This window comes from Tamandua tetradactyla, chromosome 18 (assembly GCF_023851605.1).
Source record: "Tamandua tetradactyla isolate mTamTet1 chromosome 18, mTamTet1.pri, whole genome shotgun sequence".
In the NCBI taxonomy this organism is placed as follows: domain Eukaryota; kingdom Metazoa; phylum Chordata; class Mammalia; order Pilosa; family Myrmecophagidae; genus Tamandua; species Tamandua tetradactyla.
This window is the reverse complement of record NC_135344.1, coordinates 6,351,603-6,423,691: the sequence shown is the minus strand read 5'-3', so window position 1 is coordinate 6,423,691 and position 72,089 is coordinate 6,351,603. Positions and strand designations below refer to the sequence as shown.

At 44.2% G+C, this 72,089-nt stretch overlaps 1 long non-coding RNA gene across 1 annotated transcript; it reads left to right on the top strand.

The window, feature by feature from the left end:
- The first annotated feature begins 12,607 nt into the window (after positions 1 to 12,607).
- Positions 12,608 to 49,004, top strand: LOC143662499 (uncharacterized). Its single transcript, XR_013165353.1, has 4 exons — positions 12,608 to 12,801; positions 13,290 to 13,376; positions 48,432 to 48,777; positions 48,895 to 49,004. It is a non-coding gene; the product is annotated as an uncharacterized LOC143662499 (long non-coding RNA).
- The last annotated feature ends 23,085 nt before the right edge of the window (positions 49,005 to 72,089 follow it).

Below are 72,089 nucleotides of genomic sequence, written 5' to 3'. Positions count from 1 at the left end.
TGCCAAACCCTTCAAAATCATTGTTGACATATATGAATTTCCATACCATCATCAATTTCAAAAAATTATGAACATCCATCAGAAGAAATAACCTGCTCTTGCTTCTGAAGAGCAGCTGTTATTCTGCAACTGTTAAAGTACTTAATGCCTTACTTTTCCCTTTCCAAATCTGTCCCTATTATCAAATATTTATTTCTGCTGGCAAACACTTATACTACCCCTCTCCCCGTCCCCCCTTACAGTTTTGCACTGCTTTTTAATTAAAAAAAAAGTTTAAGTTGTAATTCAGTGTGTCAGTATTAAAAAAAAAGGACAAAGGATTTATGAGATGGAAAAAGAAAGTCACATATTTGCAAATTTTTAATGAAGAGATTTTTAAAATATTTTCTTATGTACGCAAAGTTAATGCTTCGGTAGGTGAGTTGTAAATGCTTCTTTCCTTTCCATAATTATAAGTGAAATGTTCTTTAATGTGCAATAATAATGTTCAAGCTGTGCTATTTTGCAGCTAATAATTATACACAACAGCGTGGGGCACAGTTGCTAGCAGAAACTTTTCCTTCTTAATGTATTACCCACATCTTTTCTCTGCCTGCTACCTGCCTTTTTGCAGTGACTATGCTTTTTAATCCACTCTTTATTCTAGAAATAGAAGCACTAGTTAGTTACTTTTTCAGGGAAAGAATGTGAGGCAAGACTGCTGACTGGCTAAATTTGCTCCCATACAAAGTAAAGATTATAATAGGCTGGCTTTAAAAAAAAGAAAGAAAGAAAGAAATACACAAATTACAGCTAAACTTAAAATATGCTTGCTTGACTCCTCAGTATTAAAAGGTCAGAAGTTGGCTATACAATTTAACACAGTATTACTGAAACAAGACTGGAAGTTGGCAATAAAACAGACATCGTCAAGACCTGGCACCAGATATCAATTTCTTCACAGATGGAGGAATAAATATATCATTGAACAGCCACATTTGTTATTATGGACACGCGCCATTTCCACCATATCTTGGGGTTAGCCAGCTGTGTATCAGAGTCAGCTTCTCCATTAGCTTCTCAACCACAATGTTTTCTTGAAATTGCTGAATATATTATGTGATTTTCTTTGAGAAAAAAAGGGGGAGAAAATAAGACGCCACATGTATCAAGAAAAGTCCTACCAGATAAACTAAGACTCAGTTGGTGACATTTGAGGAAACCAACTTCCCTCAAATCGAGTGTTCTAAATAGTTTAAATGAATTAACTTCTGCATAAATTTGAACCATAAAAGGCATGTAACCTGGATACAGCAATTGGTTCTGCAGAAATAAACATCCCTACCTCTCAGCATAACTAATGCCCATTTGGACAGCTGCCTGGACTTCTTCAGCTAACATTTAGCTCATTTCCAGCTGCTCTGAGCACACTTCCTTCTTAATAGTTCACAATAAACTGACCATATGGGTTAATACCGAGTCAATCCTTTATTTTCCCTTGCTAGTACAGAACTATGGAAAAGTATTCTTTGGCATCAAACTTGTGGTATATGGGCAGGTCAGACTCTGAACAAAAAATTGGGAAAAGTGTGAGTTTTATTTAGTACTGCAGGGTAATTAGAAATGCAGATCAGAGGGCCAGCTATGTTGACTATTTCAAGATAGGAGATCACTGTAAAATTAGGTGGCATTCTGTTCCACATGAGTGGCTGCAAGCATGCACCATGCCGCATTACAGACATTTGAAAATGCTCCTTTTTCTTCTTGACAGATGTAACCCAGGATTTTTCAGAAGCTTCCATATGTTGATAGCACCGCTGAAATATTCTACAACTTAAAATCTTAGAACAGTCTGAAGTTAGAACTTGATGGAAGAATTGGTTGCAAAGTTAGAAAAAGCTAAGAATCCAGAAAGGAGAAGGTGCAACAATCTCATGATTAGCAGTAGCAGGAATCCACTAACCTTGCCCCAAACCAGTAGGTCAAAGGAAAGATGTGGGGTGGCTGGAATCCAGGGGTCCTGCTCACCCAATAGAAGAGGGGAGTGCAGCACATGTTCTGAGCAGGTGCTGAAGTTAAAGTGCCACAGATGCACCCTAAGAAAGGTGGGGTACCCCAGATTTACTCATGCTTTCACCCATTAGGTCTCTGCCAATATTAATTGGCACAGGATCCTTCAGGCAACCATGAAGATGAGAAGGGCTAATATCTTTGGCCCAAAAGAGTGAGAAGAGGGAAAATGTGGAGGTAATATTGAAGTGATAACGACTGAACAGTGTTATCAGATACAGTAAGATACAGTAAGATTCAAGAAACCCAACTAATTCCAAGCAGGATCAATTAAAAAAGACAGCCAGAGCTGGACATAACAGACAAAGTGCCAAAAAAGAAATGTCTTGAAAGTAGCCAGAGAAAAGGAGTCATTATTGTCAAAGGAGTGACAATAGGGCTAACAGTGGCATTTGAGTAAGGAAAATGAAGAACAGAACTGCTCAAGGTTCTGCAGCCTTTGTGAACATGAGGCTCCCAGCCTGGTCGCACAGAGCTGGGCTTGGAGAACTGTGGTTCTCAGCCTTGGCTGTACATTATCTATCATCCCCTGTGGAGCTTTAAAATCCCTAGTGCACTAATATTTAACTGAACAATTAAATCAGATTCTGGGGTGAAGACCAGCTCACTAGTTTTGCTGTGATTTGTTTTAATCCTCCACAACTGAAGGCAATGTGGAAACTCAACGTGACAACCACTGCTATAGAGGCTTTTCTGACACAGGCTTAGGAAAGAATGAGCCCAACCTTGAATTAAGAGGCTGATGTGAAGGGTTAATGGCGCCATACATTCTTCCTTTATCTCTGCCCCAAACAGTTTCATGTTAGCTACGCTAATGTTACAATACATAGAGCAGTGGCTGTCCTTAAAATCACCTGAAGAGATTTTTCAAAGTACGTTTTTTTGTAGATTCACAGGAAGTTGTAAAGACTGCAAAGAGATCTTATGTACCTACAGCCAAATTCCCCCAGTGGTTTTATCTTACAGTGCTGTGCAGTGCAACACAATACTGCACAGCCCAGTGCAATATCCACCAGCAAAGTGACAATGGCACACTGTGTGAACAGAGTTCTGCATCATTTTATCACATCTACACTCATGTAACCACCACTACAATCAAATACAGAAACATTTCTTCACCACAAACATCTCCAGCATATCGTTCCTTTATTGTTATATCCATCACTAATTCCCGACACTTGCTATTTGGTATTTATATAATTTCATCATGTCTAGAATGTTTTAAATGGCCTTATACATTATGTGACATTTTGAGATTGGCTTTTTGTCAACCAGCATAATTCTCTTGCATATAATTGTTTCACTGATTTTTTTAAACTCCACTCAGCTAATCTCTGCTTTTTAATTGGTGGATAGAGACCATGGAGGTTGGGGTACATATCCCAGAAAAGTATGTTCCTAATATAATGTATTCCCTTGCATGTGAAGCCATCATAAATGGGATTTCTTGAAGATGTTACTTTTGTTAAGGGGTGCCTCAGCTGAACCTCATTGGTCTTTAATCTGGATTATTGGAGTCCTTTATAAGAAGAATGAAATCCAGCTGGAGAGAGAAGCCACGGTGAGAAGCCAGAGGTTACACATCAGTAGGACTGAGAGGAGAAAAGGGAACTCCTGCCATGTTCATTGCCATGAGATGGAGAAGCCAAAGAACCCCAAATATTACCCTCCAGCCAGACGATCCTGACCCTGGATGAAGGCTCCTAGCTTCTGAAACCGGGAGCCAATAGTTCCCATTGTTATGCAACCCAATTGGGTGATATCTGTTTTAGCAGCTGGGAAACTAAAACACTAAAAAACTCACTTGCATGTAATGTAATTGTTAATATTTTAGGGTGTAAGTTCTACCACTGTGCTTCATGTTTTCTGTTGTCCTCTCAACTTTCCTTTCCTCTGTTTTATTCTTCTCGGCTTCCTCTGGAATACTTGAACATTTTTATTTTTCTATAATATTTTCAGGAATATCTCCTTGTGTAGCTTTTTTTGGTGCAATAACCTATTACATTACATTACACATACATAATTCATCATTAAGTCCTTTTACCCTTCCTCATTTATAATTGTCTTAAATATTTCCTCTACCTACATTCAGAACCACATCATATAGTGTTGTTATTTTTTATTCAAAAGTCAAAAATAATACAGAAAACTCAAGAGGAGAAGAAAAGTCTATTCTATTTATCCATATTTTTGCTCTTTCAACTGATTTTTCTTCCTGATGTTTTAGAATTCATTCTTATATTATTTCCTTTATGTTGACATACCACCTTCATTTTCCTTCATCTTAAAATATCTTGATTTCCCAATCATTACTGAAGGACATTGTCACTGGATATAAATTTCTGGATTGATCATTTTCTTATATCAGCACTTCCAAAATGTTGGATTACTTCCTTCTTGGTTTCCATGAGAAATTCTCTGTCATTTCAATTTTTCCCCCATAGGCAAGATGTTGTTTCACTATCGCTGCTTTCAAGATTTTTTTCTTTAGTTTTCTGAAATTTCTATAATGCATCTTGGTGTAGATTTCTTTCAGTTTACCCTGTTTAGGGTTTGCTCAACTTCTTGAACCTGTAGATTTATGTCTTTGCTAGATTAGGGAAATATTAAACCATTTTTTCTTCAAATCTTTTTTCAGCCCCACTGTTTTTTCTCTTCTCTCCAGGATGATACAATGCTAGAACTTCTGTTGTAGTCCCAGCTTTATTTTTCCCAGCTTCCTCTGGGATACTGAACATTTTGATTTTTCTATAACATTTCCAGGAATATCTCTTTGTGTAAATTTTTGGTCGTTATTGCATTACATTACACATACATAATTTATCATTAAGTCCTTTTACCTTCCCTCATTTATAATATATTATAATACATATATTATATATATATATAAATGATATAAATAATATATCATTTATAACATGTCCCTAGGGTTTGATTTATTCCCCACCCCACCCAGTCCATTTTCCCTTTGTTGTTTATATTGGGTGATAGCCATTTAACTCCAAGTTCCCTGATTCTTTCCTCTATCCTCTGTATTCTGCCATTGAACCAATCTATTGAGCTTTTCATTTCAGCTATTATATTTTTGTTAAATATTCCCTCCTATCTTCTGTTTCTTTGCTGAAGCTTTATATTTTCTTCTTTTCTTTTTGCTTGTTTCAAAGGTGTTCTCAATTTCTCATTGAAGCATTTTATGATCACTTCTTAAAAATTCTCCTCAGATGTAATTTTAACATCTCTAGTACCTCAGTGTTAACACCTGTCTTCTTTCATCCAACTTGAGATTTTCCTGGTTTGGGTAAGAGGAGTGATTGTTGACTGAACTAGACATGTTGGCAGATTCTGGATTGTGTTTAAACTTCTATGTTAGCATGCATCCTCTCGCTCAGTCCCATGAAGGAAAGGTAGAGCCGCTTCATTACTGCCCTGTGGGGGTGAAGGCCCAGGCTCCCCACTGTTCCCCCAGCTCCAAGCGGGATGTTCCTTGTTACTCTTGGCCAATGTGGGAAGTCCAGCTTCCGACACCTCACATGGTCACCCTGGTACCTCCCGAGTGGGAGGGACAGCACGCGCCATAACTTCTTGCCCACCTGGTCTACTCTGTGGGGTGAGGGACAGTGGGGAAAGTCCTTCCTCTCCACCAGGCCCCACAGCTGCCTCCACCGCAGCTAGAAAGGGGGAGGGCACCTTAGCACAGCCTGGCAAGTGGAACGATGTTCCCCACTCAGCCTTCGCTGGTGTTGGGGGGAAGGAACCCTAATGTTTCCTGCCATGTTCAGGTAGAATAGAGCAGTTATTCCCTGAAAGTTTTCTTTCCTACAAAGCTGCCCCTTTTCTGGGCCTTTGGCCTGATAGAGTAGGTATTTGTTGAGGCTTTTTGTCTGCATCTATTGACATTTGTGAGTATCCAAGCCAGCCTGGGATATGTGAGACAAAAAGAAAACCCACCCCAGCTGGCCGGTCTTCTCTTCTCCAACTTTCAGAGTCTTCTCTTGTTTGTTTTATATGCATAATGCCCTTGTTTTGTATGCATAAAGGAAGGTACTGTACTTAGTGAGAGGAACAGGGAAAAGTGGACCCTTTCCATTTTTTCCAAATTGAGAGAGAGAGAGAGCTTTTATTAAATACCAAAATATTTTCACTGAACTGATGTGAATCACACCAAGTAATTCTAATGTGCAGTCAAGGTTGAGAACCACCGATGTACCTCAAAAGCTAAGTTAATTGAAAAGTTAAGAAAATGGATAATTCTGTTTAAGTGAATGCATCCATAAACTTGAATTTTACCCTGAAGGCCTTTTTCATTTCAACCCATGTAGCTGAAAAATCTCTCTAAAACGTAGATATACTTTTGTACCTTATTAAGTATTGTGATCATAATGGAAACCTGTTTTATTACTAAGGACTCTGCACTACCAAATCGTTAGGCTTGAACAATTCTTTGGGTACAAAATTTACTATAGGAGGCAGCTGCATGTAATTTCAAAATAGTCCTGGAAATTTGGTATTGCTTTTATACAAATGTGTCAGAATAGTTTATTTTCTTCTATCTTTCTTTTAAAAATTCAGCTATAATATCTAATTCTGAATTTTGAGTTGTTTGATTCTGATTAATTGAAATGATAATCGTAGAATAATAGTATGGAAATTTTTCAATAATAGAAGATTACATAGGGTACTTTCTTTGCAAAAAGTTAGTAGAATTGGGAGATACCTATAAAATATTTGTCAACTTGAATTGGGTAGTAAGGGGCTTTATAAATAATTAGCACTAAGTGGTTTTTTTTTTAAGTAAATTCTCCCTGTGCCTGGAGGGGAGGGGGATGCAGTAGGTGGAGAGTAATAACAGGAGCTCTTAAAACATGGGAGACCATATGTAAGTGGCACTATCAGTGAATGTCACACTACAGACTAGGGGACCTCAGAGTAATCATGTAAACCAGACAAGCCTGCTATGAATAAATAGTTCTCCATTTCCTGTCAGTCTGTGGTCAGAATTTCACATGAAAAATTGCTTGGAGTAAATAAAAGTTCAGCAACCAAATCACATGGTGGCTGGGAAGTAAACAAGACGGAGGAAGGTTACTTTTCTGTTGCATGGTACATTTAAAAGAACTCAGCATTTTGATTTCCCAGGGGGTATTGTGATAAATATTCGTCAATGGAATACTCCAGCTTCTGTTTGGATGCTCTGAGAACTGGCACTGCCAACAATTCTCAAACAGATCACAGGTTCTTCAGAGTTAACACTGCAGACCCTATTTCTTTCAGTATTTATTAAAACCAAAATACTAGGTTCTAGAATGTTCCCTGGCATGTGGCCCATGCTGTACTATATTGTTTATTCTCTAGAACAGCGCATAGACAAGGAAGTGTAATATCAGCCAGACGTAACTCTTAGGATGTCATGAAGAATAGATCAGAGACTGTGGCAGCACCTGTTATGCCCCTCTACTGATGCTTAACAAACCACCCTGGCCCTTACAACAGTCATTTAACACCTCTCACAAGTCTGGATGTTGCCTGGGCTCAGCGGGGAAGCCCCATCCGGGTGTTCTCGTGTGCTTGTAGTCAGAGGGTGGGTTGGGAAGGGTCATTTGAAGACTGGACGGGGCAAGAAGTCTAAGATGGCTTCTTCACTCACCTACCCAGCATCTTGGCCAACATGGCCAGACCTCCCTCGCTTTCTTTCTCTCAGCCTTTCCATGTGGCCCACATGGGCTCTCCTACAGCATGGCAGTCTAAGGGTAACCGGGCATCTCACACAGCAACTGGTGTCCCCAGTGGCTGTAGGATGAGTAGGGAAGCTCACAGCATGAGCAGGTATGGTTGACTACACAGCCGCCTCTGTCCACTGGCTACCACAGCACCAAACAACTTTTAAACTGCTATAAATAACTTAATGTTGCATACATGTTACATCATTTTATTAGTATGTTACAATATAACACTGCTGAAATCTTTTTGGACCCTATTCATCACCACAATTTAGTAAGATTACCACATTCTAACTATCATCATTAAGAGGTTTCATTCTGCATTTCTTTTCTTTTCAAAGTATTAAGCTTAGGAGTTTTACCCGCCCTGTCCATATATGTGCCTCCTATACATCCTGCCCTCTGAACCTATTGCCCATGTGACACTGCCTTTCTCCACAGCCAGAGGCCCTGTCCATAGAGTCACCTCTTTGGTTAAGACAGCGAAGGTAGGCAGAGCTCACAGGAGTGTACTGCTAAGGTCCCTGTAGATCATCTAAAAACAAAATTATATATTTAGAAAATCTGGAGTTCTCCAAAAAGAATTGGAAATTAGATCACTGAATTTTAGCCTGCTTTGGAGGAGATGAGTTAAAGATGAGCACATTTTGGAAGAAAATATGGTGGATCAGGGCAAGGACAAGATGTGGGTGATACAATGGAAGATGGGGTTTGGAAGACTGACCCAAAAAGTGGACCTGCACTAACGGGAGACACTAAGGTGCTAATCCTACCCAGCGTGTGCAGAGGTAGGATGGATGCAAGAGAATAGGGGAGGGAGGCAAATACAAATCTGGGCCAGTTTGGTAGACAGCATTTTTGGTCACCATTATCCATCCTTCCCACTCCTGTCAACCCCAGTTACCCACAAACTTTAGACTTGGAGACATCACATACTTTGCCCCATGGGGTGTGGACAAATGTATCTGCCAAGACTGAGCAGAAGCTTCAAATTAGATTGTGTTTTATGGCTGCTACCTCTTGTTCCCACATTCTGCCATGAAGAGATAAGATGCAAGGCCCAGGATGCTCCTTCATCCTGGTTCCCAGAGTAGAGGCGGCCCACAATCCACCCACAGCCTGGAGCATAGCTGCAGAGGTGCAAACGCACAGACTAAGAGCCACCTGCCATCCAATCTGTAACATAGCAACAAACATCATTGACATTGCTGTTCTAAGTCACTAAGGTCTGGGGGTTGTTCCTTATGCAGCATCAGCACAGCAAAGACTGAATGGTACATCTTCACCTTTCTGTCTAAGCTTTCCCCATTCTCGACAATGCCCTTTGTATCTTCAGTTTAAAGCCATCTTGCAAGTTGCATGTATTCTCACATATTTAATAGCAGGGTTTTTTTTTTAAATTATCTTGGGTCCTCAAGTTAATCTAACATTTTAGAATCAGAAGAGTTTCTCATTTAAGAATAGCTGTGTCAAAAATAATGGCCAACTTCCTCTGAAGGAATAATAAATATAGAATTTATATATCAAATTGGTCCTGCTGAAAGGTTAGTCCTCTAACACCCTCCAAGCTTCCCAATATCCTGCAGGGAAATTAAAAGAAGGTTATACTAAGCAGGACTTGGACTGACTGAAATATCGTCAAAATATTTTCTTAAAAGATGTGACAGACAACATGCAGCAGAGCAGTTAAAACAATCGAACAGTTCATAAGACAATAAAAGGACTAGAAAATGAAACTCTTAAAGAAAGTTTATGTGGCAAGAACTTTATGATTAAAGAAGTCATTTGATCCTGTCCTCATGGCTTTAAATAACCTCAATTCGATTTTTGAAACTAGACACTCGGATTCAACCCCATTTATACTGTCAAGGCAAGTAAACCAAAGAACAGATGTGTCTGGGGAAACAAAGTAAACGTGAGGGCTTGTTGCTGACTTAGGTGGTAATGCAGAATATGATTTTCAAAACATTTTGAAATAACAATAAGTCAAATAATTACCTTACATTTTAATCTTTATTTTTATATAACTTCAAACTTACCAAATAGTTTCAAGAATAATAGAAGGAATTCTTATGTATCTTTTGGCCTGTTTCACCAATTGTTTGCGTATTGTCCCATGTGCTTTACCATTCTCTCTATAAATTTATATATATTCATGTTTTCTTTAGAACCAATTGATGGTAAAAAGGAGATACTTTGCCTTTATACCCTTAAATACTTAGTGTATATTTCCTAAGAACAAAGATCTTTAAAAAAAAAAAGAACATGGTTATCAAAATTAGTAAATTGAACATTGATAACCATAATACAATCTAGTCCACAATTCGTATTCAAATTTTTGTAATGGCCCCAATTATGTCCTTTATAGTAATTTTCTCCCACTCCAAGGTCCAGTCCAGTGTCACACCTCACATTTTGCTGTCAAATCTCTTTACACTGGATCATCTTCTCAACCTTTCCTTGTCTTTCTCAGCTTTTACACTTTTGAAGAGTAGAGGCACTTACTGTTTGGGAAGTGCCTCAACTGGAATCGTTGTAATGTTTCTTCAGGATGAGGTTCAGGTGAGGCCTCGTCAGCAGAGAGAGTCTAGAGGAACACACCTGCCTCCAAGGACAGTGGGTCTGAAAACCCAGGATCCTTCTTGTCTCAACATAAATAATGGTCTCTCCATGCCTTGAGGTCTGCCAAGCCTCCGTTCCATAAAGTTACAATTTTTCCTCTGTAATTTATAGTTATATTGGGGGGAAATACTCTGTGACCACATGGGTAGATCCTGTTTCTCCTCAAACTTTCTTCCACTAGTATTAACATCCCCAGACTAGTTTCTAACCTATTCATTCTAAATTGATGAAATGGCACTTCACTGTGAGGAGGAGATTCCCCTTCTCCCCTTCTATGTATGCCTGTGAATATATGGATGTATCTTTGTAGGTATGTCAGTGTGGACTTGCAGAGTCTTACTTTATTCGTTGAGTGATAACTCATCACTACAATCATACATTTGATGCTCAAATTGTCCCAGTTTTGACCAGTAGGAGCTCCTTGGAGCTGACCCCTGGTGGTGGTGTTTTATATGTAATTTCATATCAACTTAAAGGCTCCGTTTCTTCCTAGTACTAAATATTCCAGGCTCAATGTGTCTCTCTCTCTCTACCACAGCCCTTGAATAGGCTTCTCCCAAAAAGCTCTGGCTCCTTTAAGTGAAGAAGGAGGTTTGGAAACAACATCTGGGCACTGAGATGACCTTGCTTCCAGGCCTTTCAGCTGGCAAAGTTAAGAAATAGACACACAGACACGCATCTATTTCTCTATCTACTTAACGCTGTAAGTTGGTACTGATGCCTCCAGTTCTGATCAAGCACAATATATATACTACCTCCCCCCGCTTTCTATATTTGTAACTGCCTTCTCCAACAAGGAGAAAACTGGCTCCCATTTCATTCAATATACTTATTCATTGGCACAAGTTGAACACACCATAAATTGTTTCAGAATTGCAAACTCATACCATTGCAAAATGCAAACCTGACAACTAGAGTTGAATATTGGTTGATAGTTTGTTGTGGGCTTTTTAAAGTCAACTCTACATACAGTGAAACACAGAGCTCTTAAGTATACAGTTCAATGAGTTTTATCAAATGCATATACCCACGTAGCATAACTCTTCTAAAGACACAGGCCTCATTTCCATCACCACAGAACACTGCCTCACGAAACTTCCCAGTCAGTATCTGCTCCCTCCTAGGGACAACCACTCTGCCAATTTCTATCACCATAGTTTTTCCTGTTCTTAATTGAAGTAAATGAAATTGTATAGTGTTTGTTCTTTTGTGTCTCATTCCTTTCCCTCAGAATGTCTTGAGAACCATTGATACTATCGCATGGAGCAGCATGCCCCTTTTTATGGCTGAGTAGTATTTACGTATTTATCCTCAAGGTATTCACCCATTCTCCAGCTTATAGACATCTGGGTGGTCTCTCACTTTGACTACTATGAAGAAAGCTTCTATGAACATCCTTTCATATGTCTTGTTATGAACATATGTTTTCATTTCTGTAGGGTAGATGCCAATAGTAGAACTGCTGATTTATAGAGCAGATTTATATTGAAAAGTGCCCGGCAACTTTTCAAAGTGGTCGTAACAGACACGTTGCCCAGTGATGAGCGCGCCTTCTGTGGCTGCGTGGCATTGTCAACATTTGGGGTTATCGATGCTTCTTCATCTCACCATTTTGTTGGCTGTGAAATCCTATCTGATTATGGGTTTAATTTGTTTGTTTCATTACTTTTTCTGACCACCTAATGAATTTGTCGAGCTTCTGAGTCTCATTTCTATTTTTATTGTTTTTCTTTATTGACTTCTGAATGTCCTTTACATATTCTGGATGAAAGGACTTTTTTTCAGATATATATATAGTAAATGTTCCCCAAGTCTATGTCTTGCTTATTCATTTCTTAGTCATTTTTGATAAGCAAAATTTATCATTATGATATAGTCTATTCTAAGTTGTTTTGGCTTTGCATTTTGTCTTGGTGTATCTAAGAAATCTTTACCTTCTTTCAGGTCATAATGATATTTTCCTGTTTCCTCCTAGAAGTTTTATAGTTTCAGCTTTTTATTGAGGTTTATAATTCATCTTGAATTAATTTTTGTGTTATTGTATGAGGTAGAGACAACATTCTTTTTGTGTCCTCGCCCAGCACCATTAGTGAACTTTTATTTCCCCAGTGGAACGCCTCAGAACATTTATGTAAAATCAGTTGACCATAAGTGGGTGGTTCTATTTCTAGAATCTCTGTGTTTTCCATTGCTCCACTTGTCTCCATGGGCATGGGGGAGGGGGCAGGGCAGTCACACTGGGGGTGTGCGAGTGGCCTCTCACCCATGGACATCAGAGATGCTGTCCAGCATCCTAAACTCACAGGGCAGCCTCATCACGAAGAATGTCCAGCCCCAGGAGGCCGATGGCACGGAGGCTGGGCAGCCATGGGTGACACCAGGATCACCCGCTCTTCCTTACTGTAGCTTTCCTGTAAGCCTTGTGTTTGTGTAGTCTAAGTTGGCCAATACTTCTCTCCTTTTTCAAATTCACTTTGGCTGTTGTAGGTCTTTGCTTTTCTTATAAATACTTTAAAGTCAACTTATCAAAGTTAGGATTGTGAGTGGTATTGCATTGAATCTAGAGATCAATTTGGGATATTGATATCTTAATAATTAATATTATTATTGTTATATTAATAGATCCAGTCTTTGAATACAGTACGTTTTTCAATTTAAGTCTTAACTTCTTTTATCAATTTCTGGATGCTAATGTAAATGGTACTTTTCAAATTGTATTTTTTATTAATATATGAAAAACAGCTGACTTTTACATATTAAACTTGGGTCCTGTGATTTTATCACCTACTAGTTGTAGTCGTTTTTGGCAATTCCTTAGTATTTTCTACAAATGGAATCAGATTATCTACAGTTAAAGACGATTGTTGCTTTCCAGTAAATGCGCCTTCTGTCTGTTCATAGTCTTACAGCCCTGGCCAGAGCCTCGAGGCGGTGCAGGAGTGCTGACGGAGCACACACAGGGGAAACTTTCAGTATTTCAACCATTAGGTATGATGTGGGTTCTAGAGTATGTAGAAACTTTTTATCAAGTTGAGGAAGTACCTTTCTATTCGTAGTAAATTGGTACAGATTAGAATTTAATCTAACCTTAAATTCCCTGGATAAATTCTACTTGGTCATAATATGTATGCTTTGTATATACTTCTGGAATCAGTTGACTATTATCTTGCTAGATATTTTTCCTTCTATATTCATAAGGCTTGCTATTGTGGTTTCCTTTCTTTTTCTAAGGTCCTTGCCAAGTTTTGCTTTGACAGTTATCCTGGCTTAATAAAAAAAAAAAATTGAAAAGTGTTCTCTTCTCTGAAGAACTGGAACAAAATTACTGTTTTTTTTTCCTTTAACGTTTGACAGGTTTCATCAGTGAGAACATCTGAGCCCTGATGTGTGTCTCTGTGTCAAGGTTTTAAACTACAAATTCAATTAGGAACCTATTTCACCTAAGTTGTTTAATTTACTGGCATAAAGTTGTCCATAATAATTCTTTATTACAGTTTTAATATCTATAGGCTCGGTAGTTGTGTCTTCTCTATTATTCCTGATACTGATAATTTGTTTCTTCTTTTTTTTTCCTGATCAGGCATAATAAAGGTCTTCTAATTTTATTAATTTTTCAAATAATGAACTTGAGATTTTGCTGACTTTCTATTTGTTTTTCTATTTCTTTTATTTCTGTTCTTTATTATTTTCTTTCTCCCACTTACTTTGGGTTTAATTTGCTATTTTTTCTAGTTTCTTAAATTGGAAACTTAAAAAAATTGATTTTAAACTCTTTTCTTTAAGTATATAAAACTATTAATTTCCCTCTAAGCACTGCATTAACTGCATCCCACCAATTTTGATATATCACATTTTCATTTTCATTCATTTTAAATATTTTTATTTGCTTTCCCTTGATATTTCTTCTTGAGTTATTTAGAAATGCTTTACTTATTTTACAACCTTTTAAATAAATTAGAAATATTGCTGATTTCTAATTCTATTGTGGTCAGGAAACATCCTTTGTAAGACATGATTCTTTTCAAATTTGTTGAGACTTGTGTTATGGCCCAGAACATGTTATATCTTGATGAACATTCTATGTGCAATTGAAAAAGCAAATAGTCCATATTTTTAGCAATTGTTCAGTGCACTACCCTAGCAGCGTCATTAGATCAATGTGGTTGATAGTATTGTTCAGATCTTCTGCAATTCTTCTAATTTTATTGTCTATTGTCCTTCCAATAATCAAGATAGGGTGCTAAACTTTTTAGCTGTGATTGCAGACATCTTCCCTTGATTTTTAACATATGAATTTGACAAATGCATGTTGCACAGATCAAGTCTGTAAGTGCCAGATGTCAAATTAATATGTCTGAAGGAAAGCTGACCAAAGATGCAAGACCTTGAAAATATAAAGGAGAAACACTTAGCACATCATCAAGAGCTTATATAAACCAGTGGTTTTCCGTATTCAGTGTCTCAGGTTAAAGTTCAAGAGATCAAGCCTTGAGCTCTCAATGAATACACTTCAGAATAACAAAGAAATGTTGAGATGTGACCTTTGAGCCAAAGAGACATTGTAGGAACTAGGAATTCCATTAAAATATAGAAATACAGGAAAAAAGGAGAAAGGGCACATTCTGTAAGCTGCATCACTGATTATATATATTATGGTTTATATGTATATGTTGATACATATATTTAGGAAAATACACAGTGCTCTCTAATATCATTAGATACAGAGTCATGTTTCTGAAAACCAATCATGCCAAATTAATTTCCTTTTCAGATATGGTTACTAAGTGTGTGGGGCAATAGATCACATTGAGGAAATTTGTACTTCAATTTATACAAAGTATTTATCACTCTGCCACATTCATGATATCATTGAGGGTAATCCCCAGATAAATAATCAGGGTTAATGATACCATTGCTTTATGGCTACAGTACTGACTAAACTAGAATATCAACTATTATATCGGTATTGACATGCAAAGTAGTTTCTAGAAGAGTGCCAATAATTGTTGTGCCACATACTATTTTTGCATGTGTGCTACCAAATTGAAGGCTCTCAAATTTTTGTCAGTGATCTTGATGAAGATTTGAAGAGTATATTTGCAGATGATGCAAATTTAGGATGAATATGTAATTTTATAGTTTTGAAGGGTAAAAAATTTAATTGTGATGGTAAGAGAAAAGATGCACGTTTCACTATGTTATTAATAGACTACAATACTGGACAGATGTTTAAATAAAATAAATTAGGGGAAACATCAGACTTTCTGATTTGGTTTCCTGGGCTACTCAAGTAAATATCATGAAAGGGGTTAGCTTAAACAATGGGAATTTATTAGCTTATGGTGTTGAGGCTAAAAGAAAGTGCAAATCAAGGTGCCATAGAAGTGCTGCTTTCTCCCTGAGGACCCCCATTCTGGGGCTGGCTCCTGGAGATCTGAGATCCTCAGGACAAAGCACATGGAGATGGCTCCTGGTATCTCCATTCTCTCCCAGGTTCTATTGATATTACCTTCTGCTTGCTTTGTCTGTGGTTTCCTTTCTGCCTGTCTGAATCTTACTCTGCTTATAAAGGATTTCAGTAATAGGACTAAGTCCCGTCCTGACTGAGGAAGACCACACTTTCTTAACTGAAGTAACCTCATCAAAAAGTCCCACTTGCCACGGGTCCACCCCCAGAGGAAAGCAATACATTTAAAAACATGTTTTTTCTGTCTGCATACAGCTCCAACCCACCACACTTTCCATATAAAAGAGTAAGAGAACCTGGTTACAGCTGAACACAAGCTTAACTTGGGCATATTAGCTATTACAATATGCCAATGGAGGAAGCTATAGACAATGGCAAGCAATGGGCCCACCCTATTCCTTACTGCCAAATCCAGAATATTGTGTTTAATTCTAGGCCTTATTTTTTATTTGGGTTACATTACTGACTCATACAAGTAAATACAGAGGAGAGCAAGAAGGGAGAGAGGGTCTGGCAGGGATGCTCTATAATGAGCGGTTGAAGCATTGAAAATGTTTGTTCAAAAAGAGAAAAGAGTGGATTGATCAGTTGGCCATGGTTTCAAGTATTGGAAAAATTATCTTTTAGACAAAAAAAGGAGAAGACAGTATTACTCAAGGAGTCCTCAACTTAACCTTTTATTCTACTAACTAGATGTTTGAAGAGAGTATTACTTTCACATGCCAAGTCAAAATCTATCATTTCAGCCCAACCATTATGATTTTCTAAATAAAACAATAAGCTGGCTCAAGCAATACTGTGCTTCCTCTGCTAAGTAAAATAAAATGACACCTCATTGGATGTTGCCAGGAGAAGATTCCTTTCTGAGAAGGTTTTTCGAAAGGACAAAATCAATTGACCTTCAGGGGCTTTCTGAGAAAACAGAACAGACCCTACAGGGTCACTGACAGGCAATACGTGGTGATGAAGCCTGTCTGGGTCCATTTGCGAAAACTTATCAGAGTAGACAAGCACACCATCCTGATCGATGCTTAGCTTCTCCCCATCGTGTGAGACCCCCCTCGGTAAACTGGAGTGAGCCAGTCAGAACATTTACTCCCTTGCCTCTGTGCTCTCCCTATAAGGAACCCCCCTTCTCGCCACCTCAGTGACCTGAAAGGTGTGCTGTCCAATCGTCAATCACTCCACAGGTCTGTGAGATGATAAATTGCATGAAAAATTTTTGTCAGTTTTGACAATGAGGACAGTGTCCTAAGGCAACTACTCATGGCCGTGGAAGCCACAAGAGAGGAGGCGGCGGTGCCATGACCCTTGGCCTCTCCATCCCCCCTCGCCTTCTCCAAGGGTTGTAAGTGAGTTATTCTCTGTCTGCACTCTGCATTCCTTGTGTTCAAGCTCCCCGGTGTCACAGACGTTTAATCCAGAGGTTCTGTATTATCAGAATAATCGTCCATGCTTTATATTGACCTTGTCAACCTTTAGAAGTTAGTGGGTCAACCCTGGCGACAAGAAGGCCCAATTTTGACTCCATGTCCCTCCCTTTTGATGTAATCTACATTTTCATTGTCACTGCTACTGCTTTCTTAGTCCTGTGCACAAGGTAGGGAAAGGAAAGACAAAAATGAGATCCTTAAACTAAAAAAATGTTGATCTTTGGTTCTCCACCTCCCAACCCTGGAATATTGCATGTTCATAATTGTGGGGCAGGAAGCTGTGCCTGTCTAACTTGGTGGCAAAACCTCACCAAGGACAACCCAGAGCTGCCGTGGTCCTTACGAGGAACGTTTCACTGAGACGAACTTACTCATCCCAGAGGTGCCCTCGAGAAAAAGGGCCCCGAAAGAAGCAGCTAACAGGATGCCCACTTGAATTGGTACTCAGATTCTACTGAGGAACGGCAAGACTCTAAAAATAGCTTACAAACGTGAGTTTTGCATTTCTATGTTTTCTGTGCTTCTGTGTTTTTGCATCTGACTCATGGATGAAAAATTTTTAATTGAGGCTATACGCGCTCTGTATCTGATGTATGCTTGCTGTATGACGTTTTCCTACCTCCAGATAGTAGGAAAATTATAAACTTATAAAACTTCTTGAAAGAACTCTATTCAAATTGGGTTATAGATAAATAAGCACATGCACACATACGTTAATATTCCTAAAGCCCCAGAAAATAAGAAATTAAACTTCTAATATTTCCAATGGAAATAAAAAGAGTATTTGTAGAATTGAACCCAAATATTTTAACAACTTTGAAGTTCACATAATTCACATAAGCCTTAACAAATGGGACTAGTTCAATATTGTTAGTTAAATAAAAACAGTGATGCCTTTTGCATTATTGATGTTAAGTACAATACAAGCTTATGATTTTATTTTACTTGGGTATGTTCTTCCTGAATTTATACCAAGTTTACTGATAAAATAGTCAGCATTATGTCTACTAGATCTTCTAAAATGATGAGAAATGTAAATTTGTGTTTATCCAAATTGAGTTATTATTTTGAAAAATTTTATGTTAACTATATTGTGTTTTGTAGGATGTTGGCTTGAAATCCATTTCCAAAATTTTTTTTGTAACTTAAATACCTAAGGTATGCAGGATGTGTTTTTGTTAAGGAAAAAGAGAGTAGCTATTTTCCCACAGTAAAATGATGGGTTGTTGCAGAATGAGAAACAGAAATGTGTGAAACAAAACCCAAATGGATATAGAAAATTTTAGAATGTTTGCAGAAAAGGAATTTTATTCGACCATGTCAAGATTGGTTAAGATTCAATAGGTTTATAAGATTTTTAAGAATTTTCTTATCAGACAGTATCTTCATGCAAAACTAGAATTTGGCTTTCTTTTTGACAAAGTGTTCTTGGATTAATGGTTATACCCTTAGTAAGAGGCTGTAAAAGGTGTTTCTTAACCATCTCAGTAATCTGCCTAGAAGGCAAAGATTCTGCACCTTATCTGATTATCTTCTATGCTTTATATTGACCTTGTCAACCTTTAGTGGACTTCATTTTAGAGATACAAGCCTTTTCGCTATTGAAAGAATTAAGTTTTTATTTTTTTAACTTCTATTTTCCATTTGCATCTTTTACTGTCATTTTGGTTAAATAAGGGACCAAGTTTCACAGTGACCCATGATCCTATTTAACAAAATTCTCAAACCTGATGATTTTTTACCCTTTACTCCCCCAAATCAAACTCTATATAAAGTCTTATTGATCTGAAACCATCATTGAGAGTTTCCAGGCAGCCCCTGGAAAATCACAAAGGACTTGTTCTTCCACTTCATAAAAAGAGAATGGCTAAAATAATCAGGTTTATCTGATATGCCATGAGGAGCATGGGAAGTTTCACCAAATTAAACAGGATTTTTTAACCTGCTGTTGCTTAGATTTGAGTGGATAAAATGTTATTAATATGACAATTTCAGAAACTGTGTAAAGTTGCTGGAGGTTTTTCACAGGCCCAGTGGTCCTGGCGCTGATCTGCCTGACACCAGACAAGTCAAATGTTGTTGGTCATAATCTCAGTTATTTGTTTTAAGAAAATATTACTTGTCACAGAAACAACCAAACTTCCTTCTCAATTGAAGTATTTTTATAATGAACTTTTTTTGAATTACTGTTTTTTAATTAATTATTTTTATAATGAACTTTGATGAAAACTTCCTCTTTTATAAAGCAGCAATAAGTTAAGCTAATAAGTTAGCTTAAGGGAAGAGTAAGGAATTTCAAGGAATTCCTTACTCTTCCCTGAAGCAATCTATAATTCATAAAACATTCATCTTTCTCTCCTTTCCTGGACCCCTCAGAATTTGGAAACTCTTATTGAATCATCTTATGTTATGACAAAATATTTATTTGCCTAGATTCCGTCGGAATCTGTCCTCTCTGTTAACAGGACAATTGGAGACTCAGGTTACACGACCAAGGCTGTGGCTGGAATGTCAGGTTTGCGAATGATGCTCATTTAATCAGACGGGACCAGACATATTTAAGGAACTGAGGTTGACTCTATGGAGTCGATGCTTACAAACAATCCCCCCGTACCCCAGGAAAAACCGGTCTGGTTCCGGCTCCAGGGTTCCCAGCCTTACAGGTCAATAAAAAATGGGACTTTCTGGCCAGCATAGCAACCGCATGATACTCTGGGGACCGAGAAGGAGGAATTCACTCAAAGTACAGGTGCTGTGGATGAAATCTGGTGTCATGTTCTTGGCTTGGCTTCTGAGCCTTGAGAGGCTTTTAAATGTCCAGTGGTGGTTCCTTGTGAAAACCAACAACAAAGCAAACGTCAAAAAGCTTGTAGGGTAAACTCCCACTCTTGCTGCACTTATGTAAATGACCAAGTCTCATCGAATGAAACGAGCCTTGTTTTACGATTTCGAATAATCTTTTTGAGTTTATCTTTGATGAGAAGGAGGATGACTGAAGAGAAGTTTTGTGTTTCTGTTTTGCAAACCCTTTGTAAACTGTAGATCACTGCATGGCTATATTACCAGCCTGTAAACTGGACCGGCTCCTGTGCTCTTGCATATATTGTCTACCCTAAATGCCTGTCAGAAAGCTAACTTAGGATCTTTTGTATAAGGAGCTTCACACCTACAAATAAGGGAATGCGCCCAGCCCCTCAGCCTACCTGATGCAGGGCTCCACTCTCACAGGCATGCCATCACACCTTCCCTAAGAGCACACAGCCTGGGGGGCACAGCCATAAATATCCAGGGCTTTGAAACAAGCTTTAATCCCACTGCAAATGTGCTTCAGACCCCCTGGCTGAAGTTGACAGCTGTACATTCTTGCAAAATGGACGGGCTCTAGATACCCTGACTGCCCACAAACAATGTGGCTTCTATGTGGATAAGTCTAGTACAGGGTAAATAGCCCGAATATTTTAAAGGACCAAGTTAAGGTGATTCTTGATATCTCTCAGGCTTACACATGTCAATCAAGACAGACTGGTTTCCTGACCTAGCTTCTTGGTTTGGTGGAATATGGAGACAAACAAGTACACTTTTGATTTACGATTTTTAATGTGGTTTTCAGCCTATATGCTTTTATTTCTCTTTGTACAAACTGTATTTCATGATTATGTTTAAACTCTTTGTCACTCTCAAGACAGATTGTGGCTCTTAAGATAGCTAATCAAAAAGAAAATGACATAGAAATGGGACTGTCCTTAGGGGACTGAGAGTAAAAATAAAATAAAAATAATCGAGACCCTGACTTGGAGAGAGGGCCGTGCCTGCAATCCACTCAACTGCGTAAGTAACCCCACTCTGAGGGGTTGAAATGTAATTGAACAGCCATGCAACAACTCTCACTGCCATCAAGAAAGGAAACATACACACACAACGCAAAGGGAAAAAATCGAACAAAATGATCTGCTGAGCCTGCTTGATCACCGGACAAGAAATCAATGATGGGTAGCTGGGGTGTTTGGTCAAGTTTCCAGTGAAATCACTGGAAACATAACCAAAAGGAAAGACACTGTACGGTAAAACAAAATGGTGGCCTGCATTGGGCATTACCAGGAGAAGAGCCCCTTCTGAGAAGACTTTTCCGAGGACAAAAGCAATTGACCTGCAGCGGCTTTCTGAGAAAACAGAACACACCCTGCCCGGTTGCTGATAAGCGATACCTGGTGATAAAACTCATTTTGCTCACTTAGAGAGAGCTTTTCATAATGGGCCAGCACTCCATATTAATCAATTGATTCTGCACCCCACTTTGTAAGACTCCCCCCAAGTCAAACAGAAACTTCATGGCAACCATTTGGAACGTTCTGTCCCCTACTACCACAGTCACCCTCCAGGAACTTCCTCTTTCTGAGTGGAATAATGTGTAATTCATGAATTGTTCAATAAAGCTTTGAGATCCTAGAATGCATGAAAAGCTTTCTTTTATCCAAACTTGAAGGAGCATTCAGGCCCAATGACCATTTATCAGAAATGTTATGAGAGGATTTTTCTTTTGGGTATCATTACAGAGAAATGGCCTCTAAGATCTCTTCCAACTCCAAGATTCTGAGTCTAAGAAGGACCAAAGAGAATGTTTTTGTCTTCCTATTGCTAAAGCAGGCAATAGGTTGGCTTAAGCAACAGGAGCTTACTAGTTCATTGTTTTGATGCTAGGAGAAGTCTAATGATGCCAGGAGAAGTCTAAAACAGAGGCCTCATGAAGGCAATGCCCACTCTGAGAAAGTTATGCATTCTGGGACGGGCTGCAGGTGAGCTTTGGTCCTTGGCTTTCCTGTCACCTGGCAGTGCATGTGGTGGCCTCTTCTGGCTTTTCCCTTCTCTTTCAGGTTCTGTGGACTTGCAGCTGCTGGCTGTTCCCTCTGGATTTCTCTTCTCTGTGGCCTTCCCTATCGGGCCTTCAGGAGTAGGGTTAAGGCTCATCCGGTGTCCGGTGGGCTGCAACCTAGCTGACATAACATCTTGAAAATACTTCATTTACAGGAATAGATTACGTTTAAGAATATGATTTTTTGGGGGGTACATCACTGACCATGTCAGGCCAATGGCTTCAGCTTACAGCTGAGAAGGACTAGACTAGGAAGTTAGGGTTCAGACCCAGGACCACCACTTGCTCATGATTAAACATTTCCTCGCTCCCGTCCTATGTTCTTACCATGCTTGAAGCAACAATTGGATTCAGAATTCAAAAGAGAATTTTAAAGTGCTTTGCAGTGGCTCTAATTTTGGTCTTGTGGTAGACACACAATAACAGTATCTTCCAGTATATATCAAGCTAGTGATTTTTTAAATTCAAAAATTAAGGCTATTTTCCATTTCATGATAAGTCTCTGACCACAGCTGAACGGGTTTGAGTACTTTCTTTATATCTGTGCTCTGTGTGTTAGATTAGGACAGATTAGTTTACAGTAACAAGCCACCCCCAAATTCCAGTTATTCCCAATAACAAAGGTTGATTTCTGCACAACTCGCCAAGGGCAGGCTGCTTGGCTCTGCTCGGTCGTCTTGGTTCTGGAAAGTGGACTGAGGGTGCCGCGTGGCGGGAACCAGCAGGCGTCATGGCAGGAGGGCGGGGAGCTGGGCCAAGCACGCGGCCCTACGGGTCCGCCAGAAGGACCCCCCACTCCCACCCCACCGGCCAGGGGCGGTCACGTGGCCCAGCGAGCCTAGCAGCAGGAGACCCCCCCTTCGCCCTCAGGGAGGGCTGTCAGACACTGTCTTCAGTCGAACCCAGTCTGCCCCACGGATCTTTCTCCGGGGACTTCAGTGTTCAAAAGCCATTACCTGCCCCACGCCCCCTCCTCTTGTAGCAGGATCTCAGCTGGACAGTAAGGTCTGCTTGTGCAGTAGGACATTTTAGGGCCTGACGGAGACCTTTTCAGTGCTGGATTCTGCAAGTGTGAGAGTGTAGATGGAGAAGTGCTGAGAGCACCGTTATCATTTCTTCCAGACTAGGTTCAAAGAGAGCTCTGTCATAGGCAGGAGACTTCCTGCACCCCTGGGGCGAGAGGCCAGCCTGTTCTGCCAGGTCGAGCCACAAAGACGTAAGGTGGCACTAGGAGCCTCGAGGGCTGCTTTAGCAGAAGGGCATATGGGCTTGAAAATGGGGGAGTTTCCCTTCCTCACCGTCCCGTAAAGCAGTCAAGTGGGACACTCACTTTATCCACCTCAAAGAGGGAAAATGGGGACTTGAGGAGCCTGCGGCAAAGCACAAGGGGCATGTATGTGGGAGAAGGGTGTATCTCAGTCCAGGGGCATGTTCAGCCATGAAGCCCGCCACTGGCATTGAGACAGGGCGTGGGAACTTTGCATCAGGCCTGCAGTCTTCTTTCTTCTGCCCCTGGTTTCTAACACATGCGAAAGCTGAATCCCAGAGCTGAAACTGCAGAGAACAGCTTCCAGCGGGCCAGAGAGGAGGCATGAAGCAAAGAGGCTCACAGCTCAGAGGATGAGGGCAGCCGTCCTGGGGGGCAAGCAGGAAGGGATCTGACGCAAGAAGGGTCACCAGTGTCCGTGGGAGCAGTTTCTTCCTGAGCCCCTTGTCCACTGGCCTCGTTCTGCCTTCATGTCCGCCAGAGGTGCCAAGCCCCATAAAACCAATAGGAGCCTCGCCAGGGGCTGTGTCCCGTGGAACAGCTTCTTCTGCCTTCTCCCTGAGGCTGCATCAGAGGTGGAAAAACAGGTGAGAGGGAGAGGTAGAGGTGTGGAGGAGAAACCATGCCCCTCCACCTGAAACTTCTTGAGAAACAAGTCTAGTTGGCAGGCAGTGTGGGCGGGGGGAGAGCAGAGTGCTAGGAAGTGAAGATTATGTGAAAAGTTTTCAGTGAACAGGGATGCACATCAAAAAACAAAATCAGAATTTTCATAACCGAAAGTGACCAAAAAATAATGGAACTCTACTGGGATGTGTTACTGGAGCATGGCCAGTCTTAAAGATAAATTCAATATAGTATTCTGAGTAGCCATTGCAAATAAATAAGATTCTATTACTTCTCAAGTTGAGACTGCCCAAGAAATGAATAGAATTGCAGAAATCCATGTTATTTCCCCATGAGCTAAGAGGTAATGGAAAGAGTACCCCCAAATCAAAGCTTCAAAGACTCAAGAATCACTCCATCTCAGGATATTTCAGATGCCATTTTGACTAAGTATACCAGTCAGCTTGAGACTTATGACCTCCATCTAGTCTCATCATATTGTCCCCACATTCAACCGTTGTGCTGTCCTTGTGATTCCACCACAGTGTAGGGGGGGCCTTGGATCCTTGCCAGGAGTTGAAGCCTGAGGGACCTTAGCTGGTATTATTGGGGTGAATCTGAAGCTCTTGTATCACAGGCAAGACTTTTAGGCCATCCCTCCCTTTAGTCTATTGAATTCACTGTCAGGTTGTTCATTCCTCAAGTTCACGAGTCAAAATTATGTGACTTTAAAGAAGCATGCTTGATTACTTTAAATGCAATGACTGCTGGATATACTCCTGAAATATTTGCAGAGGACTGTGTTTTGAAATACTTTCGATGTGTTTATGCATAATGAACTAATCTCTTCTATTCCATTCTTCATTAATCAATTTGGAGGGCAAGGGAAGAGAAGAAACTGGCCGCAGTATGATTTGATGTCCTAAACTGTCATCTCTAGGAGCCCAGAATAAAATTAAAAAGATGCTGAAAAGAAGAGAGAAATCACTGTTGACAACCCATTTTACCTAGCAGCCCAGCATTGTTTATCAGCATAATAAAATGTGCCAATACTTCCCATAACTCTAAAATATGCACTAATAATAAATAGATAGGCATATACGGCATAATGTGGTCAATGATAAGATATTAATTTATGACTCCTGGGGGAAAGAAAATGATGGGATGCTTCATCAAGGGAAAAGTTGACTATGGCTAAGACTGAAGTTTCCTCCCTTTTGATAAGCATCAAATGAAAATAGCATTGATTTTTTTTTCAGTTATAAAACAATAATCCCTATTTTATATGATCAGGTACACCAAAACAAATTGCCAGGATATTACCTTTCAGGCAGCTTCATCTTTTTGTGTATACTGTTAATGGCTAAAACTTAATGGTTTTATGTGGAGAAATAGAGCTAAGGATTGTACATGCTAATCATTGGCCTGGTCAGTCACCAACCCCAACAAATTCTTTCCCATTTCCTTAGAGCAAATAGCAAAAAAAAATCTTCAAAGGAAGTTTTGCACTGTGACATTCTATAATATCTGGACTCTCTGCATCTTCCTCAAATAATGTTCACCCTTAGCTAAGGAAACTATATTTTTTTTCATATTTTTGTTGACGAAACATAACAACATATAAGCGCAAACATTCTTAACATATGAACATTCCATTCTTGGTATATAATCAATGGCTCACAATATCATCACATAGTTGTATATTCATCACCATAATCATTTCTTAGAACATTTGCATCACTCCAGAAAAAGAAATAAAAAGAAAAAAGAAAAAACCCCATACATACCATACCCCTTACCCCTCCCTCTCATTGACTGCTCGTATTTCCATCTACCCAATAGATTTTAACCTTTATTCCCCCCTGTTTTTTTCTATACCCCTTACCCCTCCTTTTCATTCATCACTAGTATTTCGATCTACTTAATTTGTTTTAACATTTGTTCCCCCTATTATTTATTTATTTTTAATCCATATTTTTTACTCATCTGTCCATACCATAGATAAAAGGAACATCAGACACAAGGTTTTCACAATCACACAGTCACATTGTGAAAGGTATATCATTATACAATCACCTTCAAGAAACATGGCTACTGGAACACAGCCCTACATTTTCTGGCACTTCCCTCCAGCCTCTTCAATATACCTTAACTAAAAAGGTGATATCTATATAATGCATTAGAATAACCTCCAGGATAACCCCTCGACTCTGTTTGAAATCTCTCAGCCACTGACCCTTTATTTAGTCTCATTTCTCTCTTCCCCTATTCAGTTGAGAAGGTTTTCTCAATCCCTTCATGCTGAGCCCCAGTTCATTCTAGGATTTCTGTCCTATGCTACCAGGTTTACACCCCTGGGAGTCATGTCTCACGAGGAGAGGGGGAGGGAGGTGAGTTTGATTGCCATTTTGGCTAAGAGAGAGAGGCCACCACATCTGAGCAACAAAAGAGGTTCTCTGGGGGTGACTCTTAGGCCTAATTTTAAGTAGGCTTAGCCTATCCTTTGCAGGGATAAGTTGAAAGAGACTACAATTTAAAGGTCATGAATAAGCTATTGTGGATCCCACTTTCCCTTTTTGTTTCTCAGTGGCAAGGTGAAGTTGGCATGTAATATTAAATAGATGTCCTAATCAGAGCTGACTCATATAGGCATGTATATTTGATGTTAAGGGTCTGTTATGGTCTCTGTCAAAACCTGATATAAAAATATTAGTGGTAAATCTTTTCTTCTTCTTAATATTTAAACTCAGTTGTGAACTTTTGGAAAGCTGTGGCCTTCAATTCAGTTCTTTTTCTAAATCACATAAGCAGAATGATCATTTCTCACTTTTTGCCAATGCAGTTTTACTGAGATATATCGCACGCCGTACAAACATCCAAAGTGTACAATCGCTGGTTAACAGTATCATCACATGCTTGTGCATACAACCCCAGGATTAATTTTAGAACATTCCCATCACTCCAGAAGAGAAATAAAAAGAAAAAAGAAAACCCAAACCCTCCCATACCCCTTATCCCTGCCCCCATTATTGACCCCTAGTATTGGTGTCATACATTTGTTACTGTTGATGAAAGAGTGTTAAAATATTACTGTTCATTATAATCTATAGTTTGCAATAGGTACATTTTCCCCCATAAACTCCTCTATTATTCACTGCGTCATATATTCCCGTGTTTTAACCTCCAACTTTACTTCTGGTGATATGCATGACTCTAAACTTCCCTTTTCCACCACACTCACACACCACTCAGACTGTTAATTATTCTCACAATAACGTGCTACCGTCTCGACTCGATCTCTGTCCTTTCCTAAACATTTAAGGTCACCCTAGTTAAACATTCAGCACATAATAAGCAACTGCTCCCAATTCTTCAGCCTCATTCTATATCCTGGTAACCTATATTCTATATGTTATGTCTATGAGTTTATATATTGTAATTAGTTCATATCAGTAGCATCATACAATACTGTCCTTTTGTGTCTGGCTTATTTCACTCAGCATTATGTCCTCAAGACACATCCATCTTATCATGTGCTTCAGGACCGCATTCCTTCTTCCCACTGCATAATATTCCATTGTATATATATATACCACATTTTGTTTATCCATTCTTCTGTTGGTGAACACTTGGGTTATTTCCATCTTTTGGCAATTGTGAATAATGCCACTATGAAGTGTGCAGATGTCTGTTCACACCTCTGCTTTTAGATCTTCTGGGTATATCCTGGGTAGTGGGATTGCCTTGTTATAAGGCAACTCCGTACTTAGCTTCCTGAGGAATTGACAAACCATTTTCCACAGCAGCTGTACTATTTTACATGCCTAGTTCCTAGTTCTCCACATCCTCTCCAACATTTGTAGAATCCTGTTTGTTTAATAGTGACCATTCAAGAGGTGTGAGAACATATCTCATTGTGATTTTGATTTGCATTTTCCTAATAGCTAGTGATGTTGAGCATCTTATCATGTAATTTTAGCCATCTATATTTCCTCTTTGGAAAAATATCTACTTTGTCTTTTGCCCATTTTTTAATCGTTGCTTGTCTTTTTATTGTTGAGTTGTTGAATTTCTTTATATATTCTGGATATCAAATCTTTATCAGATATGTGATTTCAAAATGTCTTCTCCCATTAGTTAGCTGCCTTTTCACCCTTTTGACAACGTCCTTTGAAGCACTCAAGTATTTGATTTTGAGGAGTTCCAATTTATCTACTTTCCTTTTGTTGCCTGTGCTTTGAGTGTAAAGTCTAAGAAACTACCTCTTATCACTAGGTTTTGGAGATGTTTCTCTACCTTTTTTCTAGAAGTTTATGGTATTTGTTCTTTTTTTTCCAATCTGCATCTTTTAATTAAGGAATTTAATCCTTAATATTCAATGTTATTAGTGTAAAAGCCCTCCTTCTTCAGTCATTTTATTCTTGGCTTTTATTTTCTCTTTCTATCCTTTTATAAGTTACTAATACTCTTAAATTCTATACTCTTGTTCAAGTCCCTATCTTTTATCTTTTTATTTTTTTTGGCTCGCACAACTCCCTTTGGTATTTCTTGCAAGGGAGTCTCTTCTAAATGAACTCTCTTAGCTTCTGTTTATCTGTGAATATTTAAACATGAGAAAGAAATGGTATTATATATTTAAGACACTGAAAGAGTAAAAACACCAGCCAATAATTCTTTATGCAAGAAAGTGGTCCTTCAGAAGAAATGGGAGAGGTATTTGTTCTTGTATTTAGGTATTTGATCTGTTTGAGTTAATATCTCTATAGGGTATGAGATAGGGGTCCTCTTTCATTCTTTTGGTTATGGCTATCAGTTCTCCCTACAACATTTATTGAAGAAATGTTTCTGTCCCAACCCAGTGTGCTTGGGAGCTTTGTCAAAAATCAACTGATCACAGATATGAAGTTCTATTTCTGAACACTCAATTTTATTCCATTGGTCAATATGTCTACTTTATGCTAGTACCATGCTGTTTTGACTACTGTGGCTTTATAATATACTTTAGTCAGGAAACGTGACACCTACCTTCATTATTTTTCTTCAAAATGTTTTTGGCTATTCAAGGCCCCTTACCCTTCCAAATAAAATTAAGAGTTAGCTTTTCTATTTTTGCAAAATAATCTCTTGGAATTTTGACTAGGATTGCATTGAATCTGTAGAACAATTTAGGTAAACTTGACATTTTAATGACATTTAGCCTTTCAATCCATGAACACGGAATGTCTTTCCATTTATTCAGGACTTTGATTTCTTTTAGAAGTGTTTTATAGTTTTCTGTATAAGCCCTTCACATCTTTGGTATTCCTACAGAGTTGATTTTTTTCATTGTTATTGTAAATGGATTTCTTTATTACCCCTTGGGATAGCTCATTACTAATGTGCATAGAAACATCATTGATTTTTGTATGTTGATGTTGTATCCTGACACATTACTGAACTTCTTTATTAGCCCAGGTAGTTTTGTTGTTATTTTTTAGGATTTGCTAAATAAAGGATCATGTCTTCTGCAAATAATGACAGTTTAACTTCTTCCTTTACAATTTGGATATCTTTTATTTCTTTTACTTGCCTAATTGCTCTAGCTAGAACTTCTAGCACAATGTTGAATAACAGTGGTAATAGTTGGCATCTGTGTCTTGTACTGATCTTAAAGGGAAAATGTTCCATCTCTCACTACTGTGTGTGATGTTAGCTGTGGGTTTTTCATATATGCCCTTCACCATGTTGAGAAATTTTCCTTCGACTCTTACTTTTTTGTTTTTATTATAAAAGGATACTGAATTTTGTCAAATGCCTTTTCTGCATCAATTGAGATGATTATGTGGTTTTTCTTTTTTTGTTTCATTAATGTGGTGTATTACATCAATTGATTTTCTTGTGTTGAACCACCCTTGCATACCTGGGATAAAACCCACTCGGTAATAGTGTATAATTATTTTAATGTGCTGTTGAATTCAATTTTCAAGTATTTTTGCATCTATATTCATTAGAGAGATTGGTCTGAAGTTTTCTTTTCCTGTAGTATCTTTATCTGGTTTTGGTATTAGGATAATGCTGGCTTCATAAAACGAGTTAAGTAGTGTTTCCTCTTCCTCGATTTTTTGAAAGAATTTGAGCAGAAATGGTGTTAATTCTTCTTGGAATGCTTGGGAAAAAAATCATCCGTGAAACCATCTGGTCCTTGGGCTTTTCTTTGTTGTTAGATTTTTGAAACTGATCCATCTCTTCACTTGAGATTAGTTTTTTGAGGTCTTCTGTTTCTTCTCGAGTCAGTATAGGTTGTTTCATCTAAGTTGTCTAGTTTGTTGGCCCACAGCTATTCATTGTAATCCCTTATGATCTTATTTATTACTTTGGGGTACATAGTAATACTCCCTTCTCATTTCTGATTTTATTGATTTGTACCTTCTCTCTTTTTGTCTTTGTCAATCTAGCTAAGGGTTGGTTGATTGTATTGATCTCCTCAATAATTTCTGCTTTAATCTTTGTTATTTCTTTCCTCCTGCTTGCTTTGGGATTAGTTTCCTGTTCTTTCTCCTGTTTCTCCAGTCGTTCAGTTAGGTTGTTGGTTTTAGTTCTTTGCTCCTTATAAAAGTAGGCATTTAGGGCTTTAAATTTCCCTCTCAGCACTGTCTTAGCTGCATCCCTTAAGTTTTGATACATTATATTCTTGTTTTCATTTGTCTTAAGATATTTACTGATTTATCTTATAATAAATATCTTCTTTGACTCACTGATTGTTTAAGGGTGTGTTGTTTAACCTCCATATATTTGTGTATTTTCTGATTCTCTGCTTGTTATTGATTTCCAATTTCATTGCATTATGGTCATACAAAGTGTTTTGTATAATTTAAATCTTTTTAATTTTATAAAGACTGGTTTAGTGCCACAGCATATGGTCTATTGTGGAGAATGCTCCATGAGCACATGAAAATAATGCATATCGTACTCTTTGAGATGCAATGCCCTATACATATCTGTTAAGTCTAATTCACTTATATTATTTGCATTCTCGGTTTCTTTGTCGATCCTCCATTTAAATATTCTATCCATTGGAGATAGTGGTGTGTTGAAATTTCCAGCTATCATGGTAGAGTCATTTATTACTCCTTTTAGTTTTGTCAGTGTTTGCCTCATGTATTTTGGGGCTCCTTGATCAGGAGCATAGATATTTATGACTGTTATTTCTACTTGGTGAATTGCCCCTTTTATTAATATATAGTGTCCTTAATTCATTTCATAATGCATTTTTGTATTTAAAGTCTATTTTGCCTGATATTAAACTTGTTCCCTCAGTTTTTTTTTTTTTTTTTTTTTGGTTACTACTTGTGCAGGATTTCTTTTTCTATCCTTTCATTTCCAACCTATTTGTGTGTTAGGAACCAAGATGAGTCTCTTGTTAACAGCATATAGGTAAATCATATTTTTAATCCATTTTGTCAACCTGCGCCTTTTGATTGGGGAATTTAATCCATTAACATTTAAAGTTATTATTGTAAAGACAGTTCTTAAGTCAATCATCTTTTACTCTGGGTTTTATTTGTCAGATCTATTTTTTTCCTTCTTTTTCTTTATATACTTTGTTACTTTTATAATATTCATCAATTCTGCATCCTCCTCCAGACCTTTCTCTTCTGTCTTTTCTTTTCAGAATTTCTTTTCAAACTGCTGGCAGCAATCCCTTTAGTAGTTCTCACAGGGCCAGTCTCTTATTAATGAACTCTCAGCTTTAGTTTATCTGTGAATATTTTAAACTTTCCCTCATTTTTGAAGGACAGCTTTGCTGGATAGAAAATTATTGGCTGGCAATTGTTATCTTTCAGTATCTGAAATATATCATACCGCTGCCTTCACCCATCCATGGTGTCTGAAAAGAAATCAGCAATTGTGGCTTCCCCTGTATGTGGTGCATAACTTTTCTCTGACTTTCAGGATTTTCTCCTTCTCTTCAGCATTTGACAGTCTGACTAGTATGTGTCCTGGAGTGAGTCTATTAGGATCTATTCTGTTTGGAGTATGGTGTGCCTATTCAATTTGCTTACTTATATCATTTATAAGGGTTGGGAAGTTTTCGGCCATGTGTTAGTTAGATTTATTTGTCAACTTGGCCAGGTGAGCATACCTAGTCTTGTTGCTGCGGACATAAGCCAATAGTACGTGAACATCATCTGTTGCTAATTACATCTGCAGTTGGCTAGGAGGCGTGTCTGCTGCAATGAGTGACGTTTGACTTAATTGGCTGGTGCTTAAAGGAGAGATCGCAACATAGCACTGCTAAGCAGCTCGGCATTCCTCATCTCAGCACTTGCAGCTCAGCCCAGGCCTTTGGAGATGCAGAAAGAAGTCACCCCGGGGAAAGTTGTTGGAACCCAGGGGCCTGGAGAGAAAACTAGCAGAGACCATCCTGTGCCTTCCACGTAAGAAAAAGCCTCAGTGGAAAGTTAGCTGCCTTCCCTCTGAAGAACTAACAAAATAAATCCCCTTTTATTAAAAGCCAATCCATCTTTGGCGTGTTGCATTCCGGCAGCTAGCAAACTAGAACAGGCCATTATTTCTTTGCATGTTCTTCCTGACCCTTTTCCCTTTTCTTCTCCTTCTGGTACAGCCATGATGCATGTGTTTGTGCACGTTGGGTCGTCAGTCCATTCCCTCAGACCCTGCTCAAATGTTTCCATTTTTCCCCTCCATTTGTTCTTTTGTCTGTTCAAATTTGGTTGATCTCTCTTCTCGCTCACTGATTCTTTCTTCTGCCTCTTCAAATCTGCTATTGTGTGTCTCCAGTATATATTTAATTCCCCTTACAGTGGCTTTTATTTACATCATGTCTGTTATTTTTCTATGTATCCTTCAAATTCTTCTCTACGCTCTTCTAGTGTCTTCTTAACATCCCTTTTCTCTTTATACACATTTTCTTTCATTACTTTGAATTGATTCCGGAGAGGCTTTTTGGTTTTTTTTTTTTTTCACATCTTTGATTATTTTCCAGATTCTTTATCTCCTCCAACTTTTTAGTCTGTTCCTTTGACTGGGCCATTTCTTCCGGAATTTCAGTATGCCTTGTGATTTTTTTGCTGATATCTGATTAGTTTGATGTGTGTATTGTGAAGGTTGACTTCTCTTTCTTTTCTGGGATTTGGTTGTTGCCTGGGTTTGTAGTAGGGTGCTACTTTGACAGTTGCTTTGTTTCTCAGCCAAAACAAAGCTGTGTACCTGTGCAGGGGATGTAGACCAGCTCCAGACGGCCTGGGACAGGGTCTGGGGAGGCCCTGAAAAGCCAGGCAGCAGAGGGTGCTTTGCTCAGTGTGGGGCTGTGTTTTCCACTTTACTTGGGTGGAGGACTCCCGAGCTCCCCAGTCTACAGCCATTCCCCAGGCAAGGCTCTGGCTGCCCCCTGCTATTTCCTTCACAGACGAGGGTAGTGCACCAGGACCCAGAGCCAAGACCCAGAGCTGGAAACACAGTCTTATCCTTGTTTTCTCAGACCCTTCGTCCCTCACTGATCTGAGCCTTGAGATGCCCTCTCTAGCAGCTGGGTCCCCAAATGGTTGATGCAGACAGCCTCGGCTTGACTACTTGCTGCTTTTAGGGAAGATGCCTCCCTGATCTTGTATTTTGGAAACTCCTCTTTGCTGTGTCTTGTATTCCACCCTCTCCCACAGCTTAAATCCTGTGGTGGGTCCCTGCGGGCTGGGGTCCCTGTGTCTGGGTACAGGGGAATCTGTCTCACTGCTGTGAGAGATTTCATAGGCTGTGTCCCTGGTGGCAGGTGAAGGGGTCCTGGCTGCTGCCTCCTGGCTCTTCCCAAGCTGCTTAGGACCAAGTGACAGGGAGGAGAGAGAACCAGCCAGTCCAGGATGGAAGTTTCCTACCTGATAGTTTTCTCTTTCTTTGATTTGGCATTTGTGGGACCCTCCCCTCATCTTAACCTTCCTCCAGAGTCCTGAATAAGTTAGAATTATCCTTTTTTTTCACTGAATCTCTGAGGAGAGGTTTTCAGTATCTGTTTACTTTGTCATGTTGATGATGTCACTTTTCCATTTCTCATTTTATATTTTGTTTTCCTCTATCAGGTGAGTTAACCTACACCTGTGCCCGCTAAACTTTAACTTAGTGCTCTTCCTTAAAAATGTCTTTTGGAATTATGATTTACACCACTTGCTCCTAATATGGTGCCAAATGCTAAATTTTTAGCATGGACGAAATGTATTAGTCCAATGAGCATCTTTGTACTTTAAAGTCTTGACATTCAAATTTACAATCACTGGTACAGAATAGATAAAATTGTTCCAAAACCATAACCAAATATGATGGAACTAACCCCTTCCTAAGGGGGGGTATAAATTGCCTTACCTTCATTTCTCCCAAAATAAAACAGGATCTTTTACAATGGAAATAGTAGCAAACAAGAATAACGGCTAACTTTTATTGACCACTTAATATGTGTCAAGTACCCTGCTAAACATTATGTAAATTTCCCCTTTTAGTTCTGACGGTAAACCTAGGGGATAAATATTCAATAAATTCTTGTTCACTTAGATTGCATTGATGACAGTGTGTCAGTCAAAAAGATTTTGTTGTATGCTCACAGGACACAAAGCTGCATGCCGTTCTAATTAGGCATTTGGGCTACATATTAAATGATGATCCCTACCCTCAAAAGGATATTGCAATGTACCATCAAAGACAAAGCATCAAAATATTTATGAAGAGAGGTGCCCCAGAAGAGTTTAAATACAGTTCTCTAGAAAGAGAGTTGTAAGAAATCACCTTGGAATATCTGCAACCCCCTCTTAGCCCTAGAAGAGTAAGTGTGAAGGACTTAGAAATCCTTGGAGATGTTCTCTTAGACATTACACGGCCTGGAATCCTTGGAGAGTTTCTCTTAGATGTTGTGGGGCCTCAGATGCATTGAAATCCCTGCTCAGGTTGAAGAGGACAGGCTTCCTTGGATGTAATGAAAATACCCCCTCCCCAAAGCATGTACCCCATTGTTCAATAAAAGTTGTGAACTCAGACCTTTGGGAGGTTTAGCAGCAAAGAAATTCCTGATCCATGCCAGTGGAACCCTAAGGAGAGAAATCAGATGGGCTTTCTGGCTCCATGATTTGGTGCACACAACCAGCCCTTGCAGGTTGTCTCATAGTCCAACTGCCATCCCGGAGTTTGACTCTGCATGAAGATTGAGAATCTGAACCCCAAGATCTGGATACGGGAACCCATGCCTGGACCTGAGCCTGGCACCGATGGCTATGAACTGCCCTCTGGAGAATCTAGTTCTTGCAGGGTGTGGATGAGAGGCATTCTGGCACCTGAGACTAGCCCCAGCTTGGAAGGGGAAGGCCGGGCATCATCAGTGATATGGTGCGGCAGGAGGATGACTTCGGGACCCAGGTTCTCTGCCTGCTTAGGTGCTGAAGGCACAGTCTCCACTTGTCCTGCCCAGCTCCCTAGGACTTTGGGCCATGACAGGTCTTTCTGCTAAGATACGTGAGGGTCCTTGGTCAGCCATTTGTAATAAGAGAATTAGTGGCCCTATTTGTACCCCAGGTCTGTGCAGTGGTCTACAAGGTTTTGATAGTTCCTCAAAACTATCCAAGAGAAGCCTCATGGTTAAGAAAAGTGAAGGGCTGTGGGGGACTGCAGGAAAAGTCCGATGAGTCAAAGAAGCTTCTTGAAGGGAACAAACATAAAGATAGAATATTAGGACCTGGTAACACAGTGAATAAGGAGTGTATTAACCAACGCGATCCCCACTCTTCTACAATGAAGACACCACATGAGGTAAAGAGATTTCATCAAGGTTAAGGAAAACAAAAGCAGGATGCACTCAGGTGTTTGGACTTCTCCCTTCCCTAAGAAATATGGTTTCATTCTAAACCATTAGTGAATAAAGCACAACATAATCTATTAAAGATCTCTAACTCTGTGATAATAATTACATCTTCCCAAAATGTTAAGCCCTTTGTTCCAGTATCAGAGAAAATGCTCATGCTCCAGTGGTATTTAACCCGAGAAATAGCGTAAGGTTCATCCACAGACTCGGGGGCCCGGGGGAGGGACCCTGGGGGGAATTCCTGGACAAATATGACTTTCCTCAGATCTGCATCCTCGAGAATTAGCAGAGAACCATATTGGAGGAAATCTGTCACTTGTTTTACCACATAAAAATTGGATGTCAACTCTGTCACTGTGGGAAAGAGTCATACTGCAAAGAAAATGCCCTTTTCCAGGGGTCTGTGGGTTCCAGAAAGGCTGCCAACTCCATTAAATCAAAAGCAAAATTCGAAGTGAATATGCTCACTTTTAGAGGACCGGGTCTGTGGCTTTCATCATTTGTCCCAAAGGATCTATAACAACAACAAAAAGGTTCAGTAGCCACGGCCACAGGATTTGTGTTACACTCTCACCATGTTTGTTTATATTTATTACAAAAAGAATATGTAGATCCTGATTTTAATATTCCCATTGCTTATCCTATTAATTTTTAAGAGATCAACAACAATTAAAATTTGGAGGAGACTGTTATTAATGTAATAGGTAAGGCTATTTCAAGGTTTCAAAGCTGGTCCCCAAAAACAGGTTTCCTGTGGCTTGTCCAGATTTGTTAGGATATGAAACATTTTCGAACTGCTTTGTATAGTAGAAACCATTATTTTTCAGGCTTCTGTATTACACTCTGTAGATTATTTCTTTATTGTTACATTTATAATGCTGATACGTACATGTAATTTGCATGTTGCAGAGAAAGGAAGCTATAGCAGATGCCCATTACTATGGTACAGTTAACTGTGGTGCTTATTTCCGATGCCGCAAGCCATTTTGTTTTTTCATTGTACGGAGACACAATGTCTCTTTAAGATGCTGCTGAAATTGTAGAGAATGGAGCTAAAACAGTAATAAACAATGACAGTTAAAAAAAATTAAGGCTATCCCTAGAGCTATAAAGGAAGGTGAAGTTAAAAAAAAAATTAGGAAATGACTAAAGCTGTGTGCTTTATCACTGCAGGTAAAAATATCTTATGAATAATATAATCATTGTCTCTGGTTATTGGGTATGAAAAAGATAAGTGCATCCAGCTCAGTGCGTTACACGAACATTGACACTTTCACACTGACTGGGTACAGACTCAAAAATGAGTTGAGTCTCACTGGGTCAGCTCAGTGGGAGATTACTCCATACAGAGGCCCCCAGGTCAATTTAAATTATTAGATTTATCTCAGTGACCACAAAGGCCAAAATAGCTTTGTGTTTGCTCTTTATCCTTCAGCCCTGTTAGTATAGGCTTAGCAAAAAGGGAGAGGTGACAGCCAAAAAAAAAAAAAAAAAAAATCAACCAAGAGAAGAAATTCCCTGCTTGGGCTTTTAGATGGTTAACGGCTGAGTCACAGACAGAATCAGCCTAGATTGTGTCAAGGACATTTTCTTGCCGAATAGCTTTGTTCAGTGCTTTATATTTTTATTTTGACATTGACGCGCCAACGCAGTGCCTGTGATGCCCCCTGGCCTGCCACGAGGAAAAGAGGAGCAGGCCTGTGAGCTGGGGACCTCTTGGGCATGCGTGACTTCTCAGGAGTGCCCAGCCTCGTCTGTGGAGGTCCGCATGGCTCTGTGGAAGGGTCGGATGGACCCCTACGGCTCTACCTTCCTGCACCCCTTGACCGGCCGATGAGTTCCTGTGCTCGCCCTCGGCTGCGTCAGACCTTCAGAGCTCAGTGAGCCAATGCGGAGAGCCAGGGCATGGCTGGCGTCCTAACAAGACCACAGAGGCTCCTCAGGAAGAGCCAGGCTGAGCCGTCGCAGGTGCTCCTCTGTGTCCTGTGAATTTTGGACATGATGATCTCGTAGTCTAATGTATCCAAAAACCTTAGAAATAATTATGACGTGTGATCCTTCTACCACAATGCTACCCACCCTCCACCCCAACACAGCCTCCAAACCCATCCTTTCTTCTCTGGGAGAAGCACAGTGGGGGAGACACTCCTGAGACAGCTGCCCAGCTCTTGGCATGGGCAGAATCCACGGCAACCAGCCTTCCCGTACAACTTCCCGAACACAGAGGCACTGATGGACTCATTCAAGTGTTTTGGCCTCACATTTACTTCTCCCTATTTCCTCAACATCGTGTTCCCAGCCCTGTGCCCTAGACCTGCGTGTGTGCTCGGGGCTCACGCCTCTACCCTTTGCAACGACCCCGGACTTCAGGTCCAATACTGTCACCTCACCCCCAGAGGACGCACCGAGGCTTGCGAAGTTCAGTCGAGAACCCGAGGTGGAGAACCAGAGCCGACCGGGCCTGGAGCTCAAGCTGCCACCTCAGTGCTCTCTGCTGTGCTGAGGTCCGAGCCCCTGGGAAACTCCCTGAATTGCACAACGCAGAGATGCGCGTCCACCTGACGATGCAGCGCTCCTCCTCGGAGGCCTCGCCGTGTCTCACGTTCACACGACTGAAGTCCTCGCCAGCTTTCTCCTCAATCCCAATAAGGTGGCCCTGCCTCTGACCGCACCGGCCCCAGCCGCCCGCGGTGCCTGGCGCTGCTGCTCAGTTTATGTAGGGCATTGTGGTTTGAAAGTTTCACGTTACCTAAATCAAATCTGGGCGACAGTGTCTCCGTCGTGCCAGAGAAGACAAGTGAGGGTGTGTAGAAGGCGGGTCCTAAACCATGGACTGGGATCCAGGACGGGCCATCTGGAAGCACTGGGGCTTCAGCCTGCCTCACTGAAGGCATAATACCCAGTGACTGGTTTGGGTGCTTGAAATGTGGCAAAGGAGAGACACTTCGCAACGTTCTGCCATCAAGCACAATGGAGCCGGCACCTATGTCCATGCGTTCAGGAGGTGCTGACGGAGGTCTGCTGTGGGGCGGGCGGTGGGACTGACCACGGCATCATGGAAGACTGAACCCTCCTCTCACGTTGCTTCTGTTCTAGAAGAGGTAAGGAGCAAATGAAGTGAACTATTAGTAAACGTGGTGGTGCCGAGGTGTCGTTGTAGCAAGGATGGTCAAGGAAACCGAGCCTGAGAAGGTGAGAAGGTGAGAAGGTGATGGGTGCCATGGGCCCTGACGAGAAGAAGAGCCAGCCACGGAGCATCGGAGGTGGGCTTCTTGGCAGAGGAGAGAGCAGGGCAGCTCCGTCTCCCAGGAGGAGCAGGAGGTTGTTGTCCCTGGGAAGAGCATGGAGGCGGAGTTCCAGGAGGTGAGATGGGGGCAGCAGATGGGGCCACGGCATGGACGACCCAGGTGCGCTGGGTTTGTGGCGTGTGTGGGACAGTCAGCCGTGGGAAGGAGCGATAACGGCCTCTGCACGGCCTCTGCACGGCCCCTGCAGCTGCTGCACAGAGAATGCACGACAGGTCACAAGTGCACAGCCGGGCCCTTTTCAGGAGGAGATCCACTAGCCCAGGAGGGATGAGGGGCCAGGGTAGGGGCAACAGATATGACCAGATCCTGTCTTGTGAGTGTATGGCTGGCAGTCGACTTAAATTCTTTGTCTCGCAAGTTCAACATCAGGGCGCACCCAGGAGCGGTTGCTATGGACTGCTTTATTTTCCTGTGGATGAGCCTACTTTCCTGTTTCTTTGTGGGTCTCATAATATTTTGTCGAAAAGTAGGTATTTTATGTAATAAAATGCGACAACTCTGGAAGTATGATCCCTCCCCCAGGTTTTGTTGCTGCTGCTGAGTTGTGGCTGTCTGTCGGTTTAATTGCATTCTTGGAGCAAGCCTGTAAAATCAGCACTCCCTGTCATGTGTGGCCACTGATCAGTTGGCTTAGTGGTCAGCAGAAGGTTGCTCAGAGATGTCCTTGAACGCCTGGAACGGATATGCCTCCCAGGAGCTCTTTGCCGAGGTGGCCCCACGTGTGTTGGGGCAGGTCTTTAGTGGGGGTGGGGGGTGTTGTTTTGAGCCGGCCTTGGCCTTCTTGCATGCATGAAGGCCATGCAAGATCTTCTTGCAATGATCTTCTTGCAAGCATCCTTCCTGCTTGCATGGCCCTCAACGTCAGCTCACGATGAGCAGGTGGGGCCCTCTCAGGTCCTTCCTGGGCATGTGGCTGGGGGGAGGTGGGGTGTGCAACCTTCCAACTCCCCCAAGCATAGGCCAGGGCTTTGCAAAGCCTATATCTTGTTCCTCAAATCTTTCTTTTCAATCCCTGGCCAGTTTCCTTCTTCCCAACAGTACTGCAGCCTTAGGTAGCCAGTGATGTCCAGAGAAAATCCCAGCTGATTGCTTTGGACAAATGCCCTGGAGGAAGAGCCTGCCCCACATTGTGAGCTGAGCCAGGGCAGGTAAGTGGGAGGCCCTGTGAACTGGGCTTCTCCTGGACGCTGCAGGATTTGTCCACTAGTGGGGGTGCCATGTGGGGGGGGGAGCTTTGTGCGGAGCTGCCCACCCCCCTCAGGGCTGAGCCCGCGGCTGGGAGGGGCCGGGTTTTGAGGCCACACACAACTGAGAAGACAGCGAGGGAAGGGTCTGAGTGAAAACCCCACAACCCTGATGCAGCTACCGAGGGTCTGTGATTTTTCCCTGGTTTTCAGATTGTCATAGAAGCCTTTGGTTGATTTATAGAATTCTCCAGTGGCTATTTTGATCATGTTCCCAGCATTTCCTTTGATTTTATGGAGGAGGGGATTTACGGAGGTTCTCCCTTTTTTGTTCCTCAAGTCCTGCCTCCAGGATGTGACTTGTTGTTGGTGTTGTTTATTTTTATTGTGGTGACTAATATGCAGCACAGGATTTCCCATTTAACCACTTCCAAGTACACAATTCTGCGTATTAATTGCAGGCACAATGCTCTGCTACCATCACCGCCATCTAGTACCAAAACTTCTCATCACCCCGAACTGAAACCTTTCCCCAACAAGCAATAACTCCGTAACCCCCACGCCCCACCCTGCCCTGCTCACCTACCTCTGCCCCTATGAATTTCCATGTTCTGGATGCTTCCTTTACGTGACTTGCTACAATATTCCTCCTTTTGTGTCTGGCATCGCTCACTCAACATGATGTCTTCAGAATTCATCCGTGTTGTAACACGCATCAGAACTTCACTCCTCTTTACAGCTGAATAAAATGCCATTGTAGGGAGTACTCCTAGCACAATTATCTACTGATGGGCACTGGGGTTATGCCCACCTTTTGGCTACTGTGAATATGCTGCTATGAACAAGGGTGTACAAACTCCTATAAAAGTTCCTGCTCTCAGTTCTTTGACACTGGAATTGTTAGATCGGTGATTTGATTTTGAAGAGGTCTTTGAAGCAGACTCAATATTATTTGCCCATAGAGCTGGATGTGAGGACAGAGAGAGAGTGAGAGAGAGAGAGAAGGATTCAGGGATAATTTCCAAATTTGGGGCCTGAGAAATTAGAAAGAAAAAAAAAGGAGCTGCTATTTACTGAGATGGCTGAGAAATGGGGGAGAAACAGATTTATTAGGGAAACTGAGAAATATATAAGTCTGAACTAGAGACATGGAAGATATCGATCTGTAGATGATATTTAGAGCAGGGAACCTGAGTAAGACCAGCTAAGGTGAGGGTATCAGCACAGAGGCCCCAAAACTAACTTCTGGGACACTCCTATGTCCAAGAATTAAGACTGTCTGGCAGAGAGAATGAAGAAGGAGTCAGGTAGGGGAGCATCCGGGAGGGTGTGGCATCCTGGAAGTCAAGTGGAGAGACTGTGACAAAGAGAAGTGACAGACCACGTGACAGCCATGGACAGGCCGAGCAAGAGGAGGTTCAAGACCAGCCATTGGATTTGGCAACGTGGAGGCCCTCAGCTGGCTTGCAAAGGACCTTTCCATGCAATGGATTCAGAGCAAAGTGGAGGAGCGGGAGAGGAGAGCGAGTGCAGACTCCTCAAGGAGTGTTTCTGTGAAGGGAGAGAGGGATGGAGTGACATCGGCAGGGCGGGGTGGAGGAGGTGGTCCACGCTGACCCTGGGCTCCACGGCCGAGGCTGGGCTTCAGGGTGCGGCTCAGGAAGCCTCAAGGAACCACGTGGGACTCCGTCTTTTGCTTAGTGGATCAGAAAGCAGCTGTCCCTGTGCATAAGAAGAGAGCACAGCCTGCCACACCACCCACACGGAGAAGCACCTGCACAGGGCCAGGCTGCGGAGCTGAAGAGGGGGTGGGCAATCCGAGGAATAAACACAGCCCATGGCGGTCGTTTAGTAAGAGGAAGGGACAGTCCCTCCGCAGGAACCACCTCTAAGGAAACCGGGCGTGGTCCCCAGGTGAGTTGTGTGGTTTGAGTCCGAGCACTGCAAAGACAGGCACACGTGCTGTGACAGGAGAGCCTCCGATCGAGGGCAGAGGCCCCGCCCCGCCTGGAGAGAGCCCCGGAGCAGGAGGCATCACGAGGGGAGAAGGGTCCGGGCTGAACCAGGAGGGACACTGCTCTCGATGAGGCTCAGCTCCCCGCTGAAGGGAGAGTTGGTTGGTGTGTGTATTTTATGTGCACTCACTGATTTATCTCTTTATCTATACTGATCGGCCCATTCCTTCGTGAAAAGGAACCCCTGGCTCCTTCTCTAGCATTGTGCACACTTGCGATCACACTCATAAATAATAGCGTAAAGATCGTCCGCATGGGAGATACTCAACCGCTCTCACTGAATCCTGAGGTCATCCTCAGAATGCGTCACATCCCACACCCCTCCAAGGGTCGCTGAGGTGGCGTCCAGCACCGACGGCCACGCCTCACCCAGTTCCGGCTCTGAAATTGTGTGAACTGAGACAATGGCGACCCCCGGGGCTGCCGTCCCAGCTCAGTGTATTTCCATCTGGATGTGACATATGCTGGAACACTTCGCGGCTCCTCCTTGAATCCATCTTCCTGAAAAGCCATTCGCCGTGGCTTATGCAATTCAGCATTCCCACAATGCCTCAGATATAACGAACCTTTAAATATTTCTTACTTTGGATGTTTTTAGGGATATTTGCATTTCTCTCACCTCCTGAAAATGGCGTATCTCTAGCCTTGCTGCAAAGTTTCAGATCGTTTTTCCTCCCACCTCCCATAAATAGAGAAAATTGAAGTTCTTATACACACGAGCCCTGGCAACACTGATACACTGCCTCCCCCCAGCTAACTCCCCTAGCACACCTCATTTACTGCCCAATCAAACCCGGGGTCTGCAGCAGTTATGCAGGCAGACCTTACCCTGGAGTCTAGCATTCCCCTCCTACAAAATATATAGTTAGTCTTAATAAATAAATGACTTGGACCATGCATTATATATCACTCAAATCCACGAGGACACAAATTATGTATAATACATCGGCTGTGTAATTTATTTATTAAGCAAAACGTGAATTTTCCATGCTTGTATTTGGAAGCCCAGTTTGTCACACACAGCTAAATGATGTATTCTTATTAGTCCCACTCAATTACCAAGTCACCCCTCTGTGCACTGTGCATTTGTTAATGATAGTGCCGCAACGCTGCGTCTACAATACCTGTGATTTTAGTGATTCATAACCACTCACTAAAACTGTGAAAATGATAAATTGACTGCTGTTGATTAAATGCCGCCAACAGTATGTTTCATATGTGTTTGTCGCAGTTAGAAGTTAAAGAAACAGCATTGCTCAAAATCATTTAAATATCTAATTAAGCCTAGGCCTCACTAAATATAAAGAACTCCTGGGAATACAAGAATGAGAAAATAAAAGAAAGCTCGGTGGGAGGACACTGGGGAAGCCCAGCCGTCCCTGACCTTTGCTGATGCAGCCCCCGCCTCGTTGACTATAAAGAAATGGAGATAACAATTTGGAAGGGACATTACCCCCCATTTAAAAGGGCATGGCAGTCAGCCCTTCCCACTGGCCAGCACAGCTCTCGGGGCTATCTGACGACCTTCTCTCGACCTTGAGATGAGTCCAGGACACTAGTGGGTTGCAAAAACATCTGAGGAAGCTCCTGGTGCTGGCCCTTGAAATTGGAGATGTAGCGGCAAGGAGAGGGGAGAGAATATTCTCTTGCAGTTGCAAACAGCATCCCTTGGCTTCCACCGCAGGGGAAAGGGTTTTCTTATGCTTCCACATGACAAATGGTAGCAGAAAGGAAAATATCATTTCAAACAAAGATTAATTATCTTTATGGCTTCAGCTAATTTTTTTCTTCCCTGAGATTAATCTGTATAGAGGCCTTATAGCTAATATTCAAAGAAGGATGGAGCAAGGCCAACACAGAGGGCGCATGTGAGCCGGCACCCCAGCTCCTGGCTCAGAGTGCAGGGGTGAGAAGAGGAGACATGAAGCAGACCCCAGGTGGGACTTGGAAACCTTATTAAGATGAGCCAGGAGGTGTTTATTCCCTTCCTTTTAAGCAGGAGGTGCATGCTTTCTTCTGGAAATCAGTCTCCCTAATTAGATCCTGTCTCCAGAAAGTTTGGGGCAGTGAGAAATAACAAAGAAAGGACACTATCTTCATTTTCAGACTTCGTGCGTTTTTTTTTTTATTGGGGCTGAATTTTTTTTTGGTTTGTTCTATTTTCCTTTTATAAAGATAGGCCTTTCAGGAATGTCCTTACAGTGGTTTGGACTCAAGATGTTTTAAAACTAAAGTGAAAAATTGATTATTAACAGGTACACATCTATAATTGACCATAGAGAAAGATCTGTGTTTTATATTGCTTTTGTAAAAGCCAACCTCAGCCTTAAAACTTACAACTCAACAGAGGGCAAATAAGACAGGGACTGTGCTTTTAGGTCAAGGCCAAGGTCGTTTTCAACTTCTAGAACAGAAGCCAAACCCTAACACACACATAGCAATTTAGGCAAACTTATTCTTGAGAGACAGGATTATTTCCCTTTTATCAAAAACCCCTTGGTATACATTTAATGGTGTTTAAAAATTTTATTCTCACATCTGAAAGCAATTCCACAGTGTTCTGGCATGTAGGATCTCAAGAATCTGTTTGAACATGCATTGGCCACTAGATCCTTAAATAAAACGTCTCCCATTGAAGTCACAGAGATTCATTTCCCTGTTGAGGGCATCTGTTTTGTTTTGCTTGTTTTTTACTTCTCTGATCACAAAGTAGCATTATGAATTTGTCATCTGAGGAAAGAAGTAGCCGACTATACTAATACATCTGATGATTGTATTCATTTCCTAGATGCTAAGTCAAATACCTTACAATGAGTTGGTTTCCACCAGTGGGGAGTTCTTGGCTCACTGTTTTGAGGCTAAGTGAAGACCCACTCAATGCATCAGCCAGACAATGTTTTCTCCCAAAAGTCTGTGGCCTTCTGGGGCTCAGGGATCTTTGGGGTTCATTGGCTGCTTGTCACATAACAAAGCATCTGGAAGCATCTTCTTTCTCTTTTGGGTTCTGTTGCCTTCCAGATTCTTGCTTCCTTTGGCTTCTCTCTCCATGACCTTATTTCATCCTGCTCATAAAGAACTCCAGTAATCTAGATTAAAGCCCTAATCTATTCAGTTGGCTACAACTTAACTAAAAATCACATCTTCGAAGGCTCCTATTCACAAAGAAATGGATCAAGATGAAGAACATGCTTTTCTGGGGCACATGACCCCAAGCCACCACATTCTGACTTCTAGATCCCAAGAAGCCATGTGCTTCCCACATGCAAAATACACTCCTTCTATCACATCATCTCAAAAACCTTAAGTGGCTTCAGAACAATGCTGAGTACAAAGTCTCATCAAAATCAGTCATGGACATGGCCCATCCTGAGACAAAATTCCTCTCCGACCTGTGAAACCTAGAGAGCAAGTCATCAGCTTCCAACATACAATGGAAAAGCAGACAGAGGATGGGCATTCCCATGCCAGAGGGAGAAAGTGGAAGGAAAACGGGGTCACATCCCAAACAGGCCCAAAACCCAACCAGGCACACTTCATCTGTGGCTTGGTTCTCTGTCCTCCAGGTCTGATGGAGCAGCAGCCCCACACTTGCAAAGCACTGGTGCAGAGGCCATGCTCTCCCCAAAGCCAAGGTGAAGGCTCCACCCTCCCCGAGCACAGGGATGGCACCAGGCTCTCCCTGAACATCAGGGTGTGGATCCCCCCACAAAAGTCCAGACCTTTGTTTCCATGGTTCTGACTTGAAGTTCTTCTTCCTTCATCTTGTTCCTTCTCTGTCCCTTTCAGGTAGTGCTTCTATTCATAAAAATTCCCTAAAAGGCTTATTTTCTTTGCATGCAGTTCCAGAGGGTTCAAACCATCAGACAAAAAATTTTTTTCACAGATCCTTCCCGCAGAACTCTATATTCCGTCTTGACTTCTGCTGAAATGGCTAACTGGGTCCATGTTCAGCCACATCCTTTTTAGCAAAAGGTTGCTCGATTAAATCCTCAGATGGAGCCCTGTCCTTTGGGAACTCACTTCCCAAAGCTCGAGGACATCCCGGACAGAGCCGTTTCCAGCCCTAGTCTCAGAGCACACAATCCGGATAGGCTGAGGATTTCCAAAGTCATCAGTTACTGGTTCCCTGGTGTGTTAAGTGTTTAATTCCCAGAGTAACCCTTTCCTCTTGCATTTTGCCAAAAGCTACAAGGAGAACCAGATGCATCTGCCACACTCAGCTAAATAATGTCCAAGTCCATGACTTGCAAGTTTTGCCTTCCAGCTGACACTGAAACACAATTTCTCCAAGTTTTCTGTCACTTTAAAACAAGAATCACCTTTCCTCCAGTTTCTAATAACACCTCTTTGGTTTCCTTCTACAACCTCACTGGAGAGATCTTCAATATCCGTATTTCTACTCACAGTGTTTTCCAGGCAATCCAGGCTTTTTCCACGGAGTGCTAACAGATTTAGGTATTTGTAATAGCAGCACTCCACTTTCTAGTACCCAAAACTGTCTTCTTTTCCTGTCCATTAAACCAAAGACTACACAATGAATAATTGGCTTCAACAAGGGGAAAGTATTGGCTCACACTATGAGGCTAGGAGAAGTCCAAAATGGACACATCAGCAAAACAGGGCTTCTCCCTGAAGACTGTGGCATTCTAGGGCTGGCTGTGACGATCCCCGGTGCTTGGCTTTCACAGTGCAGCAATGCACATGGCAGCATCTTCTCCTTTATCTTCCTGGTTCCGTTGACTTCCAGCTTCATGCTTCCCGTGGCTTTTTTCCTCTATGTCTGTATCACATTCTGCTTATGAAGGACTCGAGCAATCTGGGTTAAAACCCAAACTGCTGCAATTGGCCACACCTTAACTAAAATCACATCTTTAAAAGGTCATATTTTTGAAAGACTTACACCCACAGAAATGGAGTAAGACCAAGAACATGTTTAGGGGTGCATATCTCCAAGCCACTACAGGGATGGTAGAAAAAAGTCCAGATTCAAGCTCTTCTGCAAAGGGACATTCCTTCTAAGTCTCACTGCAGGGTGGAGTAGAAAGATCCAATGTCCTCACTTTTCTTCCTAATTAACTGCATGACTTTGGGCAAGTAACACAGTCTCTGGACCTTGGATTCCACATTTCTAAAATCACAAAATTGGGCTAGACGACAATCTCTATTTTCAGCCTTTATCTAAGCTTTCACCCACCTTCCTTAGTACTGGCAAGAGATGCTTTCCAGACTACTGGTTCGCACATGGCCCAGCATAATGATCAATTTGATATGTCACCTTGGCTGGGTTACAGCATCCACGTGTTTGGTCAACCACTGGCCTGGGCGTTGCTGTGGAGGGATTGTGTAGACATGATCTGCTTCAAAACTGGCATTAACACTATCAGTGGCTTTCATAAAAGGAGGTGACCCCCAGCCATGAAGGGGGCTGCATCAAGCAGCTGATGGCTTTAAGAGCAAAGAACTGTAGCTTGCAGAAGGCGAAATTCAGAAGGCGAAATTTTGCCTGACAGCTTTATCATCAACTTTGACTGTTATCTCCAACCTCCACGCCTTCCTAAGAAATTCACACCCAAGATAGCAACATGACTTAATGCAATTTCCGGCCTCTGACCTGCCCTATGGAATTTGTACTTACCAGCCCCACAATATACATATTTCTTACAATTGCACGCATTCATTATAAATATACATGTTTCCTGTTGCATCTGCCTCTCTGGAGTGCTCTGACTGATACACCCAGCATGGTGAGCTAATGTCCTGGAACGGGTCCAGCCACCAGCACACACAGACTGTCACATGTGCTAGGACACACTTAGATGGCGTCCCACCTAAGAATCACTCCAGATGCTCTGAACTCCAAGTGACAGACTCTCCATCCACCAAAACACATGTGTAGCTCATGACTCTCTAGGGCCCAGTCTCCATTCCCTCGTATGGGTCCAGTCCCAGACACTTTGCAGTCTGAGAAGCTTGTTCATTTTGCAGGTCTCTGTAGCAAATGTCCTTGGAAAGGGTGCCGTCCTCAGAGACATATCTTTGACTGTCATCTCCCTCCACCTTCAGGAGCATAATGACGTCAGATCAACAAACAGACACACCTGAAGCCCATTGAGGACCTTGTCAGGAAAGGATGTGAAAAGTAGAAAGGGGCACAGCCTCTTCTCTCAGCCCTTTTAGGCCAAGCCATCCAGGCATTTCCTCGGAGACATATCCTCCTTCATCCATTATGTGATGGGCCAGTTTCCTTCACAGGCCTCCTGCTTTCTTCACCAAACTTGTAAAAAACTTTTAAATATAAACTTGCTTAAGAAAAAAACCCAAAAACCCTGAATTCTGTTAATTGAAAGCCCTGAAAGCATGAAGTAATGACATACAAGAGAAAAGCTGTCATTTTCCACAAATAAAGTTGGTAAGTAGAACCCTCGTGAGACAATTTATACAGTGATATGTAAATGGTAAAAATTCTTAAAAGATTATTCAGCTGCAAAGAGTAAACCTGTGAAAAAAATTCCCTTTTTACCACCAGCTCAAGCTATACAATTAGAAGGTGTCTGTGTTTTCCTACCAGCTGTGCAGATAAACAAATAAAAAGATATCAAGCTCTTAGAATTACCAGTTGATGTTCTAATAAAACACTCTTTGGAACAATCACTTCCTTAGTCCTGCATGGAAGTCTTCATATACAAACTTCAGGATAAGCCTTTGCTCGAGGCCTCCAGTTTCAAAAGGTAAGTGGGGTGGGGGTGGGGGGGAATGTTGCATTACTTCACAGGGCCTAGGGTGGGATTTCCTTCCTGAGGACCCTGGGCAGGCCGTCTGAAGGGTCTTGATGCAGGCTCCGAAGGTTCCCAGGAGTGCTGACCGCAATGCTCAGTTCTCGGTCCCAGTGGCCCGCGGCCCCTCTTCTCCCCCCAGGACCAACTTCCTGCAGGCCAAGGAGAGCCAAGGTCACCTGTAGGGAAATCCGATACATGTGAAGACTCTCAAAGACCTCCTGGTCAAAACCCCTTTTTTGCACCTCCCTACTTCACTCAGACACTAAGGAGGCTTTTGCTATTATTCTCAAATGTCTTCTTAAAAGTACAGATATTTCCCTAGCAACCAGACCTCGGTGCCTGGAGGAAGAGAAGTTTGGAGAGTGTGAGAGCAGAAGTGCTAGGGGAATGCAGGGCACCTAACCAGTAGGCTCCCCCCACGGAGGGGCCAAGAGAGATTTACTCAATCCAAAATACTTCTGAAGATATATTTTGACTTACAGCCTATGAAGAAGGCATAGCAGTGGTGCCATTTTTAGAGTTTTGCTGTTTTTTAAAGCAAAAGTCTAAAAGGAAAATAACAAAGTAGAGAATAATTAATCCAATTACAGAGGCAGAGATAACACCAGATCCCAGGAGTTCTGATTAAAAGGCCAATGTTTTCTTGCTTTTTTTTTTTTTTTAATAACAGGTAAAGATCCTGCAGCCTTATAATTGCCTGTGTACCCAGGTAACTTTATAATTGACTAACAATGTGATCTCTCCAATTCTCTCCAGCACTTTGTTTATGTAACGTGCCTGATACACAGTGTTCATATTAAGGGAATGTTCAATGAACACCAAAGCTAGACTGACAAGGTCAACCAAGGTCAAAATCAAAGCTAGATTGAAAAGGTCAAGAAAGGAAAAGACCTGGAAAAGTCTTTCAATGATGTCAGTTGAGCCAGGTGGGAGGGGCAGGAGGTGGGACACCAGTGAAGCTGGTCTTTTTGATTTTTCTCTTGATTGCTGGAAAAAAGCAACACACCATCATGCATCATAAACAGACACATGGAAGAAAGGAAGACGGCAGCATTCAGAAGGAACCCTTCTGCGTGTGTGCCAGTTTATGCCGTAAAAAGACCGTTCACTTGGTGGTGAGACCATTTCTGACTAACTGGCTTTTCCCAGGACACTGGGCCCACCTCGAGCTATGGCAGCAACATTTCCCAGAAGATGCAGCATGGACTGATAAATACAGTGGGGTCCAAAAAATTAAAGGGAAGTGGGTAAGACATCTAAGTTACAGGATAATTACAAATAAAGCATGTACATCTTTACCTCATGAGGATTTACAATACCACATATAGTTGGCCATATGGGAAATAATAAAAATACTGATAATTACTATAAAAAGAAAGAAAATTCAAGAACTAAAAGAAGAAAATATGCAAAGAGAAAGAAGAAAGAAGGGTGCAAAAGACATGGAAGAAGAAATTGAGAAAGAGAAGATAAGGAAGTGTTTTATAAAAGTTGTTCTTGCAACCATCAGCAGGGCGGGGTAGAGTTTCTTGGGGAGAGTAGGACAGAGAGCAAGGAAAGTATAATTCTGAGTCTGGGAATGACAGGACAACCTCAGGTACAACACGTACAGGGGGAAATTTGGGGAAATGAGCTGCAGTGTCAGCAAGAAGCTTGGCAGTGAAGCGTTCCCGTGGAAACCATCACACAGCACACCTCATGTCCAGAGCCCAAGGACATCCGTCCCGCGTGAAAACAGTGGGAGAAGCAGCCCGAGGTACAAAATCACAAATTTAATGAGGGTGATTTTGAAAGTGCACTTAGAATTGGAAGAGCCCGTAAACGTATCGAGGCCCTTTCAGACCGGCAGTGAAGGAAGGGAGCCAAATCTCGGGTCTCCAGGCCCAAAGAGAGGGCGCCGTGGCCTGGATGTCAGCAAGTCGAGTCTGAAGGCTTTGATGGTCACTGTCCAGACGTCTCCACTAGCACAGCGGACGCCAAGAAGAGATCAGAGCGTTAAAACCCAGTCAGAGGATCAAAGACAGGAAGTAAGGATGGCGAAAGAAGGGGCAATCATGCTCCACCTGCCTGGGAAAAGACTGGAATGCAAAGGGGATGATGGCATGCAGCTGGTAGGGAAGGTTGTAAATAATCCTATGGAAAGAGAATTGACAGGAGCATTTTCTTTTTCTTTTTGAGGGGTGAGGAGAAGCATAAAGAGCTAATAAAGTGCTGGAAATGGATGAAAAGAGACTTGTAGGATGGGGAGACACTGGACTTCTGAAGCTGTCGAGACTAAAGGTAGCATCTGTGGAAAAGTAGAAAATTTGTGATGGGATAAAGTGGGAAGCACGAAAGGTACTGGAAGCTTCTTCAAACAAGTTAGCACAGCCCATGAGCTTGAAGCACAGCTGCAGTGAAGATCTGGGTTTTCAGTCCTCACTGCTTTCCGACAAGACTGACGCGCTGCTGCCTGAGTGACCCCACAGGCTGGCTGACCCCTCCAGGGCTCACCTACGCCTGTACAGAAGATGGCAGAGTCACAAAGGAGGCTCCTGGGGTGAGCGGACATTGCTGTGTGGGTATCTCACGACCCCTCCATCCACAGACACGTGAAGGCAAAAGAGAATCACATAGCTACGAGAAAAGAGAAACTCTGAGCAACAATGACTCTGCTCGGTCTCCGGTCAGCAGCCCTGGCTCCTGTTACCCAGAAAATGCTGGCAGCCAGGAAGAAAGTCCTTGCTGCCCCAGACAGCTGCAAAATGTCAAATCCTTTGGGGAAGGAGCCCCTGCAATGGGTCCCTGCCTGCCGCCTGGAGCACAGCTCAGCCATCTCTCCCCAGCCTAGGCTCCAGGCCGACGTCCTGTACCGCGTCCATCTCGAGATCCTCGGGTGGTGTTCACAGCACCTTTCCCGTGAGGAAGGAGAAGTGAAGCTTGCACTACTTCCCGGAGAGGTGGGAGAAGACGCGTGGTGGCGAAAAGAGTCCTTGTTGGCACGGCCACAGTGAAGGACGGTGACGCCCCCGGAGCTCTCCAGCGAGGGCGTGGCGAGGTCCCAAGCACTGGCATCAGCGGCGAGAATCGGAAAGCTCAGGTAAGGAGAAGCGGGCCACGCGTGGGCTTCCTGCCAAGCTTCAAGGAAGAGCCACGCAGAGGGTAAGTGCCAGGCCCAGTAAGGGCACGGGGAGGGACGATGGCAGGGACCAGACAGTGCAGCACAGCCAGTCTGCGGGCACAGAGAGATGCCCACCCTCCTTCAACGCCCCTCAAGCAGCGGCCCCACCGAGGCGCGTTCACCTGCTGCGCTCACCTGCGGGGAGGCCACACTCCACGAACGGCGTGCAGTGTGCCAGCCGGTGAGTCCCGTGCCCGTGTGGATGGGCCTGAGTACACAGCATGCTGCCACACCTGCCACCGCTGACCGTCCAGGAGGCTGAAAACCAGGTGGACGGGCTGGGAGGGAAGGGCATGAAGGCGGCCGGCCAGCTGCCGACCTGAAACCCAAGGCCAGGTGGCAATGGACGAGCCACGGGCTAGCCTTGCACCTCCCCTGAGACCCATTCGGTGGGGGCATCTGCGGATGAGTTAGTTGCCTAACAAATCTGCTGCATTTTCCTGGGAACGCCGCTGGACTTAACCTGCTGCAAGGCCAGGCGTGGCCCAGCAGCGGAAGGCAAAGCCCTGGTGACGCCCCCATGCCCAGCTAGTCCCAACACTCCCAGGGGGTGGGAAGCTGTGCTGGCAAAGCAGCTGCCGGCGCTCCTGGCCCACCACGGGCTGGTGGCAGAGCCCCGGCTGCAACCGGCATGTCACTCCCACTGTAGCAACCAGTAGAGAAGAGGACAGCCGGATGGACGCTGGCGCTTACGCAGCATTTGCTGAGGGCTCCAACCTGCGGGAGCTCATCTAACGTAACCGCCAGGGGCGGGGAGCACAGTCCTCATTACAAGTGGGAACAAGCTGCACAGAAGTATTTTCAAAAATAATAAGCCAGAGCCGGATATTCGCCCAGGCCTGCTGCCCTCACAGCCCCACTTCTAATCACAACTTTATCCTGTCTCACATTAGTGATTTGTCTATCAACAGGAAGTAGATGCGAAGTCATCCGAGAAAGCCCTTGGCGCAGGGAGCGGTGCACCCGGCCTCTCTCCCCACCTTGTCCTCCAGGTCCAGCTGCCGGCACTTTGGGGGAGGAGAGTGAAAGACCAGCCTAGAGCCACAAACGTGGGTGGTGGCTCCGGCCCGTGCAGGGAGCTGCAGCGGACGGGGTGGGCCCAGCGAGCAGCTGGCGGAGGGGGGCTCCTCCCGGGGCTGGGGGGCCGCCCCCGCCTCCCGCTGACCAGGCGCGGATGGTCCTTCTCACCCCTGGTCACCGGTGGCGGGTGCGGTGGGGCGTGTGCAGGGGGGTGCGGCGGGCCTTGGCTCCCAGCCCTGCTGGCCCGCGCGCTTCCTGCCTCCCGGCGTGAAACGGGCTTGCCAGCGTGTGCACCCCACGCTTGGGCGATGGCAGAGACCAGCTGGGGGCGAGGAGCTGCTTCTGCGCGGGCGGGGCCTGCGCCTCCCGGGCCTCCCGCCTGCCCCTGTAGAGGCTCTCCGAAAGCCCCAGCCCATTCGGGGATAGCGCCGAGACCCCCACCCGCAAGGCTGCCTGCTGCGCGCGTGCGCTTTCCCGCCGCGTTTGCCGGAAGCCACATCTCCTGCGCCCGCGCGGGCTGAGACCACAGGCCTGGCCCAGGAGCACGGTGCGGGAGCACGATGCGGGAAGACGACAAAGGAGCACGACGCAGGAGGATGGCGAGGGAGGACTGCGCGGGAGCACGGCGAGGGAGCACAACGCGGAAGGATCACAAAGGAACACCACGCGGGAGGACGACGAGGGAGGACAGCATGGGAGGACAGCATGGGAGCACGGCGAGGGAGGACAGTGAGGGAGGATGACGGACAGCGGGCCACGTGGAGTGGGCCAGCCTTCCATCACTGCTCACTGCCCACCGGCCCTCGCATGGGGCTGGGGGCTGGGGAGGAGGGGGGTCCCACCTTGGCCCCCCCATCTACGCCTCCTGGAGCCGCGTGGCAGGATGGGCCGTCTCGGGCCTCCCGGTCGCCGCAGCCTGTCCTCCCGTGTCCTTGCCCGAGCCCCCGGGCAGGCATCACTCATCTTGTCACATTGAACTCCAGATGCTCCTACCCCAGAGGATGCTCTGAGTCCGGCAATTCTTCTTCATTCTCACTAACAATTTGGTAATGAAATATTGATTTTTAGTTAGATTCATATTGATGCCATTAGGCTCGCATTGATAAATCACGCTGGCCTCCTGTCTCGGAGGCTACAAAGTGCTACACCGAGCCCTGGAGATTACAATCAACTCATTGATGTGTTAATTTGATGGATTTTTCCGTTCTCTTAGAAGGAGTGGGAGGGTAAAAGAAGATTTTTCAGGGAGGCCCTTGTAAAGTTTCCGCAGTGAGATGAGGGACAGTGAGCACAGCCTTCTGTGCCAAGAACCCTCTGGCCACCTGGGGCGGGGCTTTGGAGCGGGGCGGGGCGGGCAGGAGGGAAGGGCGCGGCGCCTCTGGGGGACACGAGTGCTGAGGCCGCGGGGAGGGAGGGGGGGAGATGCCACAGCGTGGAGCCCTCACTAAGCCGTGTCCCCCCGCTCCTCAGGGCAGCTCCGCACAGGAAAATGTCCCCGTGCCGTGACCCGTGCCCTGGGCGGGGGGACGCGGGGCAGGGGCGCGGCGCCCTCCCCTCACCACCCCCCCTCGCCCTCCCCCTGCCTGTCAGACGTGCTCTGGGGCCACTTTCCTCGCGTTCTCTCCCCTGCAAAGTGCCACTTAGGCAGCGGGGGCTGAAACCTTGGCTGCCCCTTTGCAGCCGCCCCTGGGTGTGAGTCACGTGCAGATGCAGTGCCCTCAGGCCGCAGCAAAGGGCCATCTTGTGATTCCTTCCCACACTCGGGTTGGGAGGGGGCTTGGCGAGTGCGTAGGGAGGAATTCGGTAGGGTTGGCTGTATTTTGCTTTTAAAGCCAAACCATTTCGCATTCAAGCTCTAAGCCTCCCACCTCTGAGAGCCTTCCAGCCCTTCCCTGATGGGCATGAACAGACTTCACGTCCACCCAACTGGTCAACTAAATTCCTACATAGGAGTGTGCTACATGTATATGAAACATATACGGAACGCCATGACGGAGAGAGATCCACGCACACACAGGAGGAGAAGGCTGCGGAGGCCACATTGCACTTGGTGAGGGGAGTAGCTGGCAGAGGCTGACTGGAACTAGGGACTGAAATGCGTGTCAGCGTCTTTCGTCCTCTCATTGTGAGGAGCACTAATGACCAGCCAGTCAGATTGATTTGCCGCCTCTTAGCACACAGGCAGTTTAGGGAAGCAGCCAAGCCCGAGCGGCCGGCCAAGCCCCACCCTGCCCAGAGGTGGTCTGGGGGCCCATCAGAGGCACGCGCTCGAGGCTCCATCCCAGGGACCTCAGCCCTGACATCAGGGTCACTGGTGGGAGTGAACACTGGCCCCTGTTAGAGCAGCTACCTGCGCATGGTGTGCCCCGGGTGCTTGCACGTGCATGGGTACATTTGCCTGAGCATGGGTGTGTGCACCTGTGTGTGTACATGTAAGTGTGTTTGCCTGAGTGTGGGGGTGTGTTTCTATGTGTGAGTGCATAGAGGTGTGTTTGTGCATGGGTGTGCACCTACGTGTAAGTACGTATAAGTGCATTTGCCTGAGCATGGGTGTGTGTGTGCCTATGTGTTAGCGCATGTAGGTGCGTTTGCCTGGGCGTGGGTGTGCACACCATCATGTGAGCACATGTAGGTGTGTCTGCCTGGGTGTGGGTGTGCGTGTGTGGGTGTAGAGAAAGAAGTACCTGAACTTAAATGCATCATAATCACCCCAAAGCCAGCTCTGTGGCGGCCCTAAGGTCTGGGGAAGCAGTGCCTTCTAACACTGCGGATCCTTCCGGAGCGCAGTCATCAATAACCAATAGGCAGTTTGCTTCGTACCTATTGTTGCTCTCTCTTAAGCTTGCCGTTATTCACATGTTTAATTCCGTTTCCTCATAGTACGTTCTGTTCATCTCATAGCACTTCTAGAAACATCAACTCCAGTCATTATGTCATTCCCTGAGGCCAGGCCCAAACTTTAGCATCCAGCCCCAGATCAGGCCCAAGACAGGAACTGGAATACTAGCTGCATCAGAAAGGACCGGAACAGCCGAGGCTCTGCTGGCAGCTCCAAGAGGCTGGGGAAGGCGTAACCCTTCCTGAAGCCGCCCCCAGCCCCCCAGTGCTGGGCAGCCTTATGCATCGGGCCTCCCGGAGGGCCGAGTGGCTCCATCACAGGGTGGCAGTGCCAAGCAGGGCCAACTCCAGCTCGGGTGGCAGCCCAGGAAGCAGCTCAGATGTCCTGGGCCTGTGGCTGGCAGCCTTACACAGGGCCGCCTCCCGACAAGGCAGTTCCCATCTTGCCCACCGCCCTCCCCACCCCCAGCGCGGCTGTGCTTGAACCTGTGCGTGTCCTCAGAGCCTCTATGACTCACTCAGTAGGGGCTCGGCCTTGGCCATCCTGGAGAGAGGGACCACCTGCCTAGAAACAGTCACCCAGTCCTGCTAACCACTGGGTGGCACAAGTCCAGCTGGTGCCAAACAGAACGACGGAACTAGGGACATGCAGTTGCATTCAAATTAATTCCTGTGAATCACATTCTGTGGCATAAAAGGCCCCCCAATGTCTCACCTCTGCCCTCACACCTCAACCGTTGCAGCTACTGCACACCTTGGAGGGTCCTGCCACCAGAGATTGATGCCACTGGGGACACGGGTGTCTGGACTCCAACACGAGCAAGGTCACACCTGAACTCCTCCCTGGGACCCACACTGTCCCCAAGGCACACTGCACACCTCTTTCTCCGTCCTTCCCCCAACTCCTTTGAAGTGACATAACAGAGACCTTTATCTCCCCCGCTGGTGGCTCCTGCCTCTCTGCGCAGCCGCTGCCTCTTAGAGGGAAAGCTGCTCCGTGAGGGACCCCAGCAGCACACTCCATGGCGCCCACGAAGACGCAGGGGCTCCAGGTGGGGGAGAAGCCCAGGGGTGCCTGGCCTCGTTTCCCTAAGTTTCTTGGTTCTGGTACGTATTTTATTTTCTATCTGTGCTCAGTCTGGAACCCAAGGATTGAATCTCTATGTTTCTTGTTTCCAAAGGTCGAGTGAAAACATTATACCACTCACAGCTCAGTCAGCCTGTTGAGGGGTTTGGCATTGAAGGCAGCTACAAGAGACACTTTCCCCACCTCAGTACGCGGATGTACATGTCTGTGTGTGGATACGTGTGCATGCCACTGGCTCACAGCGATGAACATAGCATAACCGTACCTTAAGGAAACGCCTTTCCTCTCTCCGCCACCTGAATGGCTCAGCAGAGGAGGGAAGGTGGAAAGAAGAACTCAGCATTTCATAAATTCAGCACCAGTCTCTTAACTGGGAAACTTCTCGGGTGAACTTGAACTGTGACACTCTCCCCTCCCCAAACGGATGCAACTGTCCTCTGAGAACGCCACTTCCTGAGTTTGGGCCACCCAATCCAGATCCTGAGCCTCGGAAGCCGGGGTTGGGGGAATGAGGCAGGGGTGCAACATGACGCATGGACATGCCCCTAAGGCCTGTGTAAGGGCAGCTCGGGGTGGCCCGCCCAGGTCAGGAAGCTCGGGCTGGTCTCAGGTAAGCCCACGTGCCATACCCACTCTGTCTCCACTGCAGGCCCAGCATCTTAGTCTCTTATCTGAGTGTCTTCCTGACCCCTCCCCAAACCGCTCCTCCCCCCAAGCAGCCCCTCTCTGGCCAGACCCCACCTGCTCCACACCCCATGCAACTGGGAACTCACACCAATGGCTGGGATTGCACACAATCCAGGCAGGAACCTCCCCACTGCCCTGCGACCTTGTAGAGCCCAGTCAGCAAAACTGAGATGCAAAGGCTTTATCTGCCCAACGCCCCCACCCGCTGGGTGACTGAGGGCCGAGTCAGTGTACTGGTGGACGCCAAGAAGTCCTGGCCTCCGCCCCGACCCCCCAGCCCTTGTGGGGAGCCATCTCCCCTCTGCTCAGACCGTCTCCCAGGAGCAGCCCTTCTCCTGAGAACCACTGCTGTGTGGTCCTCAGGCGCCCACTGACCTTGATTTCTTTGTCAGTGCAACCAAGAGGGATGTCACTTTTTCTTAGCAACCTCCTGAGTTGTATTGGTTTGCCAGCTGCCGGGATATGCTACACCAGAAATGGAATGGCTTCTAAAAAAAGAATTACAAGTTCTAAGCCAATAAAAGTGTCCAAACTAAGTTATCCAGGTAAAGATACCTTAATTCAAGGAAGGCTGATGGGTCAGGGAAACTCTATTAGCTGGGAAGGCACGTGGCTGGCATCTACCGGTCCCTTGCTCTTGGGCCCTATTGCTTTCAGCCTCTGTTCCTGTGGGGGTTCCTCACTTTGCTTCTCCTGGACTGGCTTCCATCTCTTGGCTTCCCTTGGCTCTCTCCAGGTTTTGGCTTGCTTCACATCTCATGGTGATGTCTGCTGGGCTCCAAGCATCTCCAGACATCTGTATCTCTGCTCTCCAAGTTTTGGCATCTGTGTCAGCTCTGCTCTGAAGTCGGCTTGCTCTCTGTCAGCAATGTCATTTCTGAGTTTTTTTCCAAAATGTTTCCCCTTTTAAAGGCCCTAGTAAAGTAATCAAGACCACCTGGAATGAGTGGAGTCACATCTCCTTCGAATCAAAATGTGCCACCCACAATTGGGTGTGTCACATCTCTGCGGAGATAATCTAATAAAAAAATTACAACCTACAGTATCGCATTAGGATTAAAGAAACAACTGCCCCCAAAGGTTCAATCAGGATTAAAGCATGGCTTTTCTGGCCACAAAGTCCCTCCACACCAGCACATGTTGGTCTCCCCCTCTCTTGATAAACTAGCCGGCCAGAGGGTCTGTGCTGGTGCCTGCTCTGCCCCGCAGCCTGGGCCTGGAGGGGCCTGGTCAGCGGGTGACTCGCCGGAAGCCACCCCCACTCGGAGGCTTTTTGGTGTGGCCTCTTCGTGGGCCTGCCTTGGTTTCCCTGCTGTGACGATGCCAGACAACGGGTTGGCTTAGACAATGAGAACTTAGTGGCTCGTGGTTTTGGAGGCTAAGGCCCGAAACCAAGGCATCGGCAGGGCAGACGTGGGGGCCATCGAGGGTCCTGTGCTGGCATCTCGGCTCTGGCACCCGGCAAAGCTCCCAGCCCCTCTCCCCCCGTGTTTCTCAGAAGTCTGTGGCGTTGAGTTTCCTCCTTTAATAAGGCGTCCAGTCACAGGGGTGAACGAATGCCCATCCATGCCGGCCACACCAAAAGAGGACTTGGGAGACCCCGACAAAGTCGAAGCTACCATGGATAGCGGCCTCGCACCCACGGCTGCCCGCCCGGCCCAGGAGCTGCCTGTGAGGGGACCCGCTCAGCCCCGTGGAGCCGGGGAAGAGGCTGCGCAGCTCCCGGCTTTGTGCAGGAGCAGCTGGGGCTCAGCCTCGCATTACGGCGACATGGAAGGTTTCTGCGGGGAGTAGCTGCTTCTGGACCCAACTGGAGGACACGTGCCCCTACCAGGCCGTAAAAAGGAAACCTGGGAGCAAGTCTTTCTCCAGCTCTCCTGCCCACTTTGACGCAACAATTCAACGCTGAGCGAGCCCAGAGGTTAGCAGTCAGGACCTTGGCTTACACGAGTCTTGTCGAAGAGTCTCCCGGGGTGAATCCAAGGAGCTTCCTTGGAACCCAGTTGGTTCAACCATTTCCACAGTGTGGGCTCCTTTTTAGGGCCTTCAATGGGCATGACCCATTTCCTGGGGCCTTAAGACAACAGAACACGAGTTTCTCCAGGCTCAGGAGGCTGGAAGCCCAAAGCCAAGGCGCAGCAGCACCCTCGAGGTGGTGTGCCGTCCAGGGGTCCTCCTGGCCGTGCCCTCCCAGCTCGGCCTCGGCTGCGCACTCTGCATCTTCTCTCTGGCTCATGATGGAGGGAAAGCCCAGCCTACACCCTCATTTTGACTGGCCTGATTCCATCAGAAACAACCCGGCTTCCAAATAAGACCCCACCCCAGGGTGGAGTACCTCGACCCATTTTGGGGGCACAGAACTCACCCCCTAACACCGGGGCTGGGGAGCACCACAGAAGAACCGTTAGGGAGGCATTGGCCAGCTCAGCTCAGCAGGGCCACGGCACAGTCCCACCAAAACCTGGAGTGGACCTGATTCCCCCAGTGCTGACCAAGGGGGCAATGGCCCGTGGTCCACAGCGCTTCGCCTCAGTTTTTAATGTGAATGTGTAGATGATGGTTAAAAGTTGTTAAATTTTTTGTAAATATTCATCTTCTTGACCTCTCTTAAAAAGTTGGAAGGAGGGAAGGGCTGGAAAGCACATGCTAGAGCCACGTTGTCCAGACCCAAATCCCTGGCTGAGGAAAACCGGGTGAGTTCCTTAAGCTCTATGTGCTTTCCTTATGTGGAAAAAGGTCATAAAAATAGATGCCTTATTGTGTTGCTGTGAGCACTCAGTGAGTTACTGTGCCTAACAAGGTACGTAGAGCCATACCCAGGAATTCAAAATCCCTACCCGTGTGTCAACTGTCTTTACTGCCTTCCAGGCAGAACAGACCTGTGTTCTTACCAGGGGAAACTGTTTGCAGCTGCAGACTCTGCCTCTTCCCTGCTCACCACAATCCCAGCCACTCCCACTATTTTCCATCTGGCCACTCTCACTTATTTGCATTACTTCTCTGGCCACTGAAGGAAGAGTGGAGAGTGTTTGCTTAGGCACTAGAAGTGATGCTCATGATGGAACTGAAAAGGTAAGTCCCATTAGTAATGACACACCAGGTATTGGTCAGCAGTCAAATGGGCAAAGGAAGGGGGAGGGCCTGCTGGATATTTAAGATGGGAGAACAAGGGGACAAGGCTGTGACTTAGCCAGCCCTGAGAGATGTAAATGAGCAGGCACAGTAGGCAGGTAGCAAAAGCCCAGGGGAAAGTCAACTTGACTATTGGAGATTCCTTTCTAGGCAGGGAGGAAGAGACAAGCCAATTCAGAGATGCAGGCGATCAAGGGTGAAGAAGGAGCAGCTGGAGTGGGAAGGAGCAGCCCACGGTCACCCAGGAGAAAGGAATAGTTCCAAGACCTGTGTGAGGAATTGCCAGGAGAAGGGCGGGCCTCTGTGTTTTGCCCACTGAACACAGAGCAGGATGCCTGCGCCCCCCTCATTTTACCACCTCTGTTACCAGGACAAGCTGGTCACGAGTGGAGACCAAGGAAGACCAGTCGCTCCAGGTAAAGGCTGTTCGCTGGAGCCACACAAGTCTGGACGCAAGAAACACAAGCTTTATAAAAACTTACATCCGTAATAGGCATCACACAAGATGAATTCCGGCATCTAAGCAATTTCTTAATCAGCCACGAACAACTCCCACTTCTTCTGTAACATATAATCAATTCCAGTCAATACATTTTTTTAAATCTCGCAATGAGCATCAAAGACAATACAAATTACTCTTCAAGTCCTGAGGCTAAATGGTAGTTACCAAAATAATTGACCCTGCTTTACAAACTATGAAATTCCAAGTTCCAGAAAGTTATATAAACTGTGGATTATCACACAGCAATTCTTTTACTGGGAAAACAGATTTCATGTTCCCACTTACTTCTGCCTCTCCCCACACCACATGAAGTTTTTAACTAGGTGAAGAAGAATGCATCATATCCAATACAACTTTTTTAATTGAAAATCATTACCAAACTGCTTTCTTCTGAGACAAACAGACGCCCGAGCTTGGGTCGCAGCCCCTTTCCCAAGCCCGTCCTTTCACAGCGTTGACTGGCAAGAGCGGGTCAAACAGGAAGCACAGGGGTGCCTTTGACTTCAAGGAGCAGCTTAACAATGCCCCATCTGACAAAAATAACTTCTTTCATGGGACATCTGAGAACCTGAAGAGTGGGGAGCCTGCTCCATGGGAGACCAGCAGAGAGCCACGCCGGGCGCTTTCCTACGCGCGCCATCAAACAGCAGAGACACCTTTGGACGTGTCTGTCCCTCCTTGGTGCTGTCCTCCGGGCAGTCAAGATAAAAGAGCTTTGTCCCCGAGTACAAGGCGTCCCTCTGGTAGCCATTCCCGCAGCCCAGGCGCCTGCCGGGCCGTAGGCACTGTTTCCGGGGAGGCTTTTTACCCAGCGTCCTTTTCCCTGGAAGGAACGGGCTCCCTGACATCCCCTCTAGCTCCTTGGGGCCATCAGGGTGTGAAGGACCTTCGGCGGGATGTTTTCTCTCTGAACTTGGCCTCACCTTCATGGTCTCTGTCTTGGAATGTCCAGGTTGTATGGGTGCCACGTGAGAACCCCCTGGGAGCATCTGGGGACAGCAGGTTATTCTGTGAGCTGTGGACCCAAAAGGTGGCACATGCCGCCTGTACTTTCAGCCTGTTTCTTTGCCTCCTATGAACTGTGTCTGAGACGGTGGTAAGCCATTCCATACCCCAGATCATTTGAATTTCATGGCCCCCAACAGTGACTTCTTTCCCTCATTAATTTAATAGAAAATGATGCATTCTGTCCTTTACAAAAGTGCTTAGTGTTGAAAGTTAGAAGTCAGCACTGAAGCTCTGAAATGCAACAAACCCAAAAGGAGAAAAGGATCAGAAGCTCAAGTCCTCTCGGAGGGTGGGTAGCCTGCCTCTCGCATCACCCCTGGCTACTACGCCTTCCCACCTCCTCAGCCAGCCGAGGCACCGCACGCTTTCGTGAGTGCTCCACTGTGCAGCCCTCCTCGTCCTGACCAGTGAGCTCGTTGCTGCCTCTCTGCCTTAGGGATTCTTTTCTGTTCTCAAGACTTGGGTCAAAAGTCCCTTTTTCTGTGCAGCTCTCTCTGAATCAGCAAGAAGTGAGTTGCTTCTCTCTCTAGGTCCCCATGCAGAATTGAACGAGTTACCTCTATTTGCTGTCCCCATCCTCTCTTAAGTCACTCAAACCAGACCTCTGCTCCCATTGCCCCATGAGCAGTGCTTTTCAGTGTCACTGATGACCAACTGCTGACACAGTCAATGGCTAAATCCGGTCCCCATCTCTGGTCTCTCCCTCACCCTCCTTCAGCCCATATGCTGATCAGACTGACTCTATCTTCAAAGCACCCAAGTGCCCCACCACATCTTACCACCTGCACAGTCAATGCCCTGGACTTACCCACCAGCGTTTCTCTCCTGGAGCCATGTACCTGGTTCCTCCTTCGTCCGCCTCCCTGCACCTTGTCTCCTCCAATCTAGACCTAACACTGGCAGAGTGATCTTTTTCATACGAAAAGTCACACCACATCGCTAATCTGCTCAAAACCTTCCAACAGCTCCCTGTGTCACTCGTAATCAGAACCAGCATCTTGTCAATGGCCAGGGAGACCCTCCTTGGTATGGAGCTGCATTCTGGTCTGGCTCCATCTTCTCTGACCCTCACCTTCCCCAGTAAGCAGTGTCCACTCAGGGCTGCTTCAGATCCAGAGCAGATCAAGTATGGTCCCACCTTGGAGCTTGGCATTGGCACTTCCTGCTGTCTAGAATGCCATCGTCCTCCTCTACACTTGGTTGCCTGCCCAACCTTCTTCAAGTTTCTGTTTCATGGAGGCCTATGGTGACCACCTGTTACTGACCACACTTTCTCCCACCTGGCAGCCAGGACCCCTCATGCCGCCCTCTTCCTTTCCTCAGTAGGCTTTATGCCTTACAACATGCTGTCTAGTGTGTTTGTATATTGTCTTTATTATTTACTCATGGACTCCCTCCACTAGAATTGAAGTGCCACCACCAGACAAGGATCCTGGTCTTTGTCATTCACGGATACACCTCAGCTGCCTAGGAGGGACTTGGCATGGAGTAGGTGGTTAACAGATACTTATTGAGTGAGTCAATACACCTCGCTATCTATCTCTTTATTTCTTCCTTCATGGTGGTCTGCGAGCTCTGTAAAGACAAAAAGAGGGGCTTAGCCTACATAGAATTACTAGTCTTTAGTACAGTGCCTGGCTAAAAACAGGGATTCAATAAATGTTTGATGATGAATAAATGAGTGAACATGGAAACCAACCTGCAATCACTCTATCCATCATGGGAATTTTCAACCTCTCTTCTCAGAAAAGGAAACCATTTTGCTTCGTTATTCTGATTTCAAATGGACACAAAAAATCATACATCTTTTGTCATTGAACTAAATGTTTGTTTATAGATAGGTTTTGGACACAAACATCCAGTTCCTTTTTAGTACTGTCAAGGGCCTAAGTAGGAAATAAAATTGAACATGATAGTGGAATTCTATTATGGGTCTTAGTTAGAGTACTTTGCTGGTCAGCAAATGATAACCACACTAACAGCCAGAGCATGAGATCTGATCCTTGTTAGTCTAAAAATTAGAGCACTCCAACCTTTGCCTTCCTAGTGAACCTGTCATGAGTCAGAGAAACCCACGCTGATACTGCTGTTTAAGGATGTATGGTCATTCCAAACTCAAATCAAAACACCATCCACAGATGCTACTTCCATTCTGTAGTAAATCACTTTCTCCAATAACCATCATAATTAATTAATCATTAGATAACATTTTGCACTGTGCTGATTTCCCCCAAATATTTATTTATTTATTTATTTATTCATTTATTACTAATTTGCTTTCGTAGGGAAGTCTGGGACATCTCTTAATTTAAATTCCTGAGCTTACTATAACTCTTGCCAGCTATTCATATGCAAAAAGCCATGAAAAACATTGAGTCAATTTAACACAAATCCAAAATCCCCTCCCCTTCTTTTTGTCTTTTTTTGCTGTAGTTACAGAAGAAATATCAGAAACGACATATACAAATTGAAAATCATTTCCCGCTTGCCAGCATATCTTAAATTGATGTGGCCAAGAATATTCTTCATAATTGTTAAATTAATTTAGATGTTCTTGATGTATTGTTTCCTGCATGAAAATCACTCATCATTCTTCCTTGGCTATGTGCCTGTTTTGTAAGGCTAGAAAAAGTTCCATGGGACACACGCCCCAGTGTCTCTGATTCCTAAGACTTCCAGCTTAACACAATTCCTGACACCCTGTCAGAACTCAGGTGCACTTTTATTTCAAAGATCACCTCACACCCAGAGCACACACACTGAGATTGCTCTTGAGTTCTTAAAGTACAGGAGCAAGATTGAATTTTCCTTAAAGGAAAGTAAAGATAAATAATTATGCCTTTTGGGGGCAGGCCTCCTACAAAACCTCTTTAAATTAAGGTTCAATATCTGCTTGCTTCTCGGACTGGTAAGCACCTAAGTGTGGGAAGCAATATTAACCAAATGTCAAGGCAAACTATAAATATTTTAAAAACCTAATAAATCATCTTCTGATTAGTTTTAGCTGAGAGTGTAGAATCATATCGGATTTGGCTTAAATGTTATAAGAAAACTAGAAGGTTTCAAAAGAAATCCAGCACTACAGACGTTTTTTCCCATTTAAAAACTACATTGTCAAAGCCTGTTTTCTAAATGAGTCATTTTTTTCATTGCGCCCTTAGCTGTTTGAATGCTAATTGATTTCAGGTGATCTGTGGCCCTACTCTGTGTTATAACTGTTAAAATAAGAAAGGTGAATTTTCAGTATTCTGTGTTCCATTAGGCTTACCTGGGTTTATGTGTTGAAGCAATTCGATTCTGACAGATTTTTTTATTGAAGCAAATATAGTTTATATAAATGTTTCATGCAAATCGTAAGTATTTTCCTCCGTTGTATCCCTAAACCTTTTGCATGAGCTGTTAATATCTCAGTTTTGTATCTTTTCAAGGTGTATGTTTAGCCCTCTAGCATTGGTATGACCATGCCAGAGATTGGCAAGCCAGCAGTGACTCCAACTGGTTGGCGTCTTGGCCAAAACAACTGTCTAATATTCAGAATTTCTTAGAGCCATAAATAAAGCAATACCTGGGGGAAATGTAATGCATTGCATTGCAATTTCATTGTCTCCATCCTAAGCATGTTTGTGTGTGTTTGATTTGTTTTCTTCTGAGGCTCTATTTGTTGCCAATGGTCTAAGGGCCGACAGCAGTTTTGTGGCTACGATGTCGGGGTGCGGGACGTGTCCCGCCTCCAGACAAGGAGTCGAGGGGTCCATCTTTGCACCACGTGCTGAGACAAGGCCATGCCTTCTGGTGTGGGTGTGGGTGTGGCCCCATGTCACTCATGAATGGAGACAGCTGCATGAGAGAGCAGAGGCAAGTCTATCAAAGCGTGGAGCCGTATTTTCACTGCAAACCAGGTGAGTTTTGACAGAGGGATCTTTATAACAAACGGACAAAGCTAAAATACAGAATTAAAGTAGGCAGAGAGTCGCTGATATTTTCACACCCTACTGAAGTCTGAGCCCTTCAAGAGTATTTTAGCCCATAGGAGTTGCCAAATCCTGGGAGAGCCTCTTGAAGTTAAACAGCCAGTGAGGGATGGGCACATAATTTTAGCATCTAATTGCTCAGGGCATATGATACACCTTTATCATAATAAGTCTCTGTGGAAAGGGGCCTAATTTACCATGCTTTGTGAGTGTATTGTTTCTTACAGAACAATTATAAAGGGCCCAGCCAACTACATTTTCAGGTTTGTTTAATAAACTGAATAACCCTGCCCCATTTCTTTTCCTGTCCATGAACTTTTCCTGGTACTCTGATTCTATAAGATACATTATAAAAAATGGATATATTCTCATTCATGGTCCAAGATGAGTCGCAAACACCCCTTTTCATCCAGCACATATTAACTTATATTTGCCTTAAAGTCTGCAATTCCCTAACTAGACTCTTAAATGAAAGTTTTCTTTTAAACTGAATTTCACTGACAATGTACCTCTTCTATAATTCAGTGCCCGTCTCTTCTCCATACCCAGCCGTGTGCGCGCTGGCATTAGCGTATAAATATCGGGCATTTTTCTTAAGCGTGGTTCTAAAGGACTGCCACAAAGTCACACAGGGCAAAGTGAACAAGTTTGGTGGACAATGTCTTCTTCCAAGAAGGAAAAAGACCTCAAAGTTCACCAAATCAGATGGAATTCAAATTCCAAATCAGTGTTTCATAAAAGCAGAGCAGGCTTGTCACTGTTAACTGAGCATTTAGCTTCAAATTAATTATAGAGTGATGATTCAAATGTGTGCTTATTTGAAGAAACAGAATTCAAAATACAAAGCTTTATAGCCTTTTCGCTGTTGACATCTGATTGACATTTGACTCTCTTGCCTAACGGGACAAAACTGTGATGCGATTTTTATGTTGCTGCAAGAATACCACTCAAAATAAAATGTAGAACTGCATTCAGATTACTCAATTGCTCTTTTATTGGAAGTTACAAATCAGAACAAAAGTGATTTGTTATTACAATGTTCGTGAAAGAAGAGGATTCGTGGCTACTAATAACTAGTGTTTATTCATCCCTACGCTGCTTTACCCTGTGCTAAAATACTTGGAACGTACGTCCTGCTCAGTCCTCCTAAGAGTCACAGGAGGTGAGTGCTCTTCTTACGTCGTTTGTTAGGTGGTGGGACAAGGATCCGGGCTGAGATTCTCAGCCCCACGTGCCTACTGTTGGACTCCAAAGTGACCTCATATTGCAGCCCCATATTCGAAGGGTTTCTAGATAATGGAGAAGATGGAGAAGAGGCAGCAGTAATGAGTCTGTATAATAAAGGCCTTCGAGAAAGGTCGTTTGCTTTCAGGGCAACTATACCAGACTTTGAGAGCCCAGAAGCCTTCCTGGAGGAAGAGGTATTCATTCAGAGACCCAGGACATAAAGAGGAGTTATCAAGACCAGGAAAGGATGCCAGGCATTCCAAGGAGAAGAAAACGCCTGTACTTTTCAGAAATGAGAATAAGCTGAGGAAGGCAAATAACTGGGAAAACTACAGGGCAGCCAGAGTAGCAGAATGCCCCAGGACGAGGTTCACCACCCAGAGCTATGGCTGATGTTTGAGATGTTAGTAGGAGCCTTTAGAGTCGTGACTCAAATGGGCCTGCAAAGCATTGGTCTTGAGTACCAGAAGGATTGCTGTAGACACTGGATGTGCGTAATTAGATCTGAAACTTTTCCTTTGAGCAAAAGAATGCATTTAGTTTTGAATGCCATGGCACCTTTCATGGAATTTTCAAGTTCCTCAGGGACTTCTTTGGGAAAATCTGCTGACATTTCCCTTCTGATGGTCTGACCATCTTATCATTCCAAGTGGTGAAAATCAGTTCATCCTTTATGAGATCTGTACACGTCTTCCTGGTGATGACCAGCCAAGGACTCTTAGCACACTGGAAGCAGTCATGGGCGATGTCAATTTTCTGTGCTTTGCGCCCTTAAAGAACACTTGGGGGCCCCCACACCTTTGGCTTAGCCCTGCACCACATCACCTGTGCCTTCCACTGTCGAGTGGCTTTACCTGTGAAACCTCCGTAGCTGAACACCACTAGTCTTGCTACTGTGACAGTACCTTCAAGAACCCCAGGAGTTCACGAGTTGGCCATGGGGTTGCATATATTTGGATTCCACAGTCAAAGGCCCAGGGCATTTCTGCCAACATCCTCTGTCTTGTTTACTTCAAGATGTCGTGAAAAACCCTGAGCACATATCTATCAGGAAATAGGCTGACCATCAAACTTTTCAGTCCACCCCACAAGCAGCCATTGTAAGCAGCATTCCCTCAAATTTCCAACTAAATCACATCCACATGGGTCCCCATAATATCTGAAGGTAGAGTTACACCAACTGCTCTTTTCCTTTGTAAGCAAGCCCATTCTTATTTTAAAAAGTGAGCTGAAAGCGAGCACACCTACAAGCTGACCTGAAACCTCAGGCAGATAAAATTTTATGAAGGTCAGTGGATCAAAACACCACTGTTATCTGACAAAGCGGTGGACTCTTTAGCCCAATGCACTCAATGACCAATTCCTGAGACACCAGGGTTTCAAAGAGAGAGTTTATTACAAGGCGTGTAGTAGGAGAGCCGATGACCTATCAGCCTAAAACCCGTCTCACCAAACTGCAGTAATTTTGATAGTTTTATAGCATTAAAAGATGGGCAGGTTTTAGGATAATAGGTGCAATGGCCCCAGATGATGTAATTAGAGGTGATTTAATTATTGGGCATGTGCAGATTTATCATATGCTTAGTCACAGGATGAATATAAGAAAATGGCAGCCTTAATATGATGATGGGCGTGATTTTTAGTACTATAATGAGGTCTAGGTGACTTACAGGTTAAAGTCTAAGCTGCTGCACATGTCAGGTGAGCCCACTTTGGTTAGATTTTATCTCGGTTATCAAGACAACTTTGGACCTGGGGTGGGTTAGTTCTGGGCTGAGCTGGGACCCTTCATTAATAAACACTAGGGGCTGTCTTTAGTGATCTCAAGACTCTACAGTTGAAAGACTGCACAAAAGGAGTACAAATGAGGGTTAAGTGCAAGGTTTTTGCAATCACAAGAGCACTACTAGATAAAGGTTATACAGTCATCATAGATGAGGGCAACTAGATTCTACTGGATGAAATGGGTACAAAAGAGGATTATCACAAGGTTTCACAATCACAGGAGCACAAGTTACAGGCTATACAGAGATCAAGGCAGCTGGATGAAAGTTCAGAGATTCCAGCATTTCCCTCTGTCTATTTTAACACATTTAGAAAGTAAGAGGGAATATCTATATAATGATTTAATAATCAGACTCATTCATTAATTCCTAACTTCTTGGTTACATCACTGTGGAAACCAGGAAGTGCCAGCTCTGCCTCTGGGCAGCTGTCGCCTCCAGGGTCACATGAAGCCTTTGGGTGTTCCTCGGGTAATAATTTCTCTTAGTCTACACAGGCCATGCCATGCTAGGGACAGACAGAAGAGCCTGGTAAGAATAAGTCAGCTCCTCTGAAGGTTTCTCACACTCTGTCTCTGGGAGTATATCCCAGGATGTGCCCAAGAGCAAGTTTATTCAACATTCACTAATATCCAAGAGTCCAGAACCTTAGAAGTCTGTGGAGAAGTCTCATGGGGGACGTTGACCTGCTGCCCTCTACCCGCGGCCTGCTGCCCCTTGGGTACCCAGTTTCCACTGCGACACTGCTCTGCCCTCATCCTGCCCTGCTGTCACCGGCCCCCTTGCCGCTGGGTGGGGTGGTCCCCACGGAAGCCCTACAGAAGACTGGACCTTTAGGTCTCAGTTGGCAAAGCAACGCTGGGTCTGCAGAACTTGCACAAGTCGGAGCCGAGCTGCCTTCCGTGCAGCTGCTGGGGAGACTCTTCCCCGTTTGAAATACTTTGATACAGGAGCATCAAAGAATTTTTTCCTTGAAGCAATTCTTCATATTCTTCCTCTTAAAAGGTAGTTCATGTAGCCTCTTTTGGTTGTTTAGAGGAGCCCCGACTCACCCTGAGAGCAGAAACCAGCACACGGAAGACGGCAGATTGATTCAAGGCGTAGGCTTCAGGCTGCATTTCATGAACTTCTTCCTTCCGATGACATGGCTCAGAGGAATGCGCCTGACCGTTTTTCCTTAAAATATGGTGGAGGGGGGGGGCATGCCTCTCGTCCTGCTGACATGTAATCATCCTGAATCTGGTGGTGAAAAGTTTGGGATCCTGCTGCATAATAAAAATTTCAATTTCTGAATCTCAGGTCTGCACTTTACTTTCTATCTACCTACTTAGGTCTATTAGAATCATAGTTTTTAAAGCTGGATTTTTCAGGTCTGGCTTTATTTAGGAAAATCCCATGACATCATGAAGAAAGGACAATTACTTCATCATCATCGACGGCCAAACAGGAACAATAGGAAAATGCATAAAGCCACTGAACAAAGACACCGAAGCGCCCCATCCACTGATGACTCTGATGGGAAAGGGACGCCCACATTTAAAACAGAATAACACATATATGTAAATATTGCAAGGCACAACTGGTTGGCAGGACAAAATGTGACTCAGAGGACAGCTACTGTTGACCTCAGCCCAGTTATGAAATCTGCTTCTGTCCCCATCTGAAATGGCCCAGGCTTCCTTCCCCCAGGCAGCCACTCCCAATGGAATGTAGCAAAAGTCTCACATCAGTGGTTTATCTCCAGGAGCCTTGATACTTTCTATTGAATTAAGTTTGAGTTTCCGTGACTGCTTTGACTTATCAGTATTTTAACTTTCATCCTTCATTTCTGTGGAATGAAAAGTTGGGTCACCAATAAAAGAACTTTCAGGCATCTGTAAGTAGGTGGAGAACTACTTGTTGGGGTAAGAATGACGTCCAGTTCCCTGCAGGAGGCAGTGTATGGTTCACTGGAGAAAATGTGCTTTACAACCGGGACAGTGTGGGTTCCATTCCCAGCCATGCCTTGATTTATCTGCGTGAACTTAGGGGACTCACTTAACCTCTTGAGTCTGTTTCCCTTCATATAAATTATTGATAATACACTCAAATTGCATGATTGTAGAGAGTATTTTATCAGATGATATGCCTGGAAGAGAGAGAGCTCTTAACTATTATTTCCTTCCCCCGCCAAACTTGAAGCACACTGGTCCTGATCAGTATTTAGGATGGCTTTGGGGGCAGTTGTCATTGGGAACAGGTCTTGGTACCTTTCACCCACAGTGGGGTGGGCAGAGACACCTGCCTGCAGGGATGCCCTGCCTGGGGCTCACGGGAGAGGGAGGAGTCTGGGGGCTCTTGTCATTGGCATTTTCCTCAACTGATAGCTTGCCCATGGCACAGCTCCCAGGGCCAGACTGTCCCAGCTAAGCCCTCCCCTTCCTGACCTGTGCACAGGTTCCAGCACCTACCTGCAAGCCACCACCCACATGCACGCACACACTTTGAGATGCATTCAGCCCTCTTTAAAAATCTGAAAATTTTTCACAT